Source organism: Amblyomma mixtum, chromosome 3 (genome assembly GCF_055824585.1).
Source record: "Amblyomma mixtum isolate Tamu chromosome 3, ASM5582458v1, whole genome shotgun sequence".
Taxonomy (NCBI): domain Eukaryota; kingdom Metazoa; phylum Arthropoda; class Arachnida; order Ixodida; family Ixodidae; genus Amblyomma; species Amblyomma mixtum.
Genome location: NC_143014.1, coordinates 282,484,171 through 282,556,259, shown reverse-complemented (window position 1 = coordinate 282,556,259; position 72,089 = coordinate 282,484,171). Strand labels below are relative to the sequence as shown.

At 45.2% G+C, this 72,089-nt stretch overlaps 1 protein-coding gene across 3 annotated transcripts; it reads right to left on the bottom strand.

Moving 5' to 3' along the window:
- Positions 1–22,414: 22,414 nt before the first annotated feature.
- Positions 22,415–68,213, bottom strand: LOC149355043 (mitochondrial amidoxime-reducing component 1-like). Of its 3 annotated transcripts, XR_016291426.1 has the most exons (9): positions 66,818–68,212; positions 64,384–64,655; positions 50,054–50,236; positions 30,816–30,963; positions 29,419–29,565; positions 29,293–29,354; positions 24,964–25,035; positions 24,706–24,901; positions 22,415–24,572 (listed from the first exon to the last, which is right to left on the bottom strand). XR_016291426.1 is itself a non-coding variant. In XM_089583605.1 (8 exons), the coding sequence occupies exons 2-8, from the start codon at positions 64,629–64,631 to the stop codon at positions 24,757–24,759; spliced, it is 1,005 nt and encodes a 334-aa protein (XP_089439731.1). In that variant the 5' UTR covers positions 64,632–64,655; positions 66,814–68,213; the 3' UTR covers positions 22,415–24,756. The 3 variants fall into 3 exon arrangements, 2 of the variants coding, with proteins under 2 accessions (XP_089439731.1, XP_089439730.1); XM_089583605.1 differs by having other exon boundaries at positions 22,415–24,901; positions 66,814–68,213; XM_089583604.1 differs by having other exon boundaries at positions 22,415–24,901; positions 66,818–68,210.
- Positions 68,214–72,089: the final 3,876 nt, after the last annotated feature.

Genomic DNA, 72,089 nt, shown 5'->3' with positions numbered 1-72,089 from the left:
GCAAAGGTTTCTGGTTCCACTCAAACATTATTTTCTCTCTAGAGCACTGCGTGCAGCACTGCGTACAATCGGTAAGCGGCTCACAAAACGGTAGCACACCGATTTAGGCCGAATTCGGTGCTACAGAGGCGTGCTTTTCCTTCTGTGTTTATTATCTGCGAACTAGTGGCTACGGACAATGCCGGCAATGAACAGCTTTGGTCGAAAATCTTCAGGCCACAGAGTCTGACTTCGAGTCTTAGAGTGGGGCACTTATTTCATCCGTGCAAAGAACAATAGGTCCTGAAAAGTGAGGGCGAGGCTTCTGTTCATCTTGCACAGAACAAGAGCTTGAAATGCAAACCGTGTATACCTTGAAGACTTCTGACCAGTGCTGTACCTGGCACCATTGCACTTGGAAACAGATTCGAGTAAGTCTCCGATGAGCAGTACAGAGATTTAGCATAGCGCTATCTGCAGCCGCTACCGCGATCCACTTGAGCGCGCCGCCAGTGCACACGCGCTGATTGGACGCAACACGGCAGGAGTGCGCGCAGCTGGCCGGCACGTGGCACCATCCGGCGCCATAAGGGCGATATGCGCATGCGCAGTGGCTCGCTGCGGAAGCGGATTGCGGTAGCGGCCGCGGATCGTGCTTTGCTAAATTTCTTTTGTGTCTTGAAGTGCACAGATAGGACACCTCTGATACAAGTTATTTGTTGAGCAATACTGCACTTTTGTCATATAACTGGCTTCTCGACCGCTGGAACAGTAATAGTGCACGGGAAGCAAATACTGTCGGTCGTTAGCGCAGCTTAAATAGGGTCAATGCGGCGACAAGAAGTTATCGCCAGGAGCCTCTAAGGAGCATCTTCGCACAAGTCAGCGGCAAGCGCGGCTCTGTTTGTAAACTAGGAAAGGGTCTATACTCTGCGCACTCTATTCGGACACTAACGTTATCCCCTGCGACCACCTTACTTTTGCACTCTTGCAGTGATGCACCCGAAGATCAGCAAGCCCAGGTCGCCATTCATCTGCTAATTCAAAACCTCAGCAGGGACATTGGGCTTTTCAGGTACACGCATCAGGCGTTAATTCCTTGACTACTCAAGCTTCGTACGCTCCTATGTCTGGATTGTAGAAGTCTACATGAGGTTAATAGGGAGGGCTGTGAACTCTTTCACTGCCATCTAGGTTAACAAAGTGACGAAGGTAGCAGCGTGTCGCTAAAATATCTCCACATCATAATGAACGTGAAACATCGCAGTTATGTTGTAGAAGCGTAGCCTTGAGAAAAAATGTAGGTACAGTGTTGACTGGCTTAACTATAGGACATAAAACCGATTGTGGCTGGAACGTTGCACCAATTTATTGTTTAATCTGTGGCCTCTAAAATGAGCATTTTCATAAACACTGGCGAGCAGCGCACGCGACAGTGTTTGGATCTGTATTTTTCTTTAGTCCGTAAGACATTGGTATACGTGGATAATCGTATGAAATTCCTCTGCGCCAGGTAAATATTTTTAACTGAATTTCTTCTCTCACGTCATTTCAGTTAGTTTTCAGCAGCCGAACGGCAGCTATGTGTCTTAGATGAGATGGGGTGACGTCAGACACAGAAAAACTACACTGTAAACGCTGCGTCGTCCTTTGAATTCACACCAAACCATAAGCCAGCCTGTCCCAAGGGCCAGAATCCCCACGAATAAACAACCATCTGTATTATCGCGTTTTGTAGGCCTGCTGTACCCTTAACTAACCTAACGTCACAGCCGCCGTTGGACTGTTGAAACCGAAACTGCACGGAGAATTAATTCGTCATAATTAGTTATCGGGCGTAAGGGTATTACACGTGGCGATCCATTATAAGCTAGTTTCGAAGCAGAACTCCGAACATGACTGCACCTGTGGGCCCATATGATAAGAAAACTGGGTTGACAATCACGGGCGCCGAGCCCGTCGCTCATGACATGTAAAAGCATTCAATATGCAAAAGTGCATTTGTCGCCCGAGAAGAATCAGGTCACCATCGATACTGTTTCTGATCGTTATCTAATCGGGCTAAAAAAGAGACGGATAGTGGCCCCCGAAGTAGTCGCACTGGAAGCTACGAGATAAACGCTCTTGTACTCGTGTCTGTGCTCCGCTTCTTAAGTCCAGCATTGCCCGCGAGTCATCAACAGGATCTTAGTGGGACGGTGGTCACAGCTTAGTTAAGGACAGCCTCCAGGGAAGAACTTTCCCGACCAAGACTGCGAGAAAAAAAAATGTAGCGAGTCGTACTAGATTTTTCGCTCGTTGTCTGCATCGGCACCTCGGTAACAGCACCTGTTTCCAATCGCATACATGTATCACGATTCGTGCGCATCTGCTAGTTTTGATTGAAAATTTAGTTACGCTTTATCAGAAACAAGAGTATCCGTGCAAGATGAAGCGTTTGATCGGACATTAACTGCTAAAGACTGGACCGGAAACCAGAAAGACTAGGAGCAAGAACCTGTTCTGTGCGCAATATCCACCGCCGCCGATTGCCACTTCAGGCCAGGGGCGAACTGCGGGCGAATATATCTGGCCAGGCTATAAGACCGGGAGTGAACAGCCGAGAGGTGTTCGTCGATTATTCGCCGGTTTTTCACTCCATGCAGGTCAGCTTTTACGAGCTATCCGGGTAATCCGGCAGCCCCGTCAATGTGTCAATTTACGTGTTACAACTTGTGCCCGCTGGAGATCATCGTTAGACCTGCAATGCACTCAAGCCTGAACTCTACACTCAGCATTCATATGTACAGATGTCTGTCGTGACTGCGAGACATAAATATTCATTTACCGCGCGACGCAGGCATCCCGAGCTGATACCGACCACGGTGCTGCTTACGTGGGTCATGGCCCACTCCCTTAACGTACTCGACTGGAGAGGACCCTACAACTTCGTCGAGTGAGCGAAAAGCGTTGAATAAGTAATGTTTAGGCACTCAGTATATGCCAACGCGACACAACCTTTTGCAATCTAAATTTCGTTCACAGTGGTTGGCGCCACAACCAGTAGAGCAGCGTTAAAATAAAAAAATTACGGGACGATCGGGCATTACATGCATGCGACGATCTGAGAAAGTATGCCGCCGCGGTGGCTCAGTGATTATGGCGCTCGGCTGCTGAGCCGAAAGACGCGGGTTCGATCCCGGCCGCGGCGGTCTAATTTCGAGGGAGGCGAAATTCTAGAGGCCCGTGTACTATTCGATGTCAGTGCACGGTAAAGAACCCCAGGCGGTCGAAATTTCCGGAGCCCTTCACTACGGCGTCCCTCATAGCTTGAGTCGCTTTGGAACGTTAAACCCCAATAAACCATAAACCAAAACGATTTTAACAAAGCAGTTGGATTTACCCTCGATGACTATTGTAATCCTTTCACTCTACTAGCCTCTACTTTCGCTCTACACACGCGACAGAATTTTTCTCGACGGTGAAGACTGGGTAGAGGTGGTTCAAGTGTGGCGGTGGGTTAGTGGGCAGTCCCCTAGCTAAGGGGTTGGGTGGGTGGGGGAGGTGGCTGGTGCTTTTGGATGGTGGAGATGGAGACTCCTCGCTTGGGCTGGAGGCTTGACTCCGGGAAAATGTGTGTGAGTGATGCGGGGAGCGGGGGGAAGAGGGGGGGGAGGGCGGAGTAACAGTGCTTTTGCACTAGCCATCTTATCCTTGCCGTCCAATAAGCACATTTTTCAGTGCGTCGTCAGCCACTAGGAGTCTCCAGAAACCAGTGCGTATGTGCACTGCGTGCGTGTGCGTGCGCGTGCGTGCGTGCGTGCGTGTGTGTGTGTGTGTGCGTGTGTGCGTGTGCGTGCGTGCGTGCGTGTGTGTGTGTGTGTGTGTGTGTGTGTGTGTGTGTGTGTGTGTGTGTGTGTGTGTGTGTGTGTGTGTGTGTGTGTGTGTGTGTGTGTGTGTGCGCGTGTGCGTGCGTGTGCGTGCGTGCACGCTCGCGCGCGCGCCAATATTGCAGATGTTTCTATCAAAGACAAGCTTGCGTAAGCCACGAAGTACTAAATGGGGAAGACTGTTGCGACGACCTCGACAATTTTAGTATCTGCACCAGGTCAGGTCAGTTCGGCGGCCACGATTGTCTCATAGCTTGCACGTGGATTTCGACCGGAAGTACAATCGGTGTCCATTTGAAAGTGAGCCGTCTTGTGCCACCCCTCATTCTCCCAAGAAAGTGGCGGTGAAGCTTACAAATACGAAGGAGTGAACTAATTTCATGCACTTTGTCCTGTCTTTTGCTAGTTTTGACAGATAAATTTTATCCCAGAAGCTTTGCCCTAAAGTGCTCCCCTTCAAATTGACGCGCACTGTACTGCTGAAGCGCGACGACTGCTCTTGAGATAAGAGATTAGAGACTGGGCGAAGCCACCGTGCACAGCAACTTCAGAAGCGCAAGTTATAAGTATGAACTCTGTATCGTTCGTGCTCTTTCGAACGGTAGAGCTGCCATTAAATCTTGAAGGATGCTAAACTGGGCTTCATGGCAAACGATATAATATCGGCATCACTTGGTGTACGTATATTGTAATAAATGACTTTAATCGGCAAGAAAAGGGGTTTTGTTTTCGTTCGCTTCCTCTGATTCGCCGATAGAATCGCCGTTTTCCCTGATTCGTCAGAGGAACACGAGTTACACAAATTACGCAGCTCCATCTGTGTTTCATGCGAGTGTAAATGGGAAGGAAAATCAGAATTCGATTGCGATTCTAGTGTTCCCTGCAGTGTTCCCTGCAGTGTTCCCTGCAGTGCCTTCCTTCCGTTAATCTTTCCCTTTGCGTCTCTTCAACATGGCGCACATTCCGAAATGGGCGCCCTGCTGTTTTTCTGCTATAGATGCGCCGTGCACGTGCTTCCATGATTGCCATCCGGCGTCATAAAAGCTTCGCTGATATTTTTTAGAAATGCTGTGCGCTAAATTGATGTCCGCAAGAAAAAGGAGAGACGACAGGAGAGACGCGCAACTTTCAACTGTACTGACCGACATATGAAGCCAGATGCTCTTATATGAGCGTCAATTTAGCCACAGCATTTCTAGAAGGTCATGCACAACTAGACCGTAAGAAAGTTCGCTCCTATGTGAGCCGCATACTGGCTGTTCATGCTGCCGAGTCAGATAACGTTGACCAGCGCGCTTTGAGATTGCCTCTTCGTCTCTTTGCTTGCAGCTATCACGAGCATCTCGACTTCGACTACCTGGGGGTCATCCTAGTGTTCTCCATCCCCTGGGTGCAGTGTTACCTGGGCCGGCCGGTCGACTTTCGCAAGGTGGCCCGGAGGTTGCCATGGGGCGCCTTCTTTCTCTACCTGAGCAGCTTGCAGCTCGGTTTCGTCACACAGGCACGTGAACATCCCCATCCCACCACTCCCACTGCTCACTGAGACCTCACTGTATAGATAAGATAGCGCCATCCTGCCATCATGGTGACATCCGATTCACTTTTACATTTGCTATTTTCCCACTTCGGGATTCGTGATTGGCCCAGTCTTGTCACGCGATGTATCGCATGGCTAGCGGTCATTTTTATTTTGCTTCGGAAAGGGGCCATAAGTTGGTGCGTGCGCAAGACCCTGCCATGTCATTGCCGATTGCATGAACGACTACGTAATGAGCAACGCGAACTTTTACATGAAAAGTAATATAATCCGGGCGCAAAACTGGCAGAGCTGATCGACATGTTTTGACACATTTGGGGGCGCTGTGATGTAATGATGGGCAATGAGGCTTGAGGAGGATGATGGCAGCAAAGGAAGAATGTAGAGGGACTCTCACCATCTGTTCTGTTCTTTTCCGCCATGTCAGCAGTGCTGCTTTACAACAAAACATGCAAACAACAATTACACAAGACAAATACATGCGTGGGTGTGCTTGTATTCTAGCTTTGGAACTCGAATCGAATACCTTTTATTCGATTCGTACTTTGCACGTTAATCTGATCTACGACTTTTTCGGATGGCCAAGTATTTTGCCTAACACAATATTACGACAGCTTTTCTACGCTGGTGGAGCCCACCATCACTGCACAGCCAGCAGAACGAGCGGTGTTGTGGTATTAAACGTGGTTCCCTTTGCACGCTTCTAATTACTGACGTAGTAAGGGAAGCCTAAGAGTAGAACTATTTACTTTCCCCTAAAATACTGCACATTCAAGCGTTCTTTCACCTCCCTCCTTGATACCGGGGGTCCTACCTAACTTGAGCCAAGGCCCAAAAGATAAAATATTTGCGGTACGCGAGCGAAACCAGTGGCATATTGCTGGCAGCCACTTTGCACACGCCATACAGTTTTCGGTTTCGCAAACAGTTAATTTGTTAATATTTTTTTCACCTGAATGATTAAATACCGACTGTAAACAATAAATGTGATTTGTAAAGTTGGAGAACAGCTTCAGACACCCCCATCAAGCGTGGCAGAGAATGTCAAGTGGCACATGCGCCGCGGAGAGACGCAGCTTGATAGGCATCGCTCAGCGCTCACTGATGGCGCGCGATTTTCGAATTTCTCGAGAAATGGCCATAATTTTCTAAGCCGCAGCATCGACTGTAATCGCGTTTTCGAAATTCTATAAACTGCTATAGCTATGCTAACAGCCAGCTACAAATTTCTAATTGCAACCAGGCGCCTAACTCTAACATTTAAAACACGAATTATTAGAAAACAGTTAACCACCTCATTCGTTTAGACCATGCACTGCCAACACTCTTAATACTGCATATGCTGCAAAAGCCATACTTTTACCTCAAGAAGCCTATTTTTGAAAATTACTTTTCCCTGAAACACCCAGCACATGATAATATAGAAACAAGTCCGCGTTCTAGCTATAGTCCCCTCGTTGTAAAGACGCGGCAATTACAACTATTTTCGTTATTTACGCATGAAAGGCAAGCAAATTTATCACAGATAACCAACTTTTTATTCCGATTCCAGAACTTAATTAGTTTAGGTAGCTGGTATAGTTGCTGAGTAATTACATGTAGCACCCATGTAAAGTCACTCCAGGGGGCGCTAAATTAAGAAGAAAGGGCAATTTTTTTTTATGTCAGCACGTTCACAAAGTCCTACTCTGCGCAATAAAGCTGTTAGCTCTTTTTTTAATGCCCAGTACCCATAGAAAGAAAAACTTCAGCATGCGTATATATATAAAAAAGTTTCCTTAAAAATTATTAGCGCAAACTACTGCTCGTGTACACACAAAAATCAAGAGCTTTATTGCACTCCTTAACGTCTCAGTATTTACGCGCAATAACCATAATCATTCTACTGTCATTCGTCACGAAATTCCGAAGGGATCAGTGATAGCGTTCGCAAAAAAAAAGTTAAAGCTGAGAAAATAAACCCTAAAAAAGTTTATTCGCTCGTTTGCCTTCTTCATCGTCACGTATGTTCTTGCTTTTCATCAGAGAAATGTAGCACAGCAACCAGCGATAGCTCTTATCTTTCTTCTTCATGGTGACACTAAGATGGTGGTGCTCCATAGAAACCAGCGGAATTTACGATGCGCCGGGACCATCAGAAACGCGATTCGCTCACAATTTTCAATGAAGACGCGTCACATAAATATCGTTACTTTGTTATTTGTAGTGCATAATTATCTAGTTTTTCGTCACGAGGAAGATGACAACCCGAGGGTTAAAAAAATCTAAAAAATTTTGATCAATTTGACCATTTGCCGCATTCCTTCTTAAAATACGTTAAGTGAAAAATCAGCGGAGCCCGCCTGTAGCTTTGAAAACTCACTTTTTGATAATACAGTAGTGCCTCGTTAATACGGCCCCTGCTAATATAGACGATTCGAATTGTGGTCAATTTTCCTGGGGACCAAACTTTTGCAATGCCTCGTTAATATGAAAAGTTGAAACTCGCTGTCCGGACAATGGACAGAGAGAAAATGCTCAGAGCTCATTGGGGCCCATGTATATTTGTCGCGTTAATATGAACAGTGATGAAAAGAAATCTGTACTGCCCCAAACGGAAGTGTGAATTTCTGCATTTTGAGTACAGAACACAAGCGTAATGCAGTGTAAAATTTTAAATTCACTGATTGAGACCCTCTCCATTTCATGTTTTATGCTTTACAGTGCAACGTTACCGAGCCGACGCCCCTACCATTTGCCGTATTGCATGAACGGCTGCGAACAAAATTCTCTCGGCAATTTGTGCTACATAGAAAGCCAGTTCAGCAGCTGCCAGTCGACTGAGTCGTGGGATGTGAACAGTTGTGTTATGATTTAGGTCATCTAGCCATGATGCACCATGAAGCATATCACACACAGATCAATAGGCGCATGAAGCTGTACCACATCATTTGAATGTTAATGGCAACCAGTATAACGGGCTTGCGGCTCCCAAAATTGTGTCTAATTTCAACTTCACTGCCCATCACTGTGCACAGAAGCAGTCCCTAATCATAGCTTTTTTTTAATATTTTTTATCTTCGTGATTCGTTATTACGGACGACTCGCTTTATGGACACTTTCTGTCTAGAACCAAAGGGTCCAATTAACGAGGCACGACTGTGCAGAACTTTTCCCGAACAGTAAAGAATACGAATAGTACTGTATCTAAAAACCTAATCAAACAGTGATATAACCGAATTGAATACGTATCAAATATTTGTATTAATATTCGACACCTGTGCCAATATTCGTCCTCTGGCCGGCTCTCGGTGTCCCGCGGTGCCAGTCTCATCGGCGAGCTCGTTGCTCGCCACTGTGGCCAAGTGCCCACCAAGCGCGTATAGAAGTTGGTGAGAAAATACCAGCGTGAGAGTCGACGCATTACAATAAAAGCGAAGGGCTATGGCTAGTGCAACTGATTCGCAAGACATGGAAATTAATCAGTAAATACACTTCATCTAGTATTTTCATGGGAGCTCGTCTGTTCGAACATTTTTTGGTTTCAAGAAGTGTCTGCATTGAAGGTCGGCCGTCCTGCTCTAATAAACCATTACTGGCCGATTTCTCTTGCGATTTTTGACAATAAAAGTAGCATGCACAAAATAAAAACAAACGTTATATCCGGGAATTTGAAGTTTGGATCGCCCAACTTCTCCACGTCAGCAAAGTGAGTGTACATCAAGGTTGTTTATACCCCCGCACACAGATCCGCGTACTCGAACCCAGCTAAGACCCAGCATACATGCGGCTGCACCCGCAGGAGTTCGGGTTGGCAGCGTGGATCTCCAAGCGGATGACCTCCATACCGGCGCCCAACCTGTTGCTGTCACAAACTACGCTGGCCGCGTGTTCATCGCTCCTCACAGAGCTGACCGGTGATGACGCCACCACCTCGCTCCTCATGCCAATCGTGGTCGAACTGGTACGGGCCAAGTATAGCACAGAGTACCGCGGGTCAACTGACGCGCGCGTGGTTCGCAGGCGGTGAGCAACCAGTGCCACCCGCTCTACTTCGCCATCCCGGTGCTGGTGGGCGCTTCGACATCGGTCATCTTCCCCGTGGGCTCCATGGCGCTGGCGCTGCTCTACAGCATAACCGACCTAGGCGCCAGGGACATGGTACGGCCATACGCATGCCACAACCTCGCCTGCCTCCGAAGCGACATACGCCTACGCAGTGTGTACAAGAATTGTTAACGAACGCCAAAGCGGCCATATTGGTGGTTTTCACGGCCTAGAGGAGGCGCCACGGTTGATCTAACATGGCAGAGCTACGGAGGACTGCTTCTCGAATCAGCCTTAGAAGCGCGCTGGATTGTTTTAAGATTTCACGATAAAGTAGCGCATGTTGTCGACAATGACAGCCTCGTGCGAGCCAAACAGCCTCCCTGTTTGACTGTTGCAAAGGAATAAACGACAGATAAGGAATGTTTGAAACCATCCGGTGCGTAAGCCCAGCGTTAGACGAACTACACGCTTTGGATATAATTTCAAATCTATAACATTGGCGATGAAGACTTTTGTGCCACGGGCAAATAAAAAAACTAAAGCGCAATTTTTCTCATTAAGTATTACAGGCAAGCAAGCCCCAGCAATTGTTATGCTGATTAATTGCTTAGAAAACAAGCTAGAAAATGTCAGTCATTGTTGCTTGAGCTGCAAATTTCCCATAATTTTATTACCCATGTCATACTTATGAATACATTTCTTACCATGTGTACAGCTGAAAAGCGAGAACAATAAGGTTGCCTGCTTTCGCGCACTCTTTTCTTAAAGCAATTAACCGCCCATTGTGCTCTCTCTACGTTAGCAGGTGATTGTAGGCATGTCGCTATGATATCTTGCCATATGTTCGTGTGACTGACTGATTCCAGTGACAGCTAGCGAGGGTATGGGGGTAAAAACGAACCTCGAAAAAAAATTCTGAACGAAATGGACTCACAATGCAGTCATTATACTACCCCTCGCTCTCCGTTGACAACTAAGCACCAATCACCTCACATGCGTGCCGTAATAAGGTCTGCCATTACAGATGCAGACACACACAAATCTTTTCATGCATGAAATGTGCCCGTCAGTCATGTGTGCTAAGCGACGTATGTTTAATAGTGCCTCGTATTTACATACGCACTTCTAGTCCGAGGAAATCTTTTATAGGCTCGGTGCCTGATGCCAGCTGCACTGCCAAGCTCTTGCAAACTTTCCACAACAGCGTGGAAAGCTGCTACTCCCATTTTCATTGCGTATTGCTGGCATCAGAAAACTCGCGCAACGACACTTAGCGGCTGCACTATCTCGTTATACTGAAAAAAATCCATGCGACAGCCCTTCTAAAATGTATTTTCACAACAAAACACTGACAACAATGTTTGAATGTGCCGCCGAACCGCTTACGCAATGGAGCAAACGTGGTTCCACGCGCGCCATATTCCTTACACTAGTTCGCGGCGCCGCTGCACCATGAAGCCAATTTCGTGAAAATCGCCATTATTCAGCTGCCGCTCTCAAGATCGCGAGATCAAATCCCGGCGGCGGCAGCCGGAATTTCGATGGAGACAAAATGCAAAAATCGCCCATATTGCTTTGGTTTGGTTTAGTTTGGTTTATGGGGTTTAACGTCCCAAAGCGACTCAGGCTATGAGAGACGCCGTAGTGAAGGGCTCCGGAAATTTCGACCACCTGGGGTTCTTTAACCTGCACTGACATCGCGCAGTAAGTACACGGGCCTCTAGAATTTCTCCTCCAACGAAATTCAACCGCCGCGGCCGGGATCGCAGGCGATCGAAATTAATCTGGAGTCCACAACTTCGTCATCCATCATAAAAAATGTACCTAGTCCTTCAGTACAGCTTAGGGAGGTTAGCCAGCTCAGTCGAACCCGGATGTATCATTTTTCAAGAGGATCGATCATTTGATATTTAAAAAATGACAGTAGATAAGCTGATCCCAACCTACAAGCGATAATACACTGCACCCACTCTAGTGACGCGCTTTTTCATGCGACACGCAGCTCGGCTGCATGCTAGCAGCGCACCGCTCGCTAGGCATGGTTAGGCCTAACCTGCTTCGCATCGAATCTTCAGCGGACGCCGCTTCGGAACTAGCCCCAGCCAGTCATACGATGTCTAATCATGTTACCACTACGTTATAAAAAGAATAATCGCCGATTAAAAATAAGGTACAGTTGCTTTTTGCAACGCCTTAGGCAGGGCGAATCACGCCACGCAAAGGTCGCCGCAAGGCTTTAATCAGGTAATTAGATCGGCTTCACCGCATAACAGTGATGTGACGAGAGACCGTAGGCCGCCCTCAAGCGCACCCCACGTACCTCGTCACGCGGTTCCACAGCACTAGCGCTACCAGAGGTGCCCAAGGCTACGCAGCTGACCCGTCTTCGCATGCGAAAAGTGATCGAAGAGCGCTGTTTGGAGAAGCGCCACTTGAACACGCGTGCCGCGCCGTTGGATATATCGAATGACCGCCTGAATTGAAGTTCGATATATTGCGCGACTTTCGCATACTTTTACATCATTTTCAATGGAATAATTTGTGTGTTCATACATCCAATCATTAAAGGTTTGGCTTGGTTTATTGGGATTGAACGTCCCGAAGCAACCAGGCTATAGGGACGCCAGAGTGAAGGGCTCCAGAAATTTCGACCACCTGGGGTTCTTTAACGTGCACTGACATCGCACAACACACGGGCCTCTAGAGTATCGCCTTCATCGAGTAATTAAAGGGTACAGACCACCGAGCGTTCATGCCGCGTACAAGACCTCGAAAGCGAGCTATCACTTACAATATATTTCAAAAACATACAATATATATATATATATATATATATTATCGTCGTCACGCCCCATGACCACCAGCGGTGCCGCTCTTACGCCCGAATCCACGCGCAACGCGTCATGCAGTGCTCGTAGGGGAGGGCCATCATCGGGTTCGCCATGTCAATTCTTACTGACGTCACGCAGCTACCACGCCCACGGCCGGAAGCTCCACCGGGGAATTCCGGCGCACGTCGGCAGCCGACGGAGGGGCCGAGTGGGTGGGGCCGCCGGGTGAGCACCTATCAGTATGCAAAACAGGAGAAAGACGCGAAGACATGGAAATTTAAATTTTGACTACAGACAACTCAGCTTCCACAAAGCGCACCAAAAAAATTCTTGCTGGAGGATATTTGTCAAGCACCGTCTTTCAACATCCTAGGCATACCACAATCATTGAGAGCCGCTTTCAGAGCCCTTTCAAACAGCCGGGCTCGATATATCTGGCCTCGACTGTACTTGTACCGAACACCAGTTTCACACAGCTATGTTATGTGGCGACTGCTTTTCTTTCATTATGTTACTCTCAACAAATTTCATTATTTGGCTGAAGCCAAATGTTGATTTCGGAGACATTAAGTCAGTCATATTGTTCTAAGGTAGACATCTCATCAAACATTATACAAAACGAGCACATGGTTTAACATCATCATCATCAGCCTGACTACGCCCACTGGAGGGCAAAGGCCTCTCCTATGTCTCTCCAGTTAACCCTGTCATTTGCCATCTGTGGCCACCGTATCCCTGCAATCTTCTTAATTTCATCCGCGAACCTATAACTTTCTGCCGCCCCCAGCTACGCTTGCCTTCTCTTGCAATCCACTCCGTTACCCTTAAAGGGCAACTCCGGCGATTTTTCGATGTTCTACGATGGAAATGAAATTTTAAGTCTGTATTCTTTATGGTAGCCTGATGTCTCATGTAAAATTTCGCACCTGAAAGCGGCCTAGTTTTTTCGCAAGCGAATGTTAAAGACAAGCGCTCCTCGACGCGAGCGGCACCCATTGATCGAGCAACTTCTACAGGCCACCCTGTACTGTGACGTCACTGGCGTGTCGGTGTGTCAACCTGGTCGGGCGCGCGCTGGTATGGTAGTGCAGGGGAAAAAACTGTTTGCCTTCATCTATTGTTGAATGCTCAAATGGAAATATGTTTGTGAACTGTTGCTGCAATGCATGTATTCCCTCTCCTGCTTGAACAACGCTGCTGCCTGCAGTATTTGTAAATAAAATAAATAAAATGCACTGACAGCTGGCAGCAACCGGGTCATAATTCTCTTCAACGTGAAAGAAATGGGTCGTTCAAAACGTTGCTCCAGAACAAAAACATGAGCTTTTTCATAGCAAAATAGAATTCGACAGGCGCGTACAAAAAGGCCGAATCATTCGTAATTTTTGCGCTGCCCTAGGTGACAAACCTCCATACACGACCACAGCTCACAGGCATAAATCAGAGTGGTTGAAACGGAAAGCGATGCCCAATAAACACATTGCTTCGTACGTCGCGAATTTCGTAATGCGTCAGTAAAAAATTGGGAAGCTCGCGAACTATCGCACTGCCGCCTCGAAGGGATCGCAATAATACGGATCCGCCCACCTATTCTGGTCAGCGTGCTCAAAGTATGTTGGATTGTAGAACTGTAGCTGGCGTGAATTCACTTCCAAAAGCTCGCCGTCGAGACAAAGCTTCGCAAAGAGAGGACTGTTGGTGATGCATGCCCCTGTAAGGACGTTGCGCAAGGCGGCAACGTTCCGGCAGCAGATTCCTTCATCAGACTGGGTCGGCCGGCACTCGCCACACGAACAGCTGCCAGCGGCAGCATCACATCAACTTTTGTTCTGACGACTGTGTCACAAATGCATGCACGAGGAATGACTCATGCTCTTACTTCTCCGAGTCCAGACCGTCTCCATGCTGCAGGTGACGCGGCCTGTCGTGTGACTCGGCTGGCTCGCGCGGTGGTGGGTCATACCTGAATGGCGACTCGTCCAGTCCAAAATCGTCGCACGAGTCGTCTTCTAAAGACTCGCTATTCTCCGAAAAGCTGTCGCCGCTCTTTCAGACATGTCGACAGCGCGGCTCCGGGTAGTTGTGATATCTTCGGGGACTTCGCAGCGCGGCGAACACGCCAGTGACGTCATAGTCAATACCACACAAAAGCACCTCCCCAGTTTCGGTTTTGTCGTTTCGGTTTCGAGTATTGCGTTTTGTGCTGTTTAAAAATTATTTTAGGGTTGCTTTTGAAAACCTTGTATTGTACACATTAAAGGAGGTTCTTAGGAACACAAAACAGCCATTAACTTAAAATGGCTGAAAAATAGCCGGAGTTGCCCTTCAAGGACCAGCGGTTATCTTGTCTTCACATTACATGCCCTGCGCAAGCCCATTTCTTCATCTTGATTTCGACTAGAATGTCATTAACTCGCCTTTGTTCCCTCACCCACTCTTCCCGCTTCCGGTCTCTTAACATTACACCCATCATTTTTCTTTCCGTAGCTCACTGCGTTCTCCTTAACTTAAGCAGAAACCTTTTCGTTAGCCTCCACGTTTGTGCCCCATAGCCGAGTACCGGTAAGATACAGCTGTTGTACACTCTTCTCTTCAGGGATATTGATAAACTGCCATTCATGATCAGAGAGAACCTGCCATATGCGCTCCACCCCATTCTTATTCTAGTTAATTCCCTCATATGATCCGGATCAGCGGCCACTACCTGCCCTAAGTAGACGTATTCCGGTTACCACTTCCTGCATGTCGCTGCCATTTGTGAGCTACTGTTCCCTTCCGAGACTGTTTAACATTACTTTGGTTTCTAGCATGCCAATTTTAAGACCTACCGTCCTATTCTGCCTGTTTAACTCACTGATCATGCTTTACAGCTCATTTGCGTGACTTAGCAAGGCAATATGTCATCAGCGAATCGCAGATTATTGAGGTATTCACCATTGACTCTTATCCCCACCCGTTCCCAATCTAGGCCTTGGAACACCTCGTGTAAACAGGCCGTGAATAGCAGTGGCGAGATCATGTCTCCCTTCCTGACACCCTTCCTTATTGAAATTTTATTGCTGACTATTAAAGGCTATAGTAGCTGCACATTCGTTATATCTTCCAGTATTTCACGTAAGCCTCTTCTACACCCTGATTCCGCAATGCCTGCATGACTGCTGAGGTTTCCATTGAGTCAAATGTTTTCTCGTAATCAATAAACGCTATATATAGGGGTTGGTTATATTTTGCGCATTTCTCCATCACCTGATTGATAGCGTGAATATGGTCTATTGTCCAGTATCCTTTACGAAAGCCTGCCTGTTCATTTGGTTGATTGAAGTCTAGGGTTGTCCCGATTCTTTTTGCAATTACCTTTGTATATACCTTGTAAGCAACGTACAGTAAGCTGATCGGTCTTTAATTTTTCAAGTGCTTGACGTACCCTTTCTTATGAATTAAGATAATGTTAGCGTTCTTCCAAGCTTCTGGTACGCTCGAAGTTAAGGCATTGCATATACAGGATGACTAGTTTTTCTAGCACAATCTCTTCTCCGTCCTTCACCAAATCTGCTGTTATCTGGTCCTCACTAGCTGCTTTCCCCCTCTGCATTGCTCATAAGGCTTTCTTTACTTCCTCCTTCGTGACTGGCACGATGTCCCATCGCTGTGCGCTACTGCCTCTCTTATTAACGCTTTGATTACACTGGCTACTGTATAGATTTGTGCAGAACTACGGCTATTTTGATTATCTCATTCATATTGTTAATGACATTGTCCTCTTTGTCTCTTAGCGCATACATGCATCTGATTTTTACCTATGCCTAGTTTCCTTTTCACTGTTTTTAGGCTACCTCCGTTCTTTACAACAAGCTCGATTTAACTTCCTGATCTTGGCTACCTTGCGATTATTCATTAACTTCGATAGCTCTGCTAGTTCTATTCTATCCGCAGGGTTAGACGCTTCCATTAACATATCTGCCGAGAAATCAGCCTCAGGCTTGCGTTAACCCATATATGCCTAGCATCTTACATGTAGGACAGCTCTTTTTTGGGCTGTAACTGCAAACGTTTATTGTGCAAAAGCTTGCACCCATTAGTGTAGGTAGTGTAGTGTAGTGTACATCGACTGCAATGTGCTACTCCAAAAAAAAAAAAGGTTTTGCACATTTCATAAGAAAACAAACCGCTCGCTGTTTGAAATATGACTTTAAAGTCGATGTCAAATATCTGAAGCTTTCCCACACGTAGCAGGTTGCGAATTTGCATAATATCCTACATTGTAGGATGGCTCAAAAGTTGGTGTTGAGAAAAATATTGCCACCAATAAATGGATGATCGTGAAGTGAAATAAACATTTAATACCGAACAATATTTCATTTTTTCAAATTTTTGATGTTTCGGCACGGATGGGTTAATCATGCGCCTCGATCACCGCGTGATGTAGATGGAAAAGTAAGGTGTGAAGTTGGGTTAGGAGATGGAAGGCATACGAATGACTGCGCGACATCGCTGTTGACCAACAGAAGTCCTCATGCGAGGTGAAAGGATGACGAATACCATAGTCACACGCTTGCGATACCAGATAAAAGTGGCTGCTACCATGCCTCCCACCAATAACTATACGAAAATTTTGCATACCACGGCCCGACTTGCATAGAAAACTGTTGTAGGTGACCCCGCACTTCCGATACAGCGATTGGTACTCGCTACACATCCTCACTGTCACATGAACGTCAGTTGAAATTCATGCCCTCGACGAAGGGATACAAAGTATTGGCAGTTGTTCATACTAGGTGGGCTGTGCAACTGATGAAAATCAGCTAAGCCAGTTCGTCCAAAATCTGCAAAGCGCAAATCATTTAACAATACCGCGTGACGCGCATTACCTTGCAGTCACCCGTCCCTACCTCGTTCCCAAGCGTCAACCGCGAAAAAGGGCAGCGCGTCAAACGGACGTAGGGCCGCGCAATGCGCTTGTGGCCTTGGATTCGTATTGGACCAAACATAAGAGGTTAATTTCCTGGCATATGTTCCCCGAATCGATTGCTTGTCCGTCTTCTGGTTCGCAATATGTAGATCTGCCCCAACTACATCCAGTGAAATCAAAATTACAATTATACAGCTTGGAACTTTTTTTTTATTACTCTTTTCGGCTTCTGCACAAACACACGGGTTGAAATAACATGATTCGGCAAGCAGCTAGTTGATCCCGAAGCGCTTGCCTTCGTGCAGCCCATATGGGTGGGCTTCGTGCAGTGCAAATGGAAATCAAAGTAATCACGTGCACTGTGCTCCCAAGCAGTCAACTTTTCAAGAACTGTGTCTAAGCAGCCTTAAATTACCGTGCTGCTCCCAGCGGCCAAATAGCTTTAGTTTCTCATGCATTACCAACCATATTATTTGTAATCTATATTTAAATACACAGTGTGTAATGCATGTATATAACTAAATATACATCTCAAGACATTGCTGCATATTTCTGAATTCACAGACACATAACAGAACATCGAGGAACTCAGACGAAGAACCATTGGACCTATGGCTGCACTTGTTTTGTGTACATTATTCATAGCAACACCCAGACTTCAGAAATGTATTTCGATTAATGCTGACAAATAAAACTTTAAACTCGAGTCAGACAAGAATACGCTAACGTGAACTGAATTAGTGCGGGTTATTCTAAACAAACCAAGCACAAGTCCAAGTGCCACAATAAACAAAATATATTTGCAGCACACAAGGCTGCCCCGTATAAATTCCTGACACTAGGCAATAGCAGAAGTCCTAACGGCGTCCTCCTCGCACCGTTCAACAGTCATCACAAATTAAATATCCCAGGCATTGCCACGTGCCTGATAACTAACGACTATGCCTCCAAAAGAAGTGTCTTCGACAAAAAGAATTACCCTTTGAAAGAAGAACCACATTATTTGCTGTAATATGCTGCATGTTTTCAATAATATCGAACTTCAATGGAACATTCCGGTGGGAGAACAGGAACAGTTTGGCTGGGCCAAACTGAATCAAAAGCGGTCTAGGCCGTTCTATGGAAAAAAAAATGTAACGTGGAGCAACTCTGAAAAATGTAATATTCTTGCCTTTTTTTTGTTCCATTAGCAGTGACGGCAGCAGAGCACAGTCTGTCCACACACAATATTGAAAAAGAAAAAAATTGGGGAGACACACAAGTGCCACCTTAAAGGTTATGACATAATAGCGTTAATGGATCCTGTCAGTAGCTCCTCTTGCCCATGTAGGCACACACACTCTCCATATTATGCAAAGGACCACACAACATTGTTAAAGTCCCGCTTTAATCAAGCCGTACAAACATGCCTATGTGGCAAAGGCTATACAGCATGCCCAACTTGCAACAAGAGTCAGGGGTTCAATTCCCAAATAATTTTGTCAACCCCAATTTTCTTTTCAGCGCAATTCTTAGACTTTACACACAAGTCGTGATGACGTTTGAGTTATGTTGAGACCTTGTAATCCCAATTTATGTAATCATTTCTCAATTCCATCGCTCTACATGTGATGTCAAACCTTTTCGATCTATCCAGATTTTCTCGACACGCGACCGAGTTCTCTGCTAAATGGAACCCTTAATGCCATTGTGTTAAAAGGAAGGCAGGCAGCACCTCTCTATCTCGCCATGACAGTTACACTTCAAGACCCTCTGGCCGACGCATGTATACAACACACAGCTGAAGCAGGGGGAAATGCTGCAGGAGCCAAACACCGTTTCCTCGTACACTTCACACGTGGTAAAATGCATAGAAATGCGGGCAGCACAGTTCGTTTTATTGCACGTGCAGCTACTACATCGTGAATGTCGGGGAAGTGGACCTACGCAGAAGCTGTTCGCGTTCGGCTAGTGCCACCTTTGCACTTTTCAGTGCCTGCCAAATGCACCTCCATGAGTCAAGATTCTTTTTTTTTTTATGCTTCTACCGAGTGTTGCACCGCCCAGAGAAAATTGAAAAGAAATTCTCTCGGCTTCAGCGTTAAATTTTTCTGGCTCAAATTTCGCACTGGTGCGGCATTTGATGGCAAGTTTTATTTTATACTTTGGAGGAGAAATTCTAGAGGCCCGTGTACTGTGCGATGTCAGTGCACGTTAAAGAACCCCAGGGGGTCGAAATTTCCGGAGCCCTTCACTACGGCGTCCCTCATAGCCTCAGTCGCTTTGGAACGTTAAACACCATAAACCAAACCAAACCAAATCTATACTATGTGTGCATCAGGCACTTGCCCGAATTAGTGAGAATTAATCAAATGCCCACATTGTATGCAGTAATGCCGGACCAAAAAGATAGTTTCACAACAGCTGTACTACGAGCGCCCTCTCTCGCCCATGGAAGGTTAGGAAGCGCTCTTCGCATTGCGTGTCACATTCATTTTTTTTTGCATTTTGCCGCCAATAGCTGGCGCTGCCGGCACACCTGTTGTACCTAAGAGCAGAAGTTCAGTCGGGACTATAAATAAATCAGAGAGCTGCTCAAAGATTAGCAGTAGGTGTCCACGGCAAAACCACAAACAAGGCAGTGCAGGAGGAATGGGCTCGGCATTATTCGAAGCACGGGAAGCTCAGAGTAAAATATTATATAATGAATGCCTGAGGAAATTGGATGGTAACAGGTAGGGAGCCAAGGTGTTTCAAATACTTATACAGAAAGAGTGTTGACTAACCAGGAAGTTTGCAGGAAACCAGGACAGAGAAATAAAGAGCTTTGAAGAACAGTTTGAAAATGCAGAGGATAAGAACTGGACTAATTCAGTGGAGAAAAAGCAGACTCTAGACCTGTGGAAAAGGCAAATCAGGAAGGAATTGGTCTGTGATAACTCGAGAGGCAGCACCTACTCTTTGAAGAGAGATCACGGTATCTTAGAACATGAAGCTACAAAGAAATTTAGCCAAGAATATGGCACATGTGCATTGTATGGTAAATCTGAAGAAACAATTGAATATCTTATACTAGAATGCAACTATCCCTCCGGATGCTGATGTAGTCACTCTCCTCAAGGCCCTAGGGTTTAAAAATAACAATGCTCATGTGAATCAACGGTAGAAATCAGCAAAAAGCAATTTGAAGACTAGTGACTTTAGGTTAGAAGTGCAGGATTAAAAATTGTACTTAAAGAAAGTGGCAAATTTATAGACAGATTTATTACACTGGTAACACAGTTAAAGAACTCCCCACCAACCCATTCCAAAGGGGATGCTCCTATCTTCCCTCCATCCACGTGAAACACTTGATCTGGCATTGCCACATATGATATGCGCTTTAAATTAATTCTCGATGATTTAGGCAAGTGCCTAACCTTTGAAAACGTAGTATAAAACAAAACTTGCCGCCAAATGCCACCTCCGTGCAAATTTGAGTGGACACAAGCCCACAGTTTGGCCGAGATAATTTTTCTTCGCTTTTCTCTGAGTGACGACCTAATCAGTACATGACACGCCATCTCTCCTGCGCTCCCACTCAGGCGCTTTCTTGACCCCTCCGGGCCCCTCTCCCTAGCCCTCCTTTGCTCTTCTTTTTGCTGTCTTAGCACTCGCTCTTACGATGCAACAGAACTTAAGTGCTTCTGAAGGATCCCTGCGTTCAAAAGCCATCACCCGAAAAACTTATAAAAGGCACGTTTGTAAGTTTGCTCGTAAGATCTTGCAGGCTGGTGTACACATCGCAGAAGTCAACAAGCTAAATGTTTGTTGACCTCTAGCAGCGCTCCTAGAGCTTAAGAGACAAACCACAGAATGCATTGCAGTGCTAGGGGAGCCACGACCCCTTTGAAAGACCTAGAAATAAATGGAATGTATCAAAAGACCATGCACACTACAAATGCGGGGCAAACACTTATGTGATTCTCTTCAGCCATGCACAATGCCATTTTGGCTTGTTTCTCAGGCATTCACAGGGGCAGAAAAAAAAATTCTCTGACATGTAGCTCCGTCCAAATTGCAGAGCTAAAAGTGCAAGCACAGAGGTAAGCAAATAGCTGCCAATGCTAGTATAACCGCGCTAATTTCGAAAAAAGAGGCCCGACATAACCCACCTAGCCTGCATGAGCCACTCGACGAAATGCAGTAAAGAACTGCAGCAAAAAAAAATCACGGCTCTGAAGATGTTCCAGTGACCAGCCCTAATTTCTGAGCCAAACGCACTTTCGCCTCTTCTGCGTTCAGTGCCAATTTGTGCCCCCAACTGAGTAGGCTGAGAAGGATTCGTACCCCCTCTCTCTACATGAGGTGCACGCATGCCGGGTAGGCAATCACTTGCGCAACAGTGAAGCCCCATCTACAGAGATCTTGATGCACAGCTCTACAGCAGGGATATACCACGAACAGTGTTAAAAAAATTACCCACCTGAATATGACAACCAAATTTTGCAAAACTGACTCTTTACTTTACAATGTGACCCCTCTTGACTAACACACCTATTCCATTTTGCCTCCAGTGTTTACATGCTCTAAGCAAAGGGCGACTTCTTTCTGCTATAGGAACCCTGTTACTGCCTCCCTGTCTGCGTTATCAGGAAATCCTAGCTTAAGCGAAAACATAATTGGGTTTGCAAAAAGAAAGCACAAATCACTGCGAGCCAGGTCTGGACTGTAAGATGATTGGTTAAGCTCCATGAAGCTGCATTTCCTAATATAGCAGTAGTATCTGGCTGTGTTGCTGGCGAGATGTTTTTTTGATCAGATGTCAACATTCATGGCACCCAATGGGAACAAACTTTTGGCATCAAAACGGCATGCTGATACTAGAAACTGTGCCACAAGTCTCAAGTTATTACCACTTTAGCCTATCAATCTTCCAAAAAAGATGGCCTCTACTGTGAGGCTCATCCCCTCCAAATGAGAGGTTGCCATGAATGGGCAACACCTTCAATTTCATACACAGCAGTCATCCTTTCATGAACTTCTTTAGGCTGCTGCTTCTTCCTTGGCAAGAAACTGCAAAACAAAGCTCTAAATCCCTAAATTACTTTGAGGACCCACACTGTACTTCTCTTGCCATCCTGTGGCTTCCGGTGCTTTCATCAGGTAAAACTTACTGTGTATGCAACATGTCCAGACACGTCTCAACCTGGCCAGACAAGCTCAGCCAACACTGGCAGGAACATACCAGGGTAAAAAACTTACTGAATACCCCTAGTAAATAACCTCAAAACTGCACTGCTTAAATGGTGAAAGCTTTATTGATTTAATTCACAACAGGAGTATAACTGCCTCAGCTTAAACATGAAAAAACAAGTACTTTGTTATAGCACCTTATTGCAACAAAGAGGTTTATTACATGCGTGCTGAGATAATAAAATGCATCAACTTCAATAAAATGAACACAACAGGCACTTCAAAGAAAAGACTTCCAAAATACACCTTTTTGCAGTGCAAGACGTTTATGTAAACCCGCAGGTGGATTTTTGTTGGGGATGAAAAGGGCAATCAAACTTCCTGAGCAAAAACTTATTTGAAGGAACCACACTGACATTTTTCTACAAATGTGGGTCAGTATGGTCGTCCTCCCCATCAGTCCCAACTGCCACCTCCAAGAGTTGCCCATAATGCACCCCTGTGCTGTGTAAAATGCAGCGGTTTATTAAGTAAAGTCAACTACAGGTGCATTACAATGTAAAGATATAGCAAAAAAAAATTGAAACAAAAAATTCAGCTCTCACATAGCATCACTGCTTTTTGTTCTTTTTCACATATTTAAAGCTGCACCTGAGATAATCCAAGAACACATTAGTCAGAAGAGCAAATTGCTGGGCCAGCTGGTTCATAGTGTACAGATGGAGGGACCCAGTGTATATACAATGCAACTGTAAATCAGTTTTAACCAGTGTAAATACGACAGAGTTGTAAATCAGTTGTAACCAGTGTAAATAAGACAGTGTTCAAGTCCAGCGGTGGTGTGTGCGTTCCTTCATTCTTTGTCTTGCATTGTATTTCTGCTGGTTTCGTCCACATGTTAATAGATTGGTCCCCACACTGAAAAGCACAATCGAGGGCTCGGAGGCTCAGATGAAAGCCTATCTCTCATATATACATTATAATGGCTTTATGGCTTGGATCAAAGCTGCCAGACATCAGCGACATCACCACTTGCCAAGAACACCAACAGGGCAACAACACACAACTTGAACTACAGCAGATAGCTTGAAACAACCTGTCTGAACATTTCTACATTTAGAAGGATTGGCCACATCACACATATATCAGGGCATATATTGTAAAAGAAGGACAATCCCCAGTGCTTTTGGAATATCCCCATAGAAACAGCTGTGCAAGTCCCAGTTTCGCACTATGTAAGGCACCGTATAAAGGCACGTTCAGAGCGGTGTGCATGGAAGCTGCCAGAAAATAAATGAAATAAATGATTCATGCTTGCAGACAGTGCAGAGCTCCACAGCCTGACTGATGTAGCAAGATGAATGCTCGAGAGAGCTATGCACCACAATGTTTCTTGCAGATGGTGGCTGGGCTGATGACCAAAGTGGCCTCTATTGTCATTACACTGCTGACGGTTAACACAGTGGGCTACTACGTCTTTGAATGGAACGTGGCCCCACCATGGCTGGATGGAGTGGGCACCAGCGCCATGGCTACAAACCGGTCCCAGGACATTGATCCTCAGCTCATGTGAAGCCATCCGGTTACTCATCGCATCATCGCACCTCACAAGACCACGAGCTTACAACTACAAGATGCATGTGGTTGCATCATCATACTGTTGTGTTGGTTGCACACGCCTCTCCCACCTGAACAGCAGAGCAACATGCGCTAGCTTCATCTGCACGGCTGTATTAATCATAAGCACACCTCACACAGCAAAGAAAATATAAGCCTGAAACAGCTGCTGCTCAGAGCTTGGTGAGGGGCATGGGCAGTCTCACGTCCAGACTTATATAAAATAAAGCTGCACAAAATAAAGACTGATGTGACCAAAACTGATCCCTATAGAGACCATCAATGCAATGTGAATAAAGAAAGTGTGAACACTGTAAAGCGTGAACACTGTAAAGAGTGAACACTAATTGCTGCAAAAGGGAATCATAATTATAACTAGCAAATCTGGTTGGCTCTGTCTGCATCAATATTGTGCTTATAGGACTCCACAATGTGCCTCACTCAGGAGCTCCTGCAAAGCTGCACAGTCTGAATTAGCAATTGCAATTTACTCATTAGGATCAACACTACCAAATGTACAGAACACCACGGCAAAGCTTGCCTTCCATAAAAGGTCTACTTGTATAAAGAGCACTACAATCCAAAAACTGTCATATGCATTCCCAAAAATATTAAACACAAGGCACTCATGCAGAAGAGAGCACAAGCTCAACTCAAGGCATTGCATTACAAATGTTGTGCTGCTGAAAAAAAAAAATAAATTTTGTTTTTGTTTGGAACACTACGACAAACGTCTGCAACACAAATGCCTTGAGTTGAGCTTGGGCTCTTTTGCACAAGTGCCTTATATTTTTCAAAACGGCAACATGGACCAAAGCGTCCAGAGTCTTCTCACAGGAGTGGCTTCGGGGACACCACAGCGCAGACCTCATCTCCAATCTTGATCCTGCCATCTTTCACATGGATGGAACCGATGCCAAGCAGAGGTTTGGAATCGTACCTCTCGAGCCCCAGCTTGGATTTGTCAACTCTGTACCTGTAAGACAACAGCTGAGTTATGCAAATGCTTCGGACAAAGCACTTGATTCTTGCACTTACGTTCGCAAAGTCACGAGTGGCTCCTTTTCAGACCTGATGCCAGTGTCCTGATCGACTGTTGTCATGATGCATCTAATAACAAAATAAACAAAAATAGAAGTTTAGAAATTTTTTTTAAATTTAGAAATGCAATTTAAGTAGAACAGTAATCATGAGGAAATATAAACAAAGAAGCAGCAAAAAGGGAAAGCTTCTCTGCATTGACCTGCATGGCACCTATCAAGAGTCCAAAGTAATTTTGCAGGTGACCCTACACCAGTGCTGCACAAAAATTCAGAATACTTTGGCCAAAGGTATGACTAAAGTGGCAACGCTAAGATATTTTGATTCTTTTAGCGTATATTTACAAACCTCTATGCACAGACACTGAAAGAGTTGTGTCTGCACACTTCCAGCTACAAAGCATTATTAGGTCATGCGCAATTTAATATGCATGCATGCCAATCTCAGGAAAATGAAACAGTGAATGAAGCACTGCTTAAACCCCTGCGCTTACCCTCTCTCCCTCACCAGAAGCAGTAGCAAATGTACAGCATACCAAAAGTAAACAAAGAAGCATCCACAGCATAGAAAAGAAGCAGAAATAATAATTCAGTTTTTTTCGCTTAAGCACCAGCATCACACAGAGGTATAATTTTTACTCAGAGTTGCAAACATTGCACACTGTTTACTTGTAACATTTTACAGGCCACATTACATGGCGTGCTATTCGCAGTTTGCAGCAGAAGCCTACAGGATGCGTGTGCTCAGGAAGATATTTATTGCAATGCTGCCTCGTGACCCAGTTTGCTGCCACTGATGCTGTTGGACAGAGCACTGCTTACTGACCAAGGGACGCACAGCTGCCGCCACATCTTTGCGGTCCTCAGGGAGGCGAAAAAAAAACACTGAAACTCCACATTCCTGGCAGCCCACCACCGGCACTCCACGGGCCGTGTGTGGAAGTGAAATGAACGAAAAAAAATCTCTTTTGACCCCACCTTAGACCAAGGTACAGCACTTTTATAACATACATCAATGACTTACTTTCCCATGTTTCTGATCTTCATTTCTGCCCATTGCTTTGTGGTTAAGACAAAAGACTGAACAAGAATTACAATGCACTTGAACGATGCACAAAACAACTAATCGTTCAACTAATTGTTCAAATAGATTGTTATGCTTGTTCAGTCTTGTCATCTTGTAACCACGAAGCAATGAGCAGAAACAAAGCGACGGCATTATTAGCTCTTTGATCCTTAACTTTTTTTGCTGAGAATTTTGTTTACTGCAAGCCACAGAAACCAAGGAGCACAGGGGATTTTTTATTTTATTTTCCCTTGTTCCCCTTCCCTAGTTTGCTTAATTGCTTAGCGAGGGCCTCGGTTCTGGCAGCCTTGACACCATAGGAAGCATAAGAGGGTTCTCACACAGCTTCCACCCTCGCCGTTCGATGGCGTTCTACGTCACACCAGCGGTAACTCAGGACGTTCCACGTCCGCCGCTTACGAACGTGGGCAGCGCTGATGAACACTCTCAAGGTTAGGTTATTTGTAAACATAAATACCCCCGAAAGCAGAAGGTTTGACAGCCGTCGCCGTAGCTCAGAGGTAGAGCACCGGACGCGTAATTCGGAGGTCGTGGGTTCGGATCCCACCGGCGGCATGTGGTTGTTTTTTCTTCTGCTTTTCTAATCAATTAGCCTTACGCGACAACATATTCAGTAATATTCTTACTTGATCAATACCACAAAAAATAAATAAATAAAATAAAATAAAATAAAAAATTCCCTGTGCCCCTTGATTTCTGTGGCTGTTGGCTTCTTTCATATTTATAACGAGCCCCTCATACCCCTTCCCTAGTTTGCTTAATTGCTTAGCGAGGGCCTCGGTTCTGGCAGCCTTGACGCCACAGGAAGCATAAGAGGGTTCTCACGCAGCTTCCACCCTCTCCGTTCGATGACGTTCTACGTCACACCTGCGGCAACTCAGGACGTTCTACGTCCGCCGCTCATGAACGTGGGTGGCGCTGATGAACACTCTCAAGGTTAGGTTACTTGTAAACATAAATACCCCCGAAAGGAGAAGATTTGACAGCCGTCGCCGTAGCTCAGAGGTAGAGCACCGGACGCGTAATTCGGAGGTCGTGGGTTCGGATCCCACCGGCGGCAGTGGTTGTTTTTTCTTCTGCTTTTCTAATCAATTAGCTTTAAGTGATAACATATTCAGTAATATTCTAAATTGATCAACACCACAAAATAAGTAAATAAATTAAAAATTCCGTGCCCTTTGGTTTCTGTGGCTGTTAGCTTCTTTCATATTTATAACGAACCCCTCACACCCCTTCCCTTGTTTGCTTAGTTGTATAATAGAGCAATTTCACAAAGCCTATTGCGCACGCGCACGTTCACCGGTAGTAGCCAGCTTCCATCTTGGTTGTAGTCCTTCGTGGCATCGTCTCCACGACAGCCCACATTACTTGCCACCTTGATTGGCCTTTTAACCACTCGCAGTACCTTTCCGAAGTTTCATTTCATTGTTGAGCTAAAGGAAACAGAGATGCCACTATGGAGTTTCAAGGGGTGCAATGCTAACTGCAGCAGGAGCAGTGCGAAGAGGGTGGTCAGTTGCTGCATGAAGTGGAGTGACTGCAGTGGCGACGGTGTGCTTGTTACTCGAACCTTGATTTTGAAAATGTTGAAGGTGATGAAAAGGAGCTTTACCTTCACTATCACTCATTTTGCCAGCAGAAAATTTCAACACATAGCGATGCACACGTTTTAACGTCTTCAGACAGTGTTTACATCTCTTGTCACCACATTTTGCCATTTCAGTATTCGCTGTATTCATCTAGGCACTCACTATAGTCGTGTCACAGTCCGTTTGTTGTCTTTAATTTTTTATCATGTTTCTTGCTTAAAACTGGCCATGCGGTAGATTTTTTTTATTGATGTAAACACATAAATGTATTCACAACGTGCTCAGCGGGTCACCAGCAGGAAAGCTGAGCAGTACAAGCGAGTTATGCCATTTTTCTAAACAAAGTTGTGGCAAAGCTTCTGTTCAGTGCAAAATGGGAAAAAGGAGAACCCAACCGGGGAGACTTCGACTTTGCCAAATCAGGGTTGAATGGTTTTTAATTACATGACCAATGGTTGTATTTTGATTGTTGCAACACTAATTACTTTATGATTTAGGGATATATAATGTTCGCTGGACGCCTCCCGTAAAGCTCACTCTCGCTATTTTCTCAGACTCTGAACACGTTGACGATGACTCATGGGCAAACACTAGATGGCCTTTTTTTTTTTTCTAAAATACTACACAAAATGTGGGTGATAGCCTGGCATAAATGGCATGCTGCTGAAATGGTAACATCAAGCATGCTCAATGACCAATTTGCAACAAAACGTCAGGAATTATTCCACACTTCCACGGTTTTACAGCCTCGTTTTCTCATTCCACGAAATAGAGAAAGCACTATCACTAGTATGGCAGCTCGAGGCATCAGGAGTGAATACGCGCATCAAACGTACATTGTGGGTTCCCTAGTATGACAATAAAACTTATCACATTTGTTCACTTACAACCTTACATCGGGCAGAAATGGCTGCGAAGATGGCTTGATGACGCAGCACGCAGGTAAATCTGATCGCCTTCTTTTTAACAATTTAAGGGACTGTCACAAAGCTGACCGGCATGTAAAAGGCATTTCAGACAGCTTCAGACCATGAAAATTCTCTATTTGTCAATGTCGACTGATCAACAGGGACAAGACATCTAAATGCACTGAACAGGACTTCTTCAGCTGCCTCTCATGAACAGCTTCTGCGCAATGTCTTCGGGACTTTCTCTCTTTGCGAAAACAAAAAATCCGGGACCCTCTGCTTCGCACAGTTTTCCGAGCTTGTGACACCCCTGAGGTGAACCCATTTGTCCCACAGATCCAGCATTAATGCAGAGAAACATAGTGTGGCGACGCAAACAGGACTGCTTCTCGAGCGCATGCCACACACCGTGCCGACGCGGCCACCAGCCGGAGTACCACAACACCCAGAGTGCATCGCAGCAGCGGTCTATTAGCAATCACATTTGTACAATAAGCTGCTCGCATTTTCCTTTGCACCTTCTTTTAGCATGCTATTTCTTTCTTTAATGTCTCTAGTCTGGCACGCTGCAGAAGCATTGCTTCTGCCTCTTACGCAGTCAGAATTCTACTGCTCATTATAAAGGAAAACCGTTTATATTTCCTTAGAGAATTGCCCGCATATTATACTGTCAGCTTGTGTGCAGCGCCCTGTTGGTTTTTCAAAGCTTGTAGAATGCTCACTATTTAAGCTAAAGACATTACCTTCTTGTGCGTTCCAAAAAGGCCATCTCTGCTTCTCCGATTCTGTAGCGCACCCAGTGGTCCTGTGAACACAGAATAAGCAATCTGTTACACTGCAACAGACTCAAGTCAAAGTGACATGTTCACCTCCGAATGAGCCTCGCAGCCTTCGACAAAGAGGGTGGGACGAAAATTGCGCCGCCTGATGTCAGTGCCTGGTGGCAGTTTGGACACTAGCTCATCGAGAGATGCCTTTGAGAGCACCTGAAATGATGACCTGTCCTGGAAAGCCACCTGGAAGCATTTAGGAAAAGGGAAAGTAAGCAACAGCATAAAGGGCACTTTACAATGGCTGAGGAGAATGAGAACCACCTATATCAGGGAATCGAAGCTGACTTAACCCTTTAATGCCCAAGTTATGACAGAATCAAAGAAAGAAAGCCTTACCGCCCTAGTCTGCTAGCTAATGCATGCATGTTCAAGGGAAAATATCAGAATATAGTTATCGGAGCTATAATCTGAGAAATCGGGATGTTGCCAATTAACCCCGATAAACACACAGCCCATTTCATGCACCTAGTCAGCTTTGTGTGAAAGACCAGACTGAAGGCTTCAAACCAGCTCGAAAGCCCAAAGAGAGACTATTGTACCATCCTACAAATGCCAGCCTATTTTCACCGCAACATGCACCAGAAAATGAAAAACAAATCTTTGAATGCTGACTGGCACTGTCACAATCATGCCTGCTTTTTGGTTTATGGGGTTTAACGTCCAAAAGCGGCTAAGGCTATGAGAGAAGCTGTAGTGGAGGGCTCCAGAAATATCGACCACCTGGGGTTCTTTAACGTGCACTGACATCGCACAGTACACGGGCCTCCAAAATTTCTCCCCCAAAGAAATTCCAGCCGCCGCGGCCGGGATTGAACCCGAGTCTTTCGGGTCAGCAGCCGAGCACCATAACCACTAAGCCACCGCGGCGGCCATGCCTGCTTTTTCTTCACGCAGCTTGCTCACAGCAACACCAAACATTTTAACCAGAAAACACTGGCAACTGAGGACATGTTGACATCAAACTTTGCATGCAAGCTCCATGTAGTAACTAATGCATGGCGCTCAAATGGTACGCTGCGAATTCGCGACGCTAGGCATTAAAAGGCTAAGGGCAAATTAATTGCAATAAAATTGCTTCTGCAGCACCCATGTTCTGAAAGCTAGCATTTATGCACAGTTGGAACCGAATGGGAACAGCAGTGAGCGCTGCTTCAGAATGCAACCATTCGTGTGCCATGAAGGGATATGTATTCACATGTGGCATAGGAACCTAGATACACATTGTTAGAAATGACAACATACATTATCTTTCAGCTGTCTACCCAGTCAAAAGGTGCCATAAAGTAGGTTCTGTTCGACACATTTGCTGCCAATCACCATGGTGACACCACACCAACACTGATTTAGTTAGCTGCAAACAGTAGCTCACAGTATCCTTTCCAGCGTTCCAGCTGAAACAAAATTTACAAGCAATGCAAAGAAAGATTCATCACCGAAGCTGTGCCATCCAGTCCTCTGCTGATGGTCGCCTGGTCAAGAAGAATCCTCACAAGGCGAATTTTGTCACTCTTGAGATAGCTCCTGAACCATTCGGAAGCAACCTCCGACACTTCCACAGCCTTGTAACTGAACTTGCGAACCCTGCAGAGATGAAAAGCAGAAAACAGGTGCACTTAGACAAAAAAAGGTACCACAGTGCAGAGGTGCAGTAAAACAACTTGGTATACACCTGCTCTGAATTCAAAAATAATGCCTCTCAAAACAAACAAGAACTGTTCCTGTACATGCAAACATACCAAGAGGATGCACATAAAATGGCGCCTACAGTACACTCAGCAATTCAAACTTCAAGGAACCAGAGATTTTTGTTTGAATGATCAGAAGTGCACCCTAATACGGTCCAAGACTACATGGGGTTTCCTTTATAGATCTCTATTCATAATAGCAATTTGGAACCTTTCCTTTGCTGAAGCATATCTATTGGCATTAGCGCAAACTAAAATATGGGTGAAAGGCACTGATTTGCTGATTCAACCCGCAGCCTTCAAATGGCTGTGTAGCTGGAAAAAAAAAGTTTACAGCTACATGCTCATGCCATCAGATCCAGGCGCCTCTCTCCCCGCCCAGCCGACAGCTTCTCGACACGGGCCGCCCCTGACATCTCCGTGGCGTACCCAGGCTACCTGACCTGGGGGCCGTGCCGGAGCACACAGACGCTGACTATTTTCTATGGCAGCGTTGAGGCCGCCGTGGAGAACGCCGCCAACGGGGTGTCAACAAAGGGAAGGGAAATGTCCAAATTATCCGGAAGTCAAATTACCAAGTGGACTTGAATAATACTGCCAAAAATAGTCATCACCACAGTAAATTTATATGGCAAAAAAAACGAGCAATCGTCGCCTGCGTCTAATGCATGGAAATGACTGCTTTTCACAGTCCCATCAATGCTTTGTTGTGTACACACTGCTGGGAGTGTCAGATCACAACTGCTCCAAAATAGTAGAGATCTCTGCTGCCTCTTTCACTGTGCGACGAGGTGGAGGAGTAGACAAGTGGGGATGCGGATTGTGCGCTGAAGCCTTCTTGCACAGGGCCCGTGCGAGAAGGCTTCACTGCACAAACTGCAAACAACCCCTGATAAGCATGGAGTTTCAGTGCTCGGGAAGAACAAATCCATCTGACAGATCCGTCTGATAAGCGCAGACGGAACCAAAAGCATAGGGGTCATAGGTGCCAGGATAGCGAATGGCACCAGAATGGCACATAGGTGTCAGAAGAGAAAGACACTTCCTTAAAAAAGAAACAGTGACAGTGTGCCAATCAGCATCTGCAACAGCACGCTGGTCTTCACTAAGTGAAGCGTGGGTGGTAGCAGCTGTTGCCGTAGGCTGGTAGCGAAGCTCAGCAAACAAAACTACGCAGTGACAGAGGCACTCCAATAGTCGTCACACAGGCTACTGTGCGCACGTCAAAGCTTGCATGGGCTAGAATGTGTTATGGAATACAGGCTTGAGAAGAGATACTTGAATGACCGTTTGCCGCATCGAGGTACAACAGGTGAATTTTCAGCTGATGCTCTGCCGTTAGCCTGACGTATCCGAGCTCAGCCGCAATTCTTTCGCATGCCAGGCACTTTGGAGAAAGAGAAGTTTGAATCAACCAAATAGAACAAACCGTGTACGAATTAAGTGGCTTTAAAATGCACTGAAAATATAGCTGGCCAACCAAAGTTTTGAAATTTGTATGAATTAACCAGAAATGCAAAATATTAGAGTTTGAATTATGAGGCAACTGTATTTGCAGAATAAAAAAGGTAAGCCTTTGCTAGAACTGAACTAACAGGATGCCCCATCAAGCTTTTTCCTATATAACAAAAGTGATCCCTCTTATCAGCAGAGTTGACGCTCCTGTCTATCTTACTTCACGGTCTGCACTTACAGCCAAGGTCGGCCAAAGAATGCACAAACACAGCAACACTGCAAGGCACAAGAAATGTGCACTGGTCGTGAGGTCACCTGCTCAGTCTGTACCGGATGGCAATTCAAGGATTTTGTCCAATTACAGTTGCTCCAGGTACCAATCCAATGAAGTAGTGAGATCTGGGAGTATGGGAGTATATTTTCTAAAGCTGACAGTGCAAAGGATAAGAAACAAGCCAACTGCTATGAACTTCTGAACTGCTCGCCGGCATAATATGCTCTGTCACTCATGCAGAGTACGCCACTCCTATAGACCTTCTCCATGTTTGCAAACAAACGAGGTGGCACTATAGTCGCCGGCGGTCTCGCAGTAAGCAAGAGGCCAGGGAGCTGCGGTGCAGGGGAATCATGAACGCAGGTTTTCAAAGCTTGTAGATGCGTTTTCAGTTTCATACAATCACAACAGTGGTTGTTGCATTGAGCTTAGCAATTTCACTCTGCGTCCAAGGGCTCGCACTGGCCACGTATGGCATACTCCGGGAAATAGTTAAGCAGTGGATTGTATAAGTGGTTGGTGGTAAACAAAAAGCATTGCTGCTGTTGATTTCTATGCTAAACATTAAATAAAGTCACCCATCCATAGCACTCTGTACTAACTGGCATGATGTTATTTCGGGACAGTAGTGACAAGGAGTGCTGGTATCGTCTCGGACGAGCAAGCATACGTTTGCCGTCTGTTGACACATCTGCCATGCAGTGCGTTATCAGCTATAACACTGCACTTAATCCTTAATCCCCAGCATCTCACTCCAGTGTATCACCTGAAGGTTTCCATTTGTTCACTCCTTTAACAAATCGGTTGCCAAGCAACATAGGTGTTAGAAAGACGCAGCAGCTCAGAGCTAAAATTATAACACCCGCCTGCAAAATACGTGCCATAGCTAGGCTTGTTCGCACTTGTTTCTGGGCGCTTTATGGTATCCGTTGTCCATCACTGTCATGCGATGGAAAAGCAAAAACAAAAGCATGCTGCAACTCGGACATTGTCCGCCCATGGCTGTATCCTTGTAAGCAAGCTTCGCGATCGCACACCTTTTCGTGAAACAGTGTCATGTAATTTTTCATTCCATGATGTGTCATAATTTGTTTGAAGGTGTCAAGTGCCACATGTCAAATTAAATGTGCTTGCATGGCTCTTCGCACACATTAAAGTACACTATTTTAATCATACCAACAATCCATGCAAGAGTGGCATGTCCGAACCAATTATGTAGATCACATTAAGAATAGTCCTGAGTAAAGATTAAATGCCACGAAGGTGCCTTACATGTTCATGTAACTTCCACACACATTAAAATATACCATGTTATCAACAAAAGAACACATTCCTTGGTTGCGAGAAAACCGGCCGGCACCCCCTGAACACCAAAACAGCTCTAGGTGACAATTACATGCATAGCTAAATCCTTTTTTTTTCTTATGCAGTTTTAAGCGTATTGTCCTGATGTATGGGCGAATGAGCATAACATCTTCCCCTCTATGAAACCTTTGAAACATCCATTAAGTGACAGCATCAATCGAGACCACGTCTTCACACTTCTCTGCCATGGACCATTGCCCACTGCGGTATCTGTATGCGAGAAACTTACTGGGGCTCATTTAATTGTCACTTCTACCCTATTATGCAAATCTCACAGTGATGCAGCTGGCCAATACATGCTGCTTCTGCAGTGCACAGACACGATGCAGCCGTGTAGTCCCACCAGTAGCTGCAGTAGGCACAGGCAGGCAGAACCTGTTTTGCCTACCGTGCAAAAGTCGCTACTGACATCAGTGCCACCGCATCTTTGTGATGTCGCGGCATGAAGGAGGTGTACAGTGCCATTTCTGAAGAAAGATGGACGAGTCTACATATATGGGGACTTTAAGGTTACACAGAACAAAATTTATGAAATGGAACATTATCGTCTGCCAGTAATCAATATTTTTGCTCAGTTGAGAGGAGGGCAGCTATTTTGGACTTCGATGGTGTGTACAATCCTTTGTAAATACCTTGTAGGCAATGTACAGTAAGGTGATCGGTCTAATTTTCCAAGAACTTGACATATCCCCTTTCTTATGAATAAGATAATGCTAGCGTTCTTCCAAGCTCCTGGTACGCTCGAGGTCATAAGGCATTGCGTATACAGGGTGGCTAGTTTTTCTAGCACAACCTCCCTTCCATCCTTCAACAAATCTGCAGTTACCTGATCTCACCAGCTGCTTTCACCCTTTGTATCGCTCCTAAGGCTTTTTTTACTTCCTCCTTCGTTACTGACGCGATGTCCCATTGCTGTGCACTACTGCCTCTCTCATTAACATTTTGATTACATTGGCTACTGTATAGATTTGTGTAGAACTCCAGCTATTTTAACCATCTCATTCATATTGTTAATGACATTGTCCATCTCTTAGCGCACATACATTTGGTTTTTGTCTATGCCTAGTTTCCTCTTCACTGCTTTTAGGCTACCTCCGTTCTTTAGAGCACACTCGATTTTCTTTATTTAAACTTTCTTATGTTGGCTACCTTGCACTTATTAACTCTGATAGCTCTGCCAGTTCTATTCTGTCCATAGGGTTAGATGCTTGCATGCTTTGGCGTCTCTTAATCAGACCTTTCGCCTCCTGAGATAGCTTGCCAGTATCCTGCCAAACCATCCTACCGCATACTTTTACTGCGCACTCCGTAATGATAGCTGTGAGATTATCATTCATTGTTGGAACATTAAGACAGTCTTTTTTAAGAGCCAAATATTTGTTCTGCAGCGATATCCTGAATTCCTCTACTTTCCCTTTTACCGCTAACTTGTTAATGGGCTTCCACTTCACTAATTTCTTCCACTCCCTCTTCAGGTCTAATTCGAGACCTTACCATTCTGCGGTCGCTACAACGCACCTTTCTGAGGGCCTTCACATCCTGCACGATACCAGAGTGAGCGCACAGTATGAAGTCTCATTTTTAGTCTCACCACAGGGGCTCTTCCACGTCCACTTCCTGTTCTTTCATTTCTGGAAGAAGGTGTTCATGATCCATAAACCATTTCTCTCTGTGAACTCTACGAATAACTTCCCCTTGCTATTCCTGGAACCTCTGCCACGGTCACCTACCACCTGGTCTCTGGCCTGCCTCTTGCCTACCTTCACATTGAAGTCGCCCATTAGCATAGCGTACTGCGATTTTACTTTGTTCACTGCCAATTCCATGTCTTCATGAAGCTTTCAATGATCTGGTCATCATGCCACCATCAGATTGTGTTAGGCGATGACTTCCACAACTTAGCTATTATCAACATCCAGAAAAAGGCTGTTTTGTTTCAATCGGTTGTCTTTTGAAATTGCTTTGGCACCGGCCATATTTCAAAGGCATATGGAAACAGTTGTGCAAGGCCTGCCTGGGGTACAAGGGTACCTGGATGACGTCCTGATTGCTGAAATGCACAATGATCAACATAATCTCAGTGAGATTCTTGAACACTACCGTAAGCATAGCATCAAGCTGCGTGCTGACAAGTGTCGATTTAGCAAGCCAGCGGTGTCGTCTCTGGGTCACTGCATTGATGAGAATGGCCTACATCCTACAGAAAAAAATGTTGACGTCATCAAGTTAGCCCCTGCTCCCCAAAATATGAGAACGCTACACCCTTTTCTGGGCATGTTAATGTTTTACAAATTTTTGCCTGACACAGCTATGCTGCTAGCCCCCCTGTACCAGCTGCCAGAAAGGGGGTCTAAGGGGGTGTAGAGTTCTAAGGAAAAAAAGGTATTCTGAGTAGCGAAGAAGGCACTGTCCACAGCCCCTGTATGCATTTTGGCCCTACAAAGAAATTCGAAGTGCAATGCATCACCCTACGATGTCGGGGCAGCACTTTCCTCTGGATAAATGGTGAGCGTAGCAGTATTCGGTTTCGCTCGAGCTCCTGAAGCACTACGGAAAGGAATTACTCCCACATCGAGCAGAAAGTGTTGGCATTGATTTTCGGTGTCCAGCGCTTTAGAGACTATGTATCTCCTCAGGAGGGAGTTCACGCTCATCACAGATCAGCAGCCCTTGCTGGGGCTCCTAAAGCAGGACAGGCAGACGTCCATCACGGCAGTGGCTCGAATAGAGAGATGGGCCATTCTACTTGGAGTGTACGAGTATAAGTTACACTACAAGCCTGGCAAGCACATGTTCATTGCAGATGTCTTAAGCCGCCTACCCTTACCCTCTCCGCACATATTCGAGAATTCAGAGGACGTGGCAGAGTGCATACTCGCCTTATACCCTGGGACCAGTCTCCCGTACCCCTAAAGGAGATACCGGAGTATGCAAAAAGGAGACCCGAGCTGTTCATTAGGCAGAACCTGTTCCACTGGGGCCATCAGGTTGCGATTCCCCTAGCAGCCAGGGGAAGATTTTTGAAATTGCTACACGCAGCGCACGAAGGTGCTTCTTCTATGAAAACCATCGCGCATTCTAGTTTCTGGTGGCCAAGTCTTGATAAAAATATTCAGCACATAGCGGCTGAGTGGCGAAGTTGTGTTCAAGTGCTCCCAATGCCGCTTTGACAGACACCAGTGAGCTGACCAGACACTTAAGAAAGATGGTCACGGTTTCACACTGATTTTGCGGGAACGATTCAAAACAAGATGGTGCTTGTGGTCATGGACTCTCATAGCAAATGGCATTGTTCTCAGTGTCCCTTTAAGGCTCTTTTATGAACTGACAAGTAAGCATGATGTCATAGCTAAATCCTGAATTATTTTGCAACTGAACCACAATACTAAATTAGGCATACTTTTTCGAAAATTTTTTTAACAGCCGTGCACCGCACTCCCAACGGAGACCAGAATAATTACTATGTTTCTCTTTTAACCTTCCACGCATTTAGAAAAAAAAATCAGAAAAAGCAGTTTTTTTTTCTAAACTCTCCCATCACTAGTGGCAACACAGTTACTGGCATAAGTTATAAAAGCAAGGCTCATTCGGGCTTACCTATTTAAAGTGCACAAGGAAAACTTTTTCCAAGTAGGAAAGTGGAGGATGTTTTAACTCTTTAACCCCAACCCTGAGCTGCACTCGTCATGGGAGAACGTACGAATATCACCAATGATGAGTCACACTCATCTGGTCCGATGCTGCGTTGCTGTGACGAGCTACAATCAACAATTGTGTCGGTTGCAATTTTGAAGACAGAGGGCAGTAGCTATCCATGAAACTCGATTTGCGCCTTTAGTGTGTGTTTTAAGCCTCACAACAACCATTTTTGCTAAAAATCACCAAAACAATTGACCGTTTTTGGCATGTTTTTCGGGAAAAAATTTGGCAGTTAAAGGGTTAAACACAGAAGTAGGACAGGAAACTTCTTACACCCCATGCTTCACATTATGAAGCTAAAGAACTGAGAAGGTTTGATTAGCTTGATGTTGCAGAAAGTCAGACACAAGAATGGCAAAATAGGTTGTGTGGCAATACTGTACAATAAGGGGCAAGCCTGGATACCATTTGAGTCATGACAAATTGGTCATTGCAGCCCAGGCAGGCTATACACATTCATGGCCACTGAAATGCACCTCTCAGCTCCAGTCTACATGCCTATAGGCTGCAAGGAAATCCATTTTTTTTTTCACACGTCCAGCAACAGCCATGCATTCTCTGATGGTAGCTGCACAGATTATAAATGCAGCTGCAATACACTATACTGCCGTCACAATCTGTGCTCTTAGTTATGAATGCTTCTATTCAGAAAACAGTCTTGCTGCTAAGCTGCACACCACAGGAAGCTTTTAAGACATGAAAGAAGGTTTCTTTGTGTGTGCACCACCATCACATAAGAGCAATTGTAGGTTACTGGTGTCTGTTTCTTTTCTGCCTATGCCTTTCTGCATTGCAGTTAACGACCTTCAGCAACCAACAAGCCCAGGCAACCACTAAAACAATTGTAGCTGACTGGCTGCAAGCATGCTTCCCAGCTGAAGCAACTGGTGATAAAGTTGGTGGTTTAGTGTAAGAGGTGCGCATGCTGCCTTTGTACTGGCACACCTTGGACCGTGGTGGTAGTACAGGCGAAATGTGTACTGTTGCCACCCTGCGGAATACTATATTGTGGCAGCATGCTGCTGCTATAATACAAAAAAATGGCCTAAGCCATGTACCATAAAATCTGCTGGAAAAGTAAGCACCCAGACCAGGAATTACTGATGATTGTATTGGATCTCGACAGCCCATGGCCACTTGTCACCACCTGTTATCTGTACCAGAGTTCACCAATCCTGACAAATATGTCGCCACCCTCAGCTGTGTGCTTTTGCAGCATCCACCTGAATACACCTTTACCCCTGCCTGTGATTTCCACTACCATCTCCATCCTTCCCTTGCATGCCCCAAACACTACGCTAATCTGGAACATTCCCTTTTTCTCTTGTCCTGCTGCCATTCAATCCTCCATTATACATACTGCTCTCCTCCAACGTAGAGGGCCTGGTTAGCCTTGGACCAGCTAAAGTACCAGCCGGCCTTCATGACTCTGGCACAAGAGATCAACACTTAATGTTACATTGCAATAAGTTTTTTCCCTCTCTTAGCTAACCCGAAGTATTGCCTCAAGTGGAAACACATGGGCTCAAGCTACACTGCATTTACACTCTCAAGCAACTGATGATGGCTCTGGTATCCTCGGCTGTAGCTAGAGTACAGGTGGAGCCTGTCCTAAAAGGCCATGTGTGTGTACTGCATATTTGTAGCTACACTATCTTCAGGTTCACAGGCAATGCTTCTCGTTCAATCTACTGCTGCTGCAGAGATTTTTAATGTGAGAGCATTTAGGTTGTCTCACAAAAAATTTCCAACTTCTCTATCACGAAATTCCCTCACAGGTCAGAAAGGTCACGTGGCAGATTGTGATGTCACAAGGTCACGTGACCTTGTGACATCACAATCTGCCCACTATGGCAGGTGGTAACCTGTGCACTGGATTGTGAGCAACCTGCCCATCATGGCAGGTGGCAGTTAATGAATGGCTGATAGAGGTCATGTGACTTTGCAACCTCATAACCTAGCTGCCATGGCACATGGCAACCTGTCCACCGGGTTATGAGCTACCGGCCTCTCATGGCACATGGCAATGGAATTAATCCAAATAAATTCAATGCAATTGCCACCTGCCCACTGTGGCCCTCCGATGAGTCTTACGGGAGCTTGGCAAAAGCAGCCTGGGTCTCAAAAGCCCCACTGGTGGCTGTGTTAGCCATCTGCTGGGGCAGTGGCGTATCGCTTAACTGCAGCCCTACTGCGACAGTAGTGGCTTGAGGACTTCCCATAATCAATGAATGTGATTGAGAGGGTTGTGATGTCATCAACACCATGTGACCACTAGTGGACAAATCAAAGGCCACAGCCAAATTGAAAGTCTAAGGCCCTCAAAAATTCCGGACCCCCAAAATTTTTGAAGCAGGCCCACCCCAGAAATGGATTAAGGTGGATTAGTGGATCAGATTAGAATAATCCCATATGATAATTCAATGAAAGGTACTCGAATGATTTAGAAGGTGATGAGTCATGCATACCATATAACTGCAATGGAACCAGTTCCAACCGGAGTTTTGGCAGGAAAATTGCAAGAAGAACATAACACCATAGTAGGTAACCTAAATGCTGTCGCATTTTCTTCCTTAAGAATGTAGTTAAGAAGGTTCCCAAGTTCTTTTGATGCTAAGAATCAGTGGTGATAACAGGACTGCCCCTTCAACTGGAGGCTGTAAGTCAATAACGACTATATATACAGCATAATAAATACTCTCGTTCATATCCCTTGAGTAATCACTTGCATTTCCAAGAGAATTTGGTATCAAAAGATGAAGCAATATGAAGGCACAAGAACTGTCAGATATGCACTAAAGCCACGGTGTAAGAATAATTTAGGTGCTGACACTCACCTCTCCCCGTAGAGAGAAGGCGCGGGCAGATTGTGTTCGCAGATGACCTTGAGTCAGCGGTAGTTTTCGCCGCAAGAGTACAGATGGCGCTGTAGTATGGGAGCCCAGGGGCCGGCGCTGCCCGCTCGCGTGCGTTCGGAAATTTCCTGCAACTCGTGTGTGTTTGTGTGAAGGCTACTCCGAGTTCTCGAAAATTGTTTGGTTGTGCCTGTGAGTCCTGTTAGTGCATTGTTCGGCTGATTGGTATTCTGCTGGGATTCACTCAACGTATACCACGCCGCGGCATGTGACGCCGAGTGCAATTAGTTGCGCTCAGGCTTGCTGCGCTTCAAAATGGGCAAGAAGTGCTTTGTACCAAATTTCAAGTCGGGGTATCGGGCATGTACGGAGCGTGTTTCGCTTTTCAAGGCTCCGCGTGAACCCGAACGTTTAGAAAAGTGGCGACGGGCGATTCCGAGAGCAGACAGTTTTGCAGCCTACCGACCACGTGTGCGCGAAGCATTTCCCGAATGAAGTGATCTCTGCGACATATCACGCGGAATACAAGGGGAACGTCCTTCTACACGCACAAAAAAAAAACGGTGCTCTCACCCGACGCTGTGCCTAGCATTTTCCCGAACATTTTCTGACAGATTTGGGGTTAAATCTGTTGTTTTCAGTGAGCTAGAATTGCCGAAAGATAGTAACCAAGCGCCTTTTCATAGAAAAGTACTAGAAGTAACCACATCACATAATGACTCCTTTTCAGTGAAATGTTTTGTTTATGGCCGTATTGTTAACGTACAGACCATAAGTTCTGGTCTGCCCATGAGTTCCCTAGTTGATATAGAGTGTGCAGTGCGGGTCTTTCATGAAATGCATGTGTGTGCAGGTGGTCCCAGTGGTGAAATGTACAATAATATACGCCTCGAGTGCGCATATATTGACAAATGTGAAACCTGGCGGCACAACAGTTGCCTACTAGTGACAGAGAGTACAAGTTGCAATGCATGTGCTAAGTTAAAAGATGTACTTCGTATTCATGCTGCACGAAAGAAAAAGAATTCTCAACTGAAACACATTCGCATTCCGGTCAGTCCATCGAAAAAAAACACGCATTGAAACGTTGCGGCGCGCCAGGATTGCCTGCTACAAGTCAAAAGTGCCGCTTCAAAAACAAAAACATAATCTTGAACAAGAATTGGCTAACTGCAAATTGGCTAACTGCGACTGTTCAGTCGCTCGATGGCAGCAGGTACTGAATTTTACAGAAACCGTGGTGTGCGCAGTCTGGGAGACACTGAAGCCACGCAAGAATACCCACTCACTGACCTAGACATTCTGTCACGTGGGGTAGAATGGTTGGATAACTGGGAAAAAGAGCTGCAGAGTGGAAATATCACGAAAGATATGTTCCTTACAAAAAGCACCTCTGAAGGGCTCCGAGTTACCTTGAGATCAACTAAAGAGTTTTGTGAGGTTTTTTTGCATCAGTACGAGTTCAGATACGTTCTTACAAATAAAATGAACCAAGATCCGATCGAAAGATTCTTTGGCAAGATAAGACTTGCTGGAAGCCAGAATGACCATCCTTCAATGCCAACATTTTTGCAACTGTACAATACAATGTCCATTTACAGCCTTCTTAGGCCTCCCAAGTTTGGGAATTGCTACGTGGTCGATGAGAAGCCATTACTAGACGCATCAGACTTCAAAGCCCAGATCGAACTAGGCAGTGCAAACAACTCTTCGCCTGGCTTCATTGATCAGCTAAAAGAAAAGCTGGATAAACTGATTCTTGTTGAGGGCCGGGAATGTGAGGACGGTATCACAGTAAAAAGAAAGGATACAGCGCAAGTCGTTGATTGCATACTTTACTATGTGGTTGGATTCTTGAGCCGAAAGTTGATGAAAGCCACCACGTGCGATTGTTGCTGGTCTGCTTTTACCATTCCGGAAAACAGCTCTGCTGAAGCATCCCTGAACAACACAAAGAGCAGGGGTGGACTGTTGCACCCCAACGTTAATCTCTTTGAGCTGTTGAGAACAGCTGAGGAGCACTTTGCAAAAAATGCTGACAGTCAGTCTGCATACTGGGAAACGGTGGAGCATGTGCTTGACACAAAGACCTTGACTTTTCCATGTGCTCAGCACAAATAAGAGGTCATTGCACAAGTTCTGCACTATTTCTTAACCATGAGAATGAGGCAGCACTGCAAAGCTGCAACCATGAACTTGAAAAAACAAGCTCCAGAGAAAAAAAGCTTGCAAAACTTTGTTCATCCTGAATCTTGTTGCCAAGTTTACAGAATGTACTAATTTTTGTTAGATTTTTTGTGAATGTATGTTTTAAACAGTTTGTGCCGTGTAATGTATAGTTTTGTGACAGAATAAAGTATATGTTCAGCCCCCCTTTCAGCATACCATTCCTAATATTCTACACAAATGTAAGAGCACTGTACACACCACCAGACCTACTTCAGGTCGGGCATTTTTTTTTTTCTAATAGGTATAAGAGCGCGCATTGTTCTCTTGAAATGACAGAGTAGGATAGAAAAATTATGCCCATTCATGGGCAACTAGCACAAGATATACTGCTTTGAGAGTTGCGATGGATTTAACCGTGTGACATGCCCTTCACCAAGCTGTACTGCACACAGCTTGGTGTACTGGCGCAAAGTATAACCGCCATCGGCTTAACACTGAGCAGAAGTCTGCGTAGGGGTCGCGTGTCGAGCGAAGTTTGTGACCAAGTACATGTGTAAGCTATGGCAATGGTTCAAGGTGCTTTGAGGATGTTTATTTTGTAAAGAGGAAGATGAGCAGCGGCGGCAGCCGCACCGCCAGCGCACAGCGCGAGATCGCTGGGTTGACGACCGAAGCTCGGAACGGCATTTTGGCTAGCTGTCCTTAGGCTATTTCCCCGAAAATCCTGCTACAATTTATTTATTTTTGCTTTAAGTAGCTAATATTGGCGGGCGCAACTAGAAATACGATTGATATACTGGCTTCAACGTATGCTAGCTATCAGAACTATTACATAAGCGTCGTCGAGAAATCAGTTGCACATTCATTTAGATAATCAGTCTTGTTACTGCAGAATCCCGGTGTATTCATGCCTGTGCATACTTTTCTATATACCCCGATATCGAGCGCGACAAACGAGCAACGCTTAGCATCGATAACCTACGCAGAGCGAATCCGAAAGCCTCCACCTACTAGCGCCACCTGTCGCCGCGAAACGGAAACAGCGCCGGCGGCGAACACAACCAGGACGGTGCGCCGGCCGCAGTGTCATCACCTAAATTATTCTTACACCGTGACTAAAGCTAATGAAAAACGTGCAGCTGTTAATAATGGCCTCGCTATGATAGCCATAATTTAAGATAACATAGAAAGCATGAAAGATACTGTTGCTACCTTCAAAAAAAAAGTATGCACCTGTTGACCAGAATAACATTTCAAAAAAAAAAAAAGCATTTAAGGGCAAACCGGTGAAGTAGAAAAGGACCAAATTATGAACCCATGATGTTGGCACTGCCTGGCAACAAAGCCCTAAAAAATGTCGCATGAACTGCTTGCTTTGACCAGAAATCTATAAGGGGAAAGTGGTTTGAAAATGCAAGTGACTGTGCGAGGTAAAATCAGATGCACGTTCAAGAAAAGCTAAATGAACGACGAAGCAGTGGGCCCGAAAGAAGGACTGGAGATTCATAAGGCACAACAGAGTGAATATCCTTGGAAGGTGCAAAAGATGGTGGGCCAACTACTACAGCGAAATCTAGGGATCACTTGGCAACTAGACTGACATACAGAGAGGTACAATAAATGGCCTTCTTTCATCTATACACTACACATATTGATATGGAGAGGCATGAAAGGAAACCCCAAATAGATGCATATATTAGTGCACGCAGATAGCGAATACATCACTTCCTGAGCAATACACTAACCAAATTTCGTTAACTACAAGTGGCCAAATGCATTTCGCTGGGCACAATGAGTTTGCTGCTTTCACATGATACTACAACTATTTCAGTATGCAAGTACCATCAAAATAGGGCAAAGGCACTGCAGCGAGTGCTGCTGAGGTAGGAGAAAGTGAAACATTGCTCATTTCTTATAACTGCCCATTCAGCCTGTGTCAAGCTGTTGCACATGGCAACTTCATATCCACAAGCTCTCGGGACATTCACACTCACAGACATTCAGAAGTCTGAATGCCAAGCATGTCGGAAAATCCAGAGTCACAAATTTTGTGTCGGCAACTGCACACAACCAATCTATCCTGCCAGTGCTCGCCTGTCAGCCAAAGCCTTAATGATTAAGCGAGTACAGCGAGCAATGCAGTTTAAAATCAATTTAAGAGTGACATTACGGAAGAGGCAGCTTTTTGGATTATAGCACAAGCAACAGTTCATGTTACTGCACAGCTTATATTAAGCTGAGGAATTGGGCTTGGAAGGGGAAGAAAGCACAGTTGAGCATAGCAGAGGCTCAGATGGTGAGGTTAGGAAGTTTGCTACAGGTTAAGAACGATGCAAGTATAATAGTACCCAGTTGAATGCCACTAGCAGAAAACTATCTTGAAGTAGACAGCCTGGCTGATGATGATAAACTTCTAAATGAGTGTACCACAAAGTCTTCCAGGCAATACCTCCCACTGAAGGCTGCAGACGAATGCAGTGCAGAAGCTATCAACATGACACCTTGGTTTGTTGGGACCAGCCAAGTTTCAAAGGCATACAGTCAAAAAGGCACTGTGGAACAATTAGTAAGCTTTTTTTCATTTCACTCCGCAAAAACAGCTGTCACAGAGTGCTCAGAGGGCAAAGCCGTCCCGGGCTATAGTTTACCCATTAGGAGTAACAGGAATACCAGCCAAATCTTGTTTGTTTGATTCTACCTATTTCCAGACATTTTTGTTCGGTAACTATCTTTAATTCAACAAAATCTCCACCCTCTTTGGTAGCACTTCTGAAAATGAACTGAGCTGAGCAAATACCTCCTTGATTTAAATGCCAGCCAAATAAGTCCTCCCTACTACCCTTTCATATGCCTCCCCATTCACTAGTCTTTGTGACTGTATGTATGTGCACTGAAAGGAGAGAGCACTTTAAGACTGCAACATCTATAGAAAATGGGTGAACAGGTTTTCATACTGGTTTTCTTCATGAGGAGGTGCTTTACAGTGCAGCATTCTTTTAGTCATGTGAATCCTGGAGCGCAAAATGCCTGTGGGCTAAAGCTTTAAACCTATCATGAATTGTGAACCACTATTAATTTTTTTACTTCTTGACATTTTGTATGCCCGTTCTTTATAAGCTGCGCCTGTATTGTGTGCATGCTTAAAGCCACTGTAACTTTTTTTATTTTATTTATTTATTTATTTCAGTATACTGCAAGCCAGAGTTGGCCCAAGCAGGAGGGGCATACAGCTAAAAAAAAATTTCTATAACAGCATCAGCTGCAACACCGCGAGTCAGTAAACAGGACACAAATCCAGAGTCATCAAACAAGATACTAGGAGCCATACAATAAGTTCTCTAGCTCCTTCTCAAAATTCCTAGATTTACATAGACCCGAAGGAAGACCATTTCACTCCGCGACAGTGTTCGGAAAAAAACTGTTCTTAAACCCACTAGTTCGTGCGAAAATTGGTGCTAATGACTGCTCATGTACATGACGTGTTCTCCTAGTGCTCGCCAGCTTCACACAATCATGAAGATCTGCCTTCAGATTTCCAGACATGTAATTCTGAAGCAGTACTAGACGGGTAACTTTTCTTATTGCCAAGAACTGTAAATTACTCTTTCGAATTAATGCAGTTGGAGAGTCTATCCTTCTATATTTCCCATAAAAAAAACGAACTGCTTTTCGCTGAACACGCTCCAGTTGAGCAATGTCTTTCTTGTTATGCGGGTCCCACACTGCTGCCGCATATTCAAGTCGGGACCTAACACAAGCCTTGTATGCAGTGCAAACTTCTGCAAACTTCCACCTATAGTTCCTTGTGGATGTCTGTCAGTAACAGTAAAATGAAATTTTGTTTAGGAAACAAAACATCCCACAGGAAAAGTGTAGCCATAATACACTGAGCATGATGTAGCCACATGAACATAGATGCTTCACATCTCTCAGAGCAGTGCATCTTCAAATATTACAAGAGTTGCAGTGACAGAAAGGGAGAAAGAATATATGTGCTTCCCAAGTGGAGCCCCTAGTCTGGCGCCACATGGGCGCCGGCCACCAACTCGGCTCATGCCACCAGCCATTTCTGGTCAGCAGCGGTGGGGTCAGTTAGCCGCTCCGCAAAGGAGGTTTGAGAAACATTAGGAATAGGGGAAACAGAGGGCATGGCTTGACAATGCCATACCATATGGAAAAGAGTTGGACGGTGCTTACAGTGCAGACACTGAGGGCAACCAAGAGAGGTGTGCAGATACAAGTAGAAGAGAGGAGCAGAGAACATGTTGGTCTGCAACTGTCTGAAGATAGAAGCTTATCAACGAGAAAGAGCACGATGGGGAGCACAATAGTGCAGCCTTGCGAGTCGCACATCCGCAAGGTACGAGAAATTGGAGGAGAGGGAGTGTTGGTTGAGTCCGCCCCGGAGGTCTGCTCAGAGCTCTCAGGCCAACGGATGAATGTACTCATTACCGGGGATGCCTGTTTGACCAGGCATCCAAATAAATTTTTATGTATTGGAAGTGTTGTGAAGGGCACGGTCAAGAAGTGTTGCAGTATGAGAATGTAGGGTGTTGAGAGCATAGTTGCAACAAGCCAACAGTGAATCTGAGAATATGAATTGGATGCGCGTGGTCGAGGCACTGTGTACCCAGAATGGCACGAGTTATTGCCCATTCTTCTAACTGGTTGGCCACATGAAGTCCGAGTTCAAAGGAGTAGTGAAGGGGTTTAAGACCACCCTGCCCCATGGCTCAACTTGAATTCATGTATAAGACAGGTACATTCTCGGGTGGCAAGATACGTGCGACGCAGATCGCGGACCTGATGATCACTGTGATCTTGGTGGCAAGTGGTTCGGAATAGAAGCTGCCACCAAACGACTGTGAGTGAGCGGTGAGAGACCTCCAGAGCTCGTGGATGTTGTCAAAGGTGTTGAGCATGACAGAAAGATGCCTCAAAACGTTTCTTCAACTATTCTTTCCACTAGGGCAAGCTATTCTACAGCAGCATATGCCTTTCTGTGCATGAAACTACTGGTCACCTAAAACTTGGCAAGACAACAGAAATTTCAATTCTATTTTTGTTGCACTGTACCACACTAACAGGCATGCTAACAAACACCAGCTTAGTTCTCATTCAGTAAAATGTGAGTCACCTTCTGTTACAAACATCCAGCTAAACATCCCCCAACAGCGATAGTCCATGCTTGTGGGGTAGTCCCCTGAGTGGAGTAGATTCCGAACAGAAATACAGACGACTCAATAATTAGAACTAAAGGAGACCAATAATTTACTCGCACTACGCCGAGTTCAAATTAATGGGAGCCTTCTTAATGGACTTCATGCTGACAAGGCCAAACCATCAGTTAGAATAAATTGGCCCTCAAATTAAGCGAGCTAAAGTTAACAAGAGTACATCATAACTGTGACCAATATCTGCCTGAACCTAGCCATGTAGCTAGAAAGGAAAGCCATAGAGCTTTCAAAAAGTTAACTCAGGGCTTATCTGTATTCTTTCCGCTGCACTTATTTCTAGCACACTGAGCAGAGGTTTGTGAAAACACTTATCCCTCCAACTGGTTCAAATGAAATTTTGCTGGTTTAAATAGTACTAACAAACAAGATCATAGTTCTTTGCCATCGGTTGGTCTGGTATGATACCAGAAAGAACTGGGTAGAACTTCAGCACTGCTCGCTCCGTGGCTTCTGCTGGATGCGAGTGTCAAAATATGCCACTATCTACTTACACAATGTGCATTTTCATTTATTAGTACCGCACATAGGGTATTGCATACACTAGGATCAAAAGTGATCAAAATACACAAGGATCAAAAGTGATCACCTAGATGGCTTAACAGAGCGCCATGTAAAATGCTCCACGAAAGGCATGATCCTGACTGCCGCTGGCCATAATACACAGAAAAAACAGCAATAACATTAAAAAAGAAATAGACGCATTAGTGAAGCCCAGCACACAAACAAAATGAATGATACGAAGAGAAAAGGAACAGAGCAAGAACAAATGCAACACCGTTTTTGAGAACAATATACATGAAGAAAAAAAATTGGAAGGACTAGTTAAACTGAGTAGGTGTGCAAAAGCAGGTGTTTATTCTTCAATTGGAGGGGACACTTAGGCTCCACCTTAAGGGTATGACGTGGTATCTTTAGCTAATGCCCATATATGCAGAACTGGTCATTCTCTACTTAACATTCATAGATGGTGGCGAGTCCTCACGCCACTACCAGCGCAGTGGTGCAGTGGTTAAGCGATGTACCACTGCACTGGCAGGTCTATTACAGCCACCGGTAGGGATTGTGCAACCTATGTTGCTCGTCCCGAGTAGCCTCTCGCGCAGCTGGCGCAATGCTCCTCCTAATTTACCCAAGCTTACCCGAGTAACTCGGGTAAGCTCGGGTAGTAACTCTGGTTGCTAGGCAACGGCACAAGATAGAAAGAATGTACATACGTACGGTGACAAGATTTTTGGTCAGTGTTGGTAAGCGTACGAGTGTTTCCGTGCTAAAAGAGCCCAAGAAACAGAATATAAGCAAAGGCAATGTTGTGCAAATGGTGCTTGGACAACGCACAGATGTGTTAAAGGCTTGAGTTCTGCAGTAGCTGTGTTTAAGGCTAAATCGGTGATGTTAGAGCCCACACACTACCAGCAGACTCAGCACTCCTGTATTTACTTCTCATTGTAAGCGACCAGTTAACCAGATACCAACACAGGAGCTTTTAGTTTTCTAGTATGACTGGAATGCGAGCGATGAAGGGGCTGGCATACAAAATTTTTCACTGAGTGATTTACCTTTTTGAATGGAGCACAAGGCACTAGTTAGCATGGATCACCATGTGGAATTCACCTACGCCCGAAAAATCATTTATAATTGGATTTCTTCAATGCAGTTTTAATTTCAGCGGCCAGACAACAAACTGCAGGGGAGAAGAAATTCAGTTATAAAGCATTTACGAGCCACAGGAACTTCCACAGATTGACCCATGTTTACCAATGTCTTGCATGCCATCCCAAAGAAAGAACAAACATTTGGTACCATCTTATATGGCTGAGAGCTAAACTTGTCACCCGAAGCTATGCAGACAGCTGCCCCAAACGACCAAACAAACTATGCAGTCAGACAGCATATTAGAAGAGCTACTTGTCCTTACTACTGTTTGCTACTCACCTGACAGAAAAAGAGGGCTTTGTTTCTTCCTCTGGTGCAGAGATATCGAGTACCAGTGGTGGATATCCATTCACCGTCAGCGTCAGTGTACAAGCATCTTCATCAAAAGAAACTCTGATAGTGCCAAGGCGGGGCTCTTCCCGCATTGACACAAAGTAGTCATCTTTGACAAGGAGCAGCTGCCTGGAAATCAAAAAAGAAGAGGAATGGGCAACACAAAAAATCTTGTTAGACATTAGTGCTTCATGTAACTGTTACTATACAGTTAAGCAGACGAGGAAAGGGGAATGAGGGGCTCGTTATAAATATGATAGAAGCCAACAGCCACGGAAACCAAGGGGCACAGGGGATTCTTTAATTTTATTTATTTATTTTGTGGTGTTGATCAATTTATAGTGCTGAATATGTTATCGCTTAAAGCTAATTGATTAGAAAAGCAGAAGAAACAACAACCACATGCCGCCGGTGGGATCCGAACCCACGACCTCCGAATTACGCGTCCGGTGCTCTACCGCTGAGTTACGGCGATGGCTGTCAAACCTTCTGCTTTCGGGGGTATTTATGTTTACAAATAACCTAACCTTGAGAGTGTTCACCAGCGCCACCCACGTTCTTAAGCGGCGGACGCAGCACGTCCTGAGTTACCGCTGATGTGGCTGTTGGCTTCTGTTCTGTTCTGTGGCTGTTGGCTTCTATCATATATATAATGAGCCCCTCATTCCCCTTTCCTCGTCTGCTTAACTGCTTAACGAGGGCCTCGGTTCTGGCAGCCTTGATGCCTTAGGAAGCATAAGAGGGTTCTCACACAGCTTCCACCCTCGCCGTTCGATGACGTTCTACGTCACATCAGCGGTAACTCAGGACGTGCTACGTCCGCCGCTTAAGAACGTGGGTGGCGCTGGTGAACACTCCCAAGGTTAGGTTATTTGTAAACATAAATACCCCCGAAAGCAGAAGAATTGACAGCCGTCGCCGTAGGTCAGCGGTAGAGCACCAGACGCGCAATTCGGAGGTCGTGGGTTCGGATCCCACCGGCGGCATGTGGTTGTTTTTTCTTCTGCTTTTCTAATCAATTAGCTTCAAGCGATAACATATTCAGTACTATAAATTGATCGACGCCACAAAATAAATAAATAAAATTAAAGAATCCCCTGTGCCCCTTGGTTTCTGTGGCTGTTGGCTTCTATCATGTTACTATACAGGTAAAATAAAAATGATGTAGCTAACATTTCAGTCAAGAAAGCAAGTCCACACTGCAAGATGAACATATGATTTAGGGGAACATGATACAACACTAGAAAGTGGCTTGAACACACCAAGCAGTCTTCACTAATTCATTTAAATGTTTCATCCTATAGACTACTTCCCTTCATTTTAAAGCAGTTTTTGTGGACTGTCCAAGAAGCCATAAATCAACATTCCTACACACGAAGAAGTCCTTTCCCTGTAAAATGTTTCCAGCTTTTTCCCAGCTGAAATGAGACACGATCTGACAACACAAAAAGAGCAAACAGGTGACTTTTTAGTTGACACAAATTCAGTTTCGACTTTGTCAGTCATGACCTACTCTTGTGCAAAATGAGATGATATGGATTCTCACCACCTCTGTGCCAATAATTCAGGGGTTTCCTTTGCGACCCCATAAATATTTTTACATACAAACTTACAACCTTAGACTTCAAGCAACCAAATGACCAGGCAGGATTTCGTAAAGGATACTCGAATGGACCATATTCATGCAATCAATCAGGTGATAGAGAAATGCGCAGAATATAACCAGCCCCTATATATAGCGTTCATTGATTACGAGAAAGCATTCGACTCAGTAGAAACCTCAACAGTCATGCAGGCATTGTGGAACCAGGGTGTAGAAGAGTGTTATGTGAAAATATTGGAAGATATTTATAACGATTGCACAGCTACCATAGTTCTCCATAAAGTCAGCAATAAAATTCCAATAAGGAAACGTGTCAGGCAGGAAGACACGATCTCACCTATGCTATTCACTGCCTGTTTACACGAGGTATTCCGGGGCCTGAAATGGGAACAGTTGGGGATAAGAGTTAACGGAGAATACCTAAGTAATCTGCGATTCGTTGATGACATTGCCTTGCTAAGTCACTCAGGACATGAACTGCAAAGCATGGTCAATGAATTAGACAGGCAGAGCAGAACGAGGGGTCTAAAAATTAACGTGCAGAAAACCAAAGTAATGTTCAACAGCGTAGCAAGGGAACAGCAGTTCACAATTGGTAGCCAGGTGCTGGAAGTAGTAAGAGAATATGTCTATTTCGGGCAGGTAGTGACAGCTGATCCAGATTATGAGAGGGAAATAACTAGAAGAATAATGGGGTGGAGCGCATATGGCAGGTTATCTCAGATCATGAATGGCAGTTTACCGATATCCCTGAAGACAAAAGTATACAACAGCTGCATCTTACCGGTACTCACCTATGGGGCAAAAACGTGGAGGTTAACAAAGAGGGTTCAGCTTAAGTTAAGGACAACGCAGCGAGCTATGGAAAGAAAAATGATAGGTGTGACGTTAAGAGATCGAAAGCGGGCAGAGTGGGTGAGAGAACAAACACGCATTAATGATATCCTAGTTGAAATCAAGAGGAAGAAGTGGGCTTGGGCAGGGCATGTAATGCGAAGGCAAGATAACCGCTGGTCCTTAAGGGTAACGGAGTGGATTCCAAGAGAAGGCAAGCGTAGCAGGGGGCGCCAGAAAGTTAGGTGGGCGGATGAGATTAAGAAGTTTGCGGGAATATGGTGGCTGCGGCTGGCGAAGGACAGGGTTAATTGGAGAGACATGGGAGAGGCCTTTGCCCTGCAGTGGGTGTAGTCAGGCTGATGATGATGATGTACCGCAGGGGTCTAACTTATCAGCTCTACTTTTTAATCTATTTATTAATGATGTTGGGCACTGCGTCAGATACTCTGACATACTAGTTTACTAATGACCTGAACCTTTTTCGCTCTGGAAGCCACAACAGACTACCGAATTGCAAAAAGATGTGTACACAATATGCGAATGATGCGCACAAAATGCCCTAGTGCTCAACTATAACAAAACAATAGCTATTTCCTTCACTAGAAGGAGGAGACCAACATTGCACAACTACAATATAGGCAGTAACCGTGTTGATGCCGTCGGCGACTTGGGTGTACAGTCTGCATCACCCTTGTGCAGAGCGCTGAAGCAGTGTGCTCCGTGCAGTAAAAACTAAAATTAGAAAGCAGCCTATGGTCTCCAAGCAAAGTGCTCGTGATCACCTTGCTTGCAAGTCTATTTGGCTCTACTTGCACATAAGTGTTGCTTCTAAATCGTACAAGCTGCGACAAAGTGATGGCTTTTATGCAAGAAAGTTGGTTTGGTTTATGGGGTTTAACGTCCCAAAGCGACTCAGGCTATGAGAGACGCCGTAGTGGAGGGCTCCGGAAATTTCGACAGCCCGGGGTTCTTTAACGTGCACTGGCATCGCACAATACACGGGCCTCTAGAATTTCTCCTCCAAAGAAATTCAACCGCCACGGCCGGGATCGAACCCGCGTCTCTCCTGTCAGCAGCCGAGCACCATAACCACTGAGCCACCGCGGAGGCTTATGCAAGAAAGTGCGCCACCCAAGTGGCCTACACAAGGGTGACGTGGACTGTACACCTAGACTCCCAGCTGACATTCTGCACCCAGGTTAACAATATTACACGCTCAAGTTGTCACGCATTGGCCGTAATTACATGTGGTAAAAGAAATTTCAGATAGAAAGACTGCCTCTTGTGCCAGTACAAATCACCTGTCTTGTCAAGATTGGATACTTGCAGTGTAGTCTACAACTCTGATATTTACACTGTGTCATGAATAAACATGTACAAGAGTACTTCATCCACATTCTCTATGACCAGCACTTATACTCCATTTCAGTAGTTCCTTTCAGCGCTACCAAAGTTGTGATGAGTGCATAGGAAATATTCTGACATTACAGAATGTAGCGCCAGTATAAAATGGGCATATGGGATAGCGTTTGCTAAAAGAATAGCAAGCTTCGCAGTGTGCAAAGTATATGTGCGAAGCCTATTTGAAATTGAGCATTACGTATCCTACTTCCATGCGTGGCTCTTGCGTATGCTACAGGGTCTGTCCTGAAAGCAGTGACACAAGTCGCGGCGTGACGTGCGCATGCACTAGATTGGCAAAGTGTTTTTGGGGGAACGAAGGGGAGCCTTCAGCTTCACAATGCGACGAGCTTAGTTGGTTGCAAGCAGGCGACGCAAGTGGACGTCTTCGAGTGCGTACCCATGTTTCATTGCTGTGTCGAGGAAACCATGGAGCGAACGTTGGAACAGTGCTACGCTAAGAAGCTTTGCAATAAACTAAGTAAGTCACCTACTGAGTCATTCGACGTGATCAAGACAGCATGTGGGAACGATCTGATGTCCATGTCGTGTGTTATAATGGCACAAAGCATTTACAAACTGCCGTGAAGACATTCACGATGGGCAATGGTTCGGGCGCCTGTTGATGACGGTTATGGAGGGTAATGTTGACTGTGTGGTTCTGAACGGCTTCGCGGCCATTTGTAAATGCTGTGTGCCATTGTTACCCTTGCAATCTGGACATTGCATCATTCCCACGTGCTGTCAAATGTCTCTGTAGGTGATCTACTCAGTTTATTGCAAAGCTTGACCGCGTAGCGTTGTTCCAACGTTCGCTCCATGGTTTCCTTGACGCAGCGACGAAACAGGGATACACGTTCGAACACGTCCACTCGCTTGACCTGCTCGAAGCCAACTGAGGTCTTTGCATTGTGAAGCTGGAGGTTCCCCCTGCTTCCCACAAAAGCGGTTTCCCACTCCAGCGTATGCACACGCCACGCCGCGACTTGTCTCATTACTTTCAGGACAGACCCTGTAAAACATCATTTCCCAAATGGCGGTGCCCTTCAAAACAGGGCCCCTCACTGTGGACTGGATTTGTCATTACTGCCATTTCAGTATGTTCACTAGCCATATATAGTGCACAGGACTTTCACTTAGTCTCATCTCGCCTGTAACAAAACGCATGAGCGATAAATTTTTATTTTTGAGTGATGACTCTGCCCCTTCTAGGCTTAAAGAGAAGAGTCTGTTAGTTGACAAAAATGGTTTCCAATCATACGACCAGATGGCACAACTAGGCTGAGCTTATCGTTGAGTCTGTTTGCATACCCTTAGTGGTGCAAATGTGACAAATGGCATAACATCCTGCAAAATGCTTGCGTTTAGCATATGTAAGCATGCATACGCCTGTGGTACATAGTGTCGATTTCTATTTTCTAACCATAGCCAAGTACGCCGCGAGCAGATGACACGCAGACGACGAGGTGCAGAGGAACACATTTAACCCACTCTTGCTTGGTTTAGGAGGTTTCTACCCTCCACAGTGCTGCAAGGAACTTACGAGATGAAGTGTAGGTAGGCGATACTACTTTTATTACAACCACCTGTTATCATCCCTAAAGCTTATTTCACTCTCTCTAGGACGCGAGTTATGTGACGCCGTTTTCTTGCAGAAATGTTTGCAAGGTGTATTTGACTGTCCCAAACTGACAGCAGCACTTCATTTGAATGTGCCTAGACCAATGCCCGATGCAGTCGGCCTTTCTATACAGCTAATGCACGTGCTTAACAAATCTACCATGCTTACTGCTGCGAGCTATGCAAACTAGCCTCTAGTGCTGGCTTTTTTCAGCTCATTTTTTTTTCCTCCTTGGACGGCAACACAAGCTCACCTACACATGTACCCATGTATCTATTCTATTTCAACGTGTTTAGATTGTCTAAGCTGACTTACGCTCCATTCATGAATATTTATGTATCTAAATGCACCACTCTTCAGGCACAAATGCCGTTTGTGGGCACTTAAAGTATTCAATAAATAAGCACGAACAGGTAACAGTCACCTTCAAGCAAGTACATGTTTTTCATGAAGTCATTCTGGTGGACTTTAAATGCATTTTGAGGACAAGCTTTTCTAAGCTTTTGAGAAACCTTCTATACAAGCGCTATCAAGGAGAATGTGTGGGCAGAAATACTCAAAAGGCTGATTTCAGCATGTATAATCCATGCTCCTTAGCACGGAGGACAATCCAAAGGAGGGATAGGCATAGAGTACATTGAAAGACGTTCAATAACACCAGATTACACAATTAAGTCAGCGAAATGCAACACTTGTGAGTTCAATCACCTCAGAAAAAGTAGTGCATGCTACAAGCTGGGGATTCTGACAAGCTAAAGCAAAGGTCCAGAACGCTTAGAGGATTGGCCCCGCTTTCACCAACATGACAAGAAGGCAACTGATGGCTTCCTGATGGTTCTTCCGATTGTGCACTATTGCTCTAGGCACAAATATAATGTGGACATGAATATAACGTGAGAAGGAAATTTGAGTCTTTATGAGATCGAAAGCATTGTGTGAACATTGCATCATCTTGCATGGCCCCAGTGTCATTTAAGAGACAGTTAAGAAACGTATGTGACACAACAAAGCACAGCAAAACTCTCTATGCAGTGCCGCTGCTGCTTCATGCTTCACACTGCCCAGTGCTACGACCATTTTCTTTTTCACATTCAAACTCCTCACTACTCTTTAACTACCTCCCCTTTCTCAGTGGCCCGTGCTGCCTTCTCTCCGCAATCACTGCCAGCTTTTTTTTTTTTTTTCATGTGCGCCCCTCCCTTTGCCTCCCAGCCCCAAGGCCTTTGAAAAGTTGGCTACCGTCTGCAACTCACGAGCCTGGCGCTTAAGCCATCTGAAAGAGCGCAGTTTTAATGTCTTCACTATCCATATTTTTCCGACTATCGGACTTGAGATTAAGCTGCTACGTGTTTGTTGCTCTCAGATGCCCTAGTCTGTGCACAAGCAGTGATGTAAACATTCTGCAGGAAGTACGTCTCTATGGCCAAATGCAGTTTACTAAAACCGTTTGTTTAGTTTGGTTTGGTTTAGGGGTTTAACGTCCGGCTATTAGGGGCACCGTAGTGGAGGGCCCCAATAATTTCGACCACATTGGTTCTTTAACGTGCACTGACATTACATAATGCAAGGACCTCTAGCATTTCGCCTCCATCAAAATGCAACCGCCATGGCCGGGATCGAAACATGTCTTTACTATAAATGAAAAAAAAGTGCAGTCATTGATGGAAGGGAATTGGGACCAAAGCTTCATCTTACTATACTCGCACTTTTACTACACGCAAGTTTACTGTAGCGAGATTCTACAATATAAACATCCACTCATGATATGGAAGGCCTTGCACGTCTCCCTCATGTCTTGGTCCTTATACTGATCGAAAATTGTGCTTTGGTACTCAGCCACTGCACATTTCCAGGATTAGGCAATGTGCTGCGGAAGTATGGACAAATTTGGCTGCTTCCCACCAGTTCACTTGGTCACTGAAGCTTCGAAAAGTTTGCGCCAGCATATGTCACTGCTGCTTTGAAGAAATTATACGCATTGCCTTTCAATTACTAGGAATAGGCTCAAGTAATGGGCAGAAATGCCGTTGTGGACCCCAAATCATGAAGTTCCCAATGCAGTAATGTATACTGGGTTACACCTTTGTGAAGCATGAAATTTTATGTTTTCACATGCATACAAATGGTAATATTGTACTCACAATGACTCTAGCAACTAACTGCCGTTAATTTCAATCATATCAACCACTGGTATTCAAGAAAAAAAGTGGTACACATGTGTACCACTGTCGCCATAACGAGAACTCGAAAGTGGTACTTATGTGTACTGCTGTCCTTTCGACATATAAAAGATTTTGTATTTGAGCTGGTAAAGTGCTTCAAAAGCTTGTACAGTCGAACCTCGTTATAACAAACACGGATACAACGAATTATCGGATATAACGAAGTGAAAGAAAAGTTTGGTTGGACATGCTTTATTTCTATGGGAGTTCTATCTGTATAACGAAACGAAAAATTCAAAATTTGACACTGTATCGGTTATAACGAAGCAGTTTTTGTATTCACGGGGCTCAAAATGCGCAAACAAGTAGGAAAAATCTCAAAACACGCTAAATTTTGATCTTTTGAAGCGCGCGCACCTAAAATGTGTCTGAATCACCCGCGCTTCCGCACGCGACGCCATCTAGGGAGAGCGAATGAATCTAGCATCAACGGCTGCCTAGCACGTGACTGGCACGTGATCGAACCGACGCCGCTCCCCGGCCACCCCCGCCGTCGCAATTTCCGACCCGCGCGCGCTATCTCTGCAGTTTAATCTGTAGACGCTGTCGCGGAACGCGCAGTTTCGCTTGAAACGAAGATAAAGATATTCAGGGCAACTGACAGCGGGCGCAAGGAAAAGTCATTGCTACTGACTTCGGTGTTGCACCTAGCACTCTTATCTATCTAGATAAGATGGTTATCTTGAGCGCAAGGCAAAGATTGCAAACGCCCACTCTGCAGGCGCTGTGAAGAATGACAGCAGGACAGGATGTTGAAGATGCCTTGTTTGCATGGTTCAAGGACATTATAACGCGTAACCTGCCTGTGTCTGGTGCCGTCCTTCAAATGAAGGCGAGAAGTCTCACTTCCGTCAGAGGCCACAATGACTCATGCAAGCAGTGGCTGGCTGCAGCGATTTAATGACCGCCATCGGATTGTTTGCCACGTCTTGTCTGGCGAAGAAGCAGCCGTTGGCGCCGAGAACTGCGAGAAGTAGGCAGAAAGCTTCCGCATGCAACTGGGAGGCAAGCGGACAATTTCGGCGAGACGACATGGCGTCAGCTGGCGGTTCCGAACGTTACGTTCGAGGAATTCATCTGTGCAGATGACAACTTGGCTGTAGCGCCCGAACTGACCGACCAAGAAATTGCTGATCAGGTGGTTTCTGCAGATGATGCTAGAAAAAGCGATGCATCTGAAGATGGCGAAGTGCGAGCTCTCAGCAGCGCCGAGGCCGCTGACATGGCCAGGAAGTTGAGGGGGTACCTCGAGAACCTACCTGTGGCCAAATCAGCTGACATCGGGAAAGCGCTGCTCTGTGTTGATTTCGTCGAGAAATATAACCTGTCAAATAGTGTGAAGTGCCGCCAAACGGAGATTACGCCGTTTTTTAAATAAATCAGTTTTTGCACCTGGGCATGCATCCCGATTTGTGAGTTCGCTCTTGCTTTCCAGTACGAAATGTAAGGCGAGGTTTCATATGCTTATACCACGCGTTAAATACAAAAATAGTGCATTTTTTCAACCCTGTGCTGTCCATCTTAAAGTACTCTTTACTTGGGCTTATTAGCGACCTTTTCTGCGGGAATTTGAGTGCATACTTTTATAACGAATATTGGATATAACGAACGAATTTCTGCACAAAATGCGACTTCGTTATAACGAGGTTGGACTGTATGATGGAATGGCTAAAAGCATTACATGCACAATAAAACTAGGCATTTAGCTTCGGCTCAAGAAGTTGATGCTGGTCTCCTTTCGCGTGGTCTACTACCACCTATAGCGTCCTGGCGTTATGGATCGCTGAAGATGCAGACCCTTAATACTTTCATTCACAGAGTGCCGGGCGGAAGGAGTATAGTGCCCACCAAAATGCTCGTTCAGTTCATTTACAGGTGAATAGGCTTTTCCAAGCCTCTCATTGCCTTCCTAGCTTTGTGGTGATGCACCGCCATCTTCGTAGGCAGCAGCACATGTGCTTTTCTTTTTTCTGAGGCTTTTCTGACCGCTATTAGCCCTGGAGCTTTTGAGTAGCAGGGCAACAACAAGGCTCACTGTTGCTTACCTAATATTCATCTGCTGGTGCCCACTCTGAAACAAATTCCTCATCACTAGTGCATTCGCCATCACTTTTGCTTAGCTCTGGGTTTTCAGGTAATTCAAACAAGTTTTCTACAGAATCTTCTTGTGAAAGGTACCAGCCTGAAAAGTGCACATTACCTATATTACCCCTGAAAACATCCACACCCATTTGCAACACTGCAGTACTGAGGCTGTTGCCATGAGCGAGCTACCTAGAAGGAGTTCTGTCAGGCAAAATCTGACGCGATAACAGTTTTGTCAAAAACTCTACGCCCTCCAAGCCCAAATAATTCTCTATTATTGGTTTGGTTTATGGGGGTTTAACATCCCGAAGCGACTAAGGCTATGAGGGACGCCGTAGTGAAGGGCTCCGGCAATTTCGACCACCTGGGGTTCTTTAACGTGCACTGACATCGCACAGCACACTGGCCTCTAGAATTTCGCCTTCATCGAAATTCGGCCGCCGCGGCCGGGATCGAACCCGCATCTTTCGGGTCAGCAGCCGAGCACCGTAACCACTGAGCCATCGCGGCAGGGCAATTCTCTATTATTGGAATTGAATGACTAAGGGCCACTTTAGAAACGAGTAAATTTAAACACAGCAGGCATCAGGAATTGATTTTTTTTTCGTCCTTTTTATAAGGCTGTATCACACAGTTGAAATCTACACATGCGCTTGCAAACAGTACACTTACAACACCCGTCAGCGGAAAATAAAAACACGTCATATTTTTTGCTTAAGAACTCAACAGATGGCAGAACACAAAAAAAGTGATTGTGTGGTGTATCGCTGTTTGTTCGCCTGCAAGAAGAACATGGCGAGAAAGTGGTACACATGTGCACCACTGTCATACTAATAATTAAAGAGGGTTATTAAATGAATTCCAAAGGGAGCACATTTAATAACCCCGTTGTTGATTCCAGACTCAATTTCAGTTTTAACATATCACAATCGTCCATGTAGAGCAGCATTTCCACTATGATGGTGCCATCAAGAGCAGCCACTAGGCTTTCCCTGAAACAAGCCACTAAAAGCCATTATGTATGTACTGCATGAACTCATACAAATCCCAATTTATGAATGTGAAAGGAGAGTAGCAACCTGTTGTTATCCCGTTCACCTGTTCCAGGAGTTCTAAAACCTACTCACCTCACATGGCTCAATGTGATTCCTGAATTTCTTGGCAAGCTAACTTTCTGGAAATGGAATAGCAGAGGCCTTTGAGCAAAGGTGTGGTGCTGGCTAATGTGTCACTTCACCATGTGACAAGAAACTTCTGAGAATGGGCAATAATACTGCCTGAACTTAGGCTCAACATGGCTCAATTTCTTGGCCTAGTAAGAGTAATACCAAGCAATAAGTGATTCCACCAAATTATGCATCAAGAAAGGATAAGAAAAGACTAGGAAGTCTTTCCCGAGCATCCAGTAGAATAAACAAGGAAGGTGCCATAGCACACTGAATAACCTACAAGCAGCGGACCTCCACTTGAACAAGAAACCTAGATCTACAAAGCTGTACAGAAGTACTTCATGTCAGCCTCAGAGGTCAATTCTGCCCAAATGAAGGCTCAAGCAGCACGCTTTTACAGATGGGCAGGTCTTGAAATGTTGGTGTCATCCATGAAAAAAGCGCCAGAGGAGCAGCCTGTGTGTTCTTTTCAGAAGCAACCCCCTTTCCTCACAAGTCAGCACAGCAAGCTAAACCTATTTGAACAAGTCACAACAGGAGCCCCTCAAAGGGACGACATGGCAATGACAAATCAATCAGATTTTCATTCTTAATAAAGATCAACTGTTTAGCTTTTTGTGTCTTTTCAGTACCAGAAGATATTCCTTACAAAAATTTGGCCAGAACTTTCTCCCGCAACTGGATTCAAACTCCTGATGACAAAGAAAGGGGCACGCTCCGCAATTAGCAAATGGAAGTGAATGGCAGTGTGGTTTAGCCTCAGAGATTTTAAAAAAAAGCATAGACGTCACTGCAGTCCATGAAAATCACATATGGGAGCAATGCTTGCATTTGATTTCCTTACCTTTTTCACTTACGCATGCTGCAGCCGCAAATAAATATAGGTCAACTTCAATTTGTCAGTGTGTCATTCAGTGTCCTAAGTGTATCAGTGTCTTAGCGCAGATACTTATGGTGACAGCCATGAGCACCACATTTAGGCAGCAGATATGAAGCACTGTATATCGATTGGCAGGTACCTGAAAATTAAGTAAATGCCAAGTGCATTCCAAATTGTCATAATTATAATAGAACCTTGTTGATAATTCTTTTTTTTTTATTATGAGGACAAGAAACGTACCTGGGAAAACGTACGATCTAAAGTGCCTAATTTCAAAAAAATGCAACTGCTGAATAGGGTACAAAGGCATTTAGTGACAATTTCACTAAATAATGTCAATTAGCGTTTTTAGACACAAAGTTTTAACAACTTCTTGAGTCCACATTGTGATGTACGCAGCGCGTAAGAAACTTCGCAACACATCCAGTCCGTTGACGTCAGTGGCGAAAATAACCACAGTTTTACCCTTGATTTTGGTTCTTTCACCCCCTTGCGCCACTGCACTGCGGGGAAGCCGCCGCAGCAGCTGTCGCAGTGCTTTTGCTTTTTATGCTGCGTTCCCCAGAACTGGCCTGATCATATTTAAGCACATCGTTGCAGTTCTCGGATGCTTCGCTCCCTTTAGGAATAGCGAAGAAGCCTCTGCGTTTCTCATTTCGCGTATGCGCAAAAAAGACCAGCACTTTTTTTTTTTTCCATTCACCTCTGTGCATCTAGGCACTGCAGAGAAGTCTGGGATAGGAAACTACAGTTAGTTTTGGTTTCATCTACTTCAGCGCACCTGGCAACTGGAGGTGGGTGAACTGATGCTTAAAACTGAATGATTCCTGCCCAATGCACGTGGTGTGATAAGGCTGCGGCCATGGCAAATTGTCTGAGTTACCAGGATACGAAGCTGCTCTTTTTTCAATGATATGATGCTACAGTTGGCTTCCTTCCGGCCGCAATAGGAGGAACTAGTGCTGACATCTGTATCTGCTGAACAATGATATATATGGAAGTTTCCTACCCCTGGAGGAGTCACCACGGCGGGTGACTGCCACTGCCTTTTAGCTCATATCACATGCCCCATTCGCATGTTTGCCCATATGATACGCAGTTGGTCACCCACACCAGAATTTGATGAAATTTTGAATGCAATAGCCAGGAATTAGTGTTTTACGGAAACATATTAATCGAAAGAAAAAGAGTCTCTATGGGGCATTTTTATTGCCTGTGACTGTGAGTGCATGAACACGAAAATCGTATGAACCAGTAACGTATCAATAAGCTTCTGTATTTTGTGTACACTATATTACCTTTTGAAATTAAGTAACACAATTATCATATGCACCATTATAAAACACTGAAAAGAACTAATGCAAAAAACACTAGCAGAGGTACCATCTACCTGTTTACTCCAAAGGTGTTTGGTGCTTATTTTTTATTTATAAATATTCTGGGACTTTGCAGACAAATCCTGCATATCTGTATATCTAATCACCTCTGGTGCCTGCCACTGAGGCAGCTGACACCTACTGGCACCACCTGCAAGCAACAGGCTGGTCGCTGATTCCACCTTCTCACAAACCGAATCCCAGCTATAGGACTTCTTGGGATATTGCCCAAATTGTGAAAGTAATCACAAGTGGAGCATTGTGCCTTCATAGAATCTTACATTCTAAGTCAGTGAAGCATTGCAAGGTGTCCCATATGGAGTGTCAACCATGAAAATGATGCTGCCAGTGCACGTGTAAATGAGCCACTGCAAACCAAAAACCACAGCTTGCACACTCGTAATCTGTATGCGGGCAGGATGTTTAAACTGGCTACGCACAGCTGCACCATTAGGAGTAAAATGAGAGCTGGAATCCCAACAAAACCCAAATGGAAGCAACATTTTGTTTCTTGCATTTTGAATACTCCTATCGAATGACTCCCATTCATGTGCACCCATTCCTGCAGTTCATTTAGCATCTTCATCCACTCAACATGAAGAATTCACCCATGGAACTACACCAGCACCCCTTCAAAGAGTGATGCAGGGTCACTCTAAAACGTACAGTACTCAAAAATCTTCACTCAAGGAAGCTGAATTCTTTCAACCAGTTTGTTAAAAGTATAAAACATACTTCAAGTGGCAGTAAAAATGTCTAATTCAGGTAGAAGTCAAGTAGATTTGTGTGCTATCTATGCTCAAGGACAGTTTGCCTACTTGCCCTCAAAACTGTCATGGAAAGCTGCTGGTCATGGGTTATTTGTCCTGCTGTGGATCATTACCAATGACAGACAGCTCTAAAAAATGAGCATAGTATATCAAGAAATAGTCCATATCAGTCTTCAATGCAAATTTGCTATCCCTGCAATGCACAGCACCAATTCAACTACATCCATCTGCTTCACTCCAAACTTTGAAGGGACATCCATAATGATTGATACACACAGTAGTACAGTAGCGAGTCTGGTACGATTTTCTCACCTGTCCTTGAGGCCTTTGTAGACTGGCCCTGCCACTGTACAGTCAGCATAAGGCACCTCTATGCCAGCAATGGATTTGATTGGGTAGATCACGATGTTCACCAAGCGGGCTACGGGCACGAAGGTGTTGCTTGCCGCCACCTTGCGCTTTTGCCACAGGTAATACGCTGCAGCAATCGCCCCCCCTACAACCGTGGTTGCAAGGGCAACTGCGCCAAGTGGAGATGCTGCCTGGGTCGAAGATGCCATGACCGGACTTTGCCAACAGCGAACCTGCGGTTCCAGACAAACATTCTTACAGGTTCGGTATGGTTTGGCTTATTGGGGTTTAGTATCCCAAAGCGACTCGGGCTATGAGAGACGCCGTAGTGAAGGGCTCCGGAAATTTCCACCACTTGGGGTTCTTTAACGTGCACTGACATCGCACAGTACATGGACCTCTAGAACTTCGCCTCCATCGAAATTCGACCGCCACGGCCGGGATTGAACCCGCGTCTTTCGAGTCAGCAGCCGAGCACCATAACCACTAAGCCACTGTGGCGGCTCATTCTTACAGAGAACTCAAAGGTTAATCACAGCAATATGTGCAGTTTGTGCCAGACAAGCTCTGCATATCTACACTGGTTTCTCACAGCCCCATTAGAATACCGTGAGAGTATGAGAGGCCATGCACTCTCATGATCAATCTAACCATGCTTAGATGGTACACAGCACACTGGAAAAAAACCTTTCGACAAGTCTAGGCTCCATCTTCAATCCCACCCCATGTGTTGCAGAAGACACTGCAGTAGACGACTGCAATTAGACATGGATGCAAGCAGCATTCTTAGTAAGCAGTGAACTCCCAAAGCTTGAATGCCAGCATTTCACCTCCCTCCAAAAGTTGGCTACTATGAATGGGACCAACGTATACTGCACAACACCTTGGAATATTAAGCATGTCTTTCTAAGAATGGCTATTGTATGCTACAAGACTATTACCAAGTCATTCCCTCCATGCAGCCTACATGACATGCTAGTGCACTCAAGCACAGGAATTGCTGCCATGTTCCACAAGCCAATACAGATACATCGTCCTAGGGATACCAAAAATTTCACCTTCACAGACAAGTACTGTCATGGAAAAAGGTTTGCGGGATTCGGGTTCGTGAAAAAAAATTATTTGCTCCAGCCGGGCACAGCAAGTCAATGAAAAGCACTGGAGCATGAGGGCACATGCGTGCTCCATCTTCCAGAAAAATCCCAGCTGAATGACTAACGAGGCAACGTAGAGAAAAATTTTTTTCCATGAATCCAGCCGCACCCCACAAACTTTTGTCCATGACTGTACCAGGCATATAACATTGTGCATGAGCACCAAATGTGTGAATATGACAGTACAGAAGAATTTCCAACAATACTCCGATTTTCCACAGCCCACTAGTCTGCCATGTTCTGCCTCCACAACAATGCAGCCAAAGCATGCAACTAACTATCATACACTAAATTAGCAACTCAACCCTTCACATCAAGAGCAACACTCTATTAATCTTCTTTTGAAGTACAGCTACTATTTCACATGGCATAAGCAAGAATCAGGCTCAAAAAAACTCTTAAGCCCAGAGTTCAGCTCACTATAATGATACAGATCAAAAATTAAGTACAGTATTCTAGAAAACTTACCTTTTCCAATAAAACCCAAATTACTGGCAGACTGATGTAGAGTAAAAGCTCGGCGTCGACTTTTGCAAAACATTCCTTAATAATTCCCAAGCGAAGAAGAAGAAAACCTTGCGTGTAAAAGCACCTTTACAAGCAAGTTACAAGCAAGACCTTGCTATGACCGGGGCATATGGCACTGGCATTAAGAAGATAGTTACTTCTTGGGGTTGTGTGGGGTTTGTAATTTGGCTCCTGTACTTGTCCGATGAACACGTTTGCTTACATCACACCATGAAGCATTTAAAATGAACCCTCCCTTCATTCTCCCTTTCATTGTGAATAAGGCTCCTGTAGCGGAGCCGAAACGTCTCTTTTTGTTTTTATTTGCGTCTAACGGTTGGTCGGCGCTTGTTATTTCCTGCGACTTGTTTGCTTAGCGTGCAGTCAGCACTCAGTATCAACGGGATTGAGCCAAATGGCTGATTTGCAAAACCACTTGCATGCTTCAAAAGTAACTGCCATGTGCAAATAAAATCCTGCAGTGCCTCTATTTATACTGCTGCGCAGCTAATGACTATATCTTGTTTCTTTCGTTGGCTTAGGTTGTTTGTTTTTGTTTTTCACTGAAGCGTGTACTTAGGTTTGTGAAGATAAAACACGTTACCCAGCCGATACAAATGGTAAAACTGACGTTTTCTGACAGATCATGGATAGCTCATGAGAGTTACATTTAAGCTTGTTAGGGTCTGTAGTCGCTCTACAGCACGAGAACACAAGAAGGCGTTCATACCTACGAGAATCCCTGAGCGACGCTCCCGTACTCGGACGTCCCGACAACCAGATTGCCGCTCCTCCGCGCCGGCACTGGGCGTGATCCAGCCGTGCCTCTGTGGGTATCTGCGGCAAATGCTTCGCAAACTTTATGTTTCGGCACCGTGATAAGCGCGTAATCAACGCCAACGAGGTTGTCAACTCCGCACTCAAAAGATGCCACACCTGCCAACCGCGCGGATAAAGCCCCCACGCGCGGAGAGTCAACCACGCCACAGCTATGCCGGACGCCAAGCCTAGTCAGTCAGTCCGGGCATTCGATTCAGCTCTGTTGCCGCATAAGCCCGCTATGAGCGCCGTAAAAAAGTTTCGGTTCCTCAAGTTTCGGTTTCAATTCTGTAGTGGGTAGTTGTGCTTCTTGTTTTAAGCGTGTGTTGCAGAAACCATGCACAAAGCTTCCAATCAGGCAGCACAAGTCAAAAACGAGGGTCAAGAACTGCGCAGTGTCGAATGTTCGCCATTCCAACCCTGCATTTGTATTTCGTTTCGTTTAGGACATAATCTCATTGGAGCAGCACTGCCGTCAAATCAATCAATTGCAAAGCTCCGCCGACAGACCGTGCTAGATTCCGTCCGCAGCAAAAGAAAAAAAATTTTAAAATTTGTTTTCAATATTTAAAAAACAAATAAATGTTGCGCATAATTTATCGAAGGAGGATAGACCGATTACTGCGATCGTTTCACTTCGAAAAACAGAGTGGGAAAGGGCAGAGAAGAAGGTTACAATAATCTCTAACACAACTCCAACCAAAAACTTTCATGTGAAACCCATCGCTTCGAAGCCGGCTCGGCTCCTTCTTCAGGGGTGACCGGGGGCAGTGGAAGAGGAGGTAAAAAGAACGAAAACTGTAATGCGAAGGTCGCGGAGGTTTCCAATTAACGTGCTAAATTGGTCTCTGAGGAAAGGAAATGATGCAATATCTGTCTCACATATCTCGGCGGACACCTGAACCGCGCTGTAAGGGAAGGGAGGAAGGTGAGAGTGAAAGAAGAAAGAGAGAAAGAGGTGCCGTAGTGGAGGTTTCCGAAATAATTTCGGCCTCCTGGGAATATTTAACGTACAGCACACGGCGCCTTTTGCGTTCCGCCTCCATCGAAACGCAGTCGCCGCGGTCGGATTCGAACCCGGGTACTCCAGCTCGGCAGACGAGCGCCTTAGCCACTGAGCCACCGCGACGGGTTTGAAATTCATGTTTTTGTTTGGAGATGTGTTAGAGTTTACTATAGGTCTTCAAACCCAACCAGACAGGCAAATCTGACAAAATATTTAGTTTTCAGAATAAGGTTAGCCCGTCGACAGGACCGGATGATATTCCAATGACATTAAAATAGAACAGAAACCTTACTTTTGGGTCCGTGTCTTCTTCTTTGCAATGACGCGTAAGGCATTATTATACATGGATTACCACGTTGTATTCTCCTTCGACCGCTAAATAATTTATAATTAAATTTTTCACATGTTGTTTTGGTTTCAGTTTCAACAGTCCAACCACCAACGGTGGCTAGGAAAAACCGGAGTATAATCGCTGCTGCTACGTTCGTTTTCATTGTGGCTCCTGAGAAAGGATGGCTTCAGCACTGTAGTGAATTGGAACGATGAAGCAGCGATTATATCGCAGTTTTTTCATGCCGGACGTCACAGCCATCGTTCGGCTGTTGAAACCGAAACCGAAACAGCATAACAGAAAAATTCGATCATAAATTACTTAGTAGTAGTAGGCGAATACCACATGGTGATTCATGAATAGTAGTGTCTTCCGTATCACTGTACAGAAGAAAGCATGCCATCAACAATAGGTAAGCAAACTCTATGCGAGGTAGTGAGCAAAATTATAATGCATGGCAAAGCCTCCGATGGATGGCGACATCAGGATGAACATGATATGTGTAAGGAAAAGAGGGACAAAGCCAACAGAGCTGTCATAAACAACTACCGTCCCGTAACAGTGACGTCAGTCGTTTACAGGCCGTGTGGTGATGCGGTGATGCAGATCATAAAGGACAAACTGCAGGCATGAGTGGAGAACGAGGGGTGCTAGGGGAGCTACAAAATGTGTTCCGGAAATAGAGGAGGTTAGAGGACAGTCTGTTTTGATTGACGCAGTGCATCGAGATTGCTGAAAAAGAACACAAGCCCCTATGGCTAGCATTTCTGGATATCAAGGGAGCCTACGACGACAGTGTTATTCAAGAGGATTTGTGGTACATACTGGGCACATCGGATGTGGAAGATGGGGTACCTAATCTTTTAAAAGATTAAATATTCATCTTTAAAAAGATCCGTCCGTCCGTCCGTCCGTCCGTCCGTCCATCCATCCATCCATCCATCGATCCATCGATCCATCGATCCATCGATCCATCGATCCATCCATCCATCCATCCATCCACATCTTCATACCGTCCGCATCTCCGGTGGCAGTGGCGGTAAAGTGGTATACTACAATGGTGACCGCTTTCGACGTGCGCGCCCTTTCTACCGTAACGTATTATATTTGGTTTTCGATGGCGTTGAAGACTAACTGCTGGTTGTCGGCACAATATCAAACAGCTGCTAATAATAACCTACTTCTGAGGTTTCCGTTAGTAGCCAATGCTTTTTCTGTCCTCTTTTTATTGTGCCACTACAGGCTGGTAATTTTGGAAACAGCGTAGTATTGCAAATATACTTTTATCGCGATAGCGTCAAGCCCCGCTCACCAGAAAATCCGGTGTCGGTGTCGTCGGCGTCGGCGGTAAGAGCGAAAAATCGCGGTCATGCCTCTGGCAGGTAGTCCCCCGAGAAGTAACTTAGGAGTGCCACCTAGGTCCTACGACTTTGCGGCGTCATCACAACCTGCCCACCGGATAGTGAGCGAACTGCCCACCATCGGAGGTGGCAGTTAAATTAATGATTGGTCGCTCAAGGGAAGAGCAACCCGGGTCACACAAGGCCCACCGCTGGGAGCGCCTACCATTGCAGGGCCGTGGTGCATCGATTAACAGCTGCACCACTGTGCCAGTAAGGGCATGGGGACACCCAGGGATCTATGAATGTTGAGATTGACCTTCCACATATATGGGAATTAACCCATTACGCTATCAAACCATCATTAAGGCGGAGCTTGTGTCCCCTTCAATTTTCACAGCGTGAAGCTCTACTTCTCGCGTTTCGGGTATCAGGGTTATAACGCAAATCATAACCCAGTGGTTGCCATGGTAACCGAGGTGGTTACATAATGGAGTAAAATGGAATAATGGAATGGAATAAAATAATAGCAGGCGGCAGCATGACGCCCTAGCACCAGGGCTCGAAAGTAAACAATGTCGATCCGGTGTATATATCCCTGTCTGGCAGGCGTAAAAGTAGGGCCACTTAGTCCCGACATTCGTGTAAAATTTGTGGGCCATGCATTTTACGCAGAATGTTCGAATGATGTCATACGATTCAGTGTTTCAGCATAAACTTACTAGATAAGTTAGAGTCTAGCTCGCAGCAAGGATTCGAACCGGCGACCTATGTTAGGTGGGTTAACGCTCGATATTCGATCAGTGCCTCAGCGTCGGCTCATTTTTTATTATTACTGTGTTGCTATTATGCATGATAACAATAAGAATGGGAACATGGTGAAAGTATATACGCACCACTAGCAAGTGTGTAAGTCCTTGTTAGTTGCTTCCACGCTGTGGTCCCGAAAGTGGGAGTTTTAGTTTCACGCACTGCAACAGCGCCCTTCTGAGAGCTCAGAGTTTTCATTTAAGGCACACACTAGGTGCATCTTCTCGTTTCTTGTGTGCCATAGCGTCTGTACAAAGCTACCTGAATCGCATCGCACCCACTGAGTGGCTGGCGCTGTGCAGCTGAGGAGTATGGGGTGCCAGCAGACGATGACTTTGTTTTGCGCTTGGAGATGTAAAGCCCGCACCCAAGGGCCCTTGAGCTATCTGTAATAAATAAATAAATAAATAAATAAATAAATAAATAGTAACTGCCTCACATCTCGGTGGACACCTCAACTGCGCCTTAAGAGAACAGGTAGACATAAAATTGAAGGTGCATATGTCGCATATGAGAGGGAAGACATACATGTCAAGGTGCATATGTCGTCGGCTCGAATCCCATGTCGCAAGCTAGCCTCCATTTTGACTGGCACATGTAAGATTTATATTGAACGATAAACCGTGTGACCCTACCCGGAACGCTGTTCGACAAACGCTTGCGTCACAATTTTCGCACGAATATGTTGTCGAGGAAACTGATTGAGGAACGACATGCATATGACTGTCTGAAGTGGCGGTGCTCGGCTTGATGTGTGCATCATACGGCCGCTTGATGACGTCACCCTGTTTTCCTTGCCATCGCTGAGATTTCCTGCATCACCCGCGAGTACACGGACAAACTCACGCGCCACTGGCTTTCGTTCTAATGGGATTAGTAATGCTTTCGCATTATAAAGAGCTTGAAATAGAAAATGTGGGGTTTAATTGAGGGAATTTTCAGCTACGGCATGGAATATCACTGATTTTTGCCCACAGTCGTGCAAGACGAAACGAGGATCGATGTTCCCCAAATATGCACCGATTACAGACTATCAATTTAAGCCCCTATTGACCCACATTTGAAAAAAAAGTGTATCTGATCCCAGTGTTTGATAACAGGCACACAAAGTAAGACTGCACATGCGACAGAACGCGCCGCCGCGATGGCTCAGTGGTTACGGCGCTCGGCTGCTGACCCGAAAGACGCGGGTTCGATCCCGGTCGCGGCGGCCGAATTTCGATGGAGGCGAAATTCTAGAGGCCGGTGAGCTGTGCGATGGCAGTGCGCGTTAAAGAACCCCAGGTGGTCGAAATTATTCGGAGTCCTCCACTACGGCGTCCCTCATAACCTGAGTCGCTTTAGGACGTTAAACCCCCATAAACCCTATGACAGAACGCACTGCGTTGTGTGGCCGTCGCTTTAGGACGTTAAACCCCTATGACAGAACACACTGCGTTGTGTGGCCGTTGTGATGTTCCCGCTGCTCATTCTCACGTGTTGCTGTGTTACTAGTCACGGCTTGGAACCCAAGCTGTCGCCGAAGAGCTCGTGGCAAGACAGCAATAGCAGCCGAGACGATTTTTTTTTCTTTTCTAGAAGAGCCAAATTCAGAAATCGAAATTACGGGAAATTGTGCTTCCATCACAAATGCATGCATTTTATTTTAACAAAAACTACCAAAACTCCCAGTTCCTGTTAAGTTGGATTTGGCCCATCAC

Excerpts from the sequence above, each read along its gene's own strand:
- LOC149355043 (XM_089583605.1), bottom strand. The coding sequence starts at position 64,631 with ATGGCATCTTCGACCCAGGCAGCATCTCCACTTGGCGCAGTTGCCCTT. Across the intron at positions 30,964-50,053 it reads AAGCCCTCTTTTTCTGTCAG|GGTTCGCAAGTTCAGTTACA; the intron begins GTGAGTAGCAAA and ends TCATCTCTGCAG. Across the intron at positions 29,355-29,418 it reads GCTGCGAGGCTCATTCGGAG|GACCACTGGGTGCGCTACAG; the intron begins GTGAACATGTCA and ends CTGTGTTCACAG.